This window comes from Musca domestica, unplaced genomic scaffold (assembly GCF_030504385.1).
Source record: "Musca domestica strain aabys unplaced genomic scaffold, Musca_domestica.polishedcontigs.V.1.1 2, whole genome shotgun sequence".
In the NCBI taxonomy this organism is placed as follows: Eukaryota; Metazoa; Arthropoda; class Insecta; order Diptera; family Muscidae; genus Musca; species Musca domestica.
The window spans coordinates 46514159-46586247 of NW_026712249.1; the positions used below are offsets into that span (position 1 = coordinate 46514159).

Genomic DNA, 72089 nt, shown 5'->3' on the forward strand with positions numbered 1-72089 from the left:
TTACCTCACCCTGTATTAAGGTGTTAAATATATTACAAACAAAGCTAGATCGAATCTGCTACCACATGACCTTTGTTTCGAGGGGTTTTAACAACTTCTTGCCTGAAACTAACTTATGATACATTCACAAGGGATTGGTGTAGGTATTGTAAATTTCATATACATTCCACATAAAATATTTCAAAATCGGAAATTGAAGAACCACATTTCGTTTGATGGTGCAATGATTAATTCGTCAAATCCGTCCTATTTGACGGCACACTGACTGATACTTCCTAGCTTGGGATTAGAGTTGTGACGACCCATTCAAACAATGAATTTAGCTACTTTGGATTCTTATTGAGTATATTAACCCCGAGAGAAGTTTATGTTTTGGTGTAGGGCAGCGGTGCTCAAACCCGTGTTCTAGAACATGAAGAGAAAAAAGAGATAATTTAAGAGAAAATTAAAATTCTGCTTTTCTTTATATTTTACGGTTCTATTAAATTGTTTTTAGACACGAATGTTTGCCAAATTAATTTATAAAGCAAATGAATAAATAATATTTGTTTTGTTCTTGATTTAAATAAGCAAAGATAAATTTGACTGAAAAGAGATACTTTTTCTTGAGCACCGCTGGTGTAGGCCCAAATTGCATTTTGAACATTATTTAGAAATATTAGGGTATCAAGGATGCGACCATAGCAGGAGGATAGAACATTCAAATTAATTAGTGCTTTATCTTCATAACATCAACTACCGCGAAGGCTTTCAATTCAATATATTAATTTCCATTGCCTGATACTTTTTCGATAATTAAAAAAATAAAATTGAATTTCGAACAAAGTCAGTTTAATTAAAAACATGAAAGTGCAACTATCACCTCTACTACGATGGCATATTCGATTGTTTCAAATATTCGGCTTCTACACAATGAGCTTCAATGAAAATCCGCAAAAAGCTTTGATAACTGAACAATGCCTTCGCTTGTGGTCCTTGCTTTTGTTGGTGGCATTCAATTCTGTTGCTGCAATTGCTCTATTTACCAACAACAATATCCTCTATAACGACGATAAGTTTGGATTTTTCAATGATGTTTTGAAATTTGTTTTCGGCGATTTAGCCATAACAACGATTTATTTGGAATCTATATTTAAACAGAATGATGCCCATCAATTTTGGTTGGTCTATACGAAATTGCAAAATCATCAATTCGGAAATCAATGTTGGCAAAGAAGCACTTGGCAAAAGGATTTTCGAAAACACATTCGTTTCTTGATATCATTCTATGGAGTGGTATTTTTGGAAATCCTATTTATGATCGTTTTCATTATTTTCCAACACAAAAATCGCCAATTGGTACTGCTGTGGTGTACCTATGGACCATTTATTTATACCGTCCATTTGTGCAATCTGAAATTTATATTTCAAATTGAATTGATACGCCTTGAGTTGCTTAAACTGCAACAAGATCTACAGCTTTTGGTTGACTGCACACAGCAGAAAATATTTGAGCATGCCTTTTGGAATTTCGAAGAACATCTGCGTAGCAAGCTATTGGAAAAACAGTACATGTATCAGCGGATCTATGAAATGTATGAATATTTTCAAAATTCATGCAGTCTTTCGATAGTGGCGGTGCTTTTGGTAATCTATTTTCGGATATTGGTTGATACCTATTTTGCCTACTACAGCCATTACATTGGTTGGGAGAAATATGGTAGATATATGAGGAGGGATATACATTTGTATCAGAAATCTCAATATTTGATCACTTTTAGCTACCATCCTATTGATGCCAGCACTTTTACAGATTCCTTTGTTTTTAGTTACCTCAAAATGTTGCATGGAAATGGTGAGGGTGCCAATGAAATTGTGTTTCATAAATTTTCAATTTTAATTTTGTATCATTCTAGATAGAGTCTATAACATTGAACTTGCATCAAATTGTGAGTCAATACAATAGTAACAGAAACGTTGTTAGTATTCAGGTGAGCCAAATACATTTCTATCTACATTAATAAAAGAGTAAAGACTGACTGACTTAAGAGTGAGGGTCACTCTTGGTCCGAAGGGGTTAGATAAAGCTGGAGCTGAGAGTATCAAAGGGTTTTTGGGAATCAAGGTTGAGGAGTAGAGTCGATGTAAGGAGGTAGTATTGGAAATGTTTACTCATGTCCACGAAAAGAACTAAACCGTACTAAATTTAGTACAATTTTAATCTGGAGGAACAGATGGAGCTGAAATCCTGAAATTTGAAATTAACATTACTGGCGGAGTGTAGGATTATGATATGAAGGAAGTTTTCGAAATTTGTATTTATGTTCACGAAAAATATAAAATTGTACCAAATTTGGTAAAATTTCGATTTGAGTGAACCGATAGAGCTGAAATGCTGAAATTTGGAAATAAAATAACTATTGCTTTGTGGGTTCGAGGCATGTAGGAAGTTTAGGAAATTATGTGTACTTATTGGTACTCAATTTGGTATAATTTAAATCTTGGGAGTACCAAAAGAGTTGGAGTCCTGATATTTGTAAATAAATTTACTATTGCATTGCAGGTTTTATGTATGTGCACTTATTGATACCCAATTTGGTACAATTTAAATTTTGGGGAAATATATAGTTGAAATCTTGGAATTTGGAAAAAAAATTGCCATGGTATTGTAGCACTGAGAAATGTAGGTAGTTTTGGAAATTCGTACCTATGTTTACTAAATTTGATACAATTAAAATTTTGGGTGAACCGGTAGAGTTCGAATCCTGAAATTTCTATTGGATTGCATGATATAGGTAGTTATGGAAATTTGTACTTAAATGGTACCAAATTTGGTACAATGTAAATTTTGGGAGAACTAATAGAGTTGAAATCCTAAAATTTAGAAATAAAATTACTATTGCATTGTAGGACTGAGGATTGAAGGTAGTTTAGGAAATTCATACGTATGTGTACTAAATGGTACCAAATTTGGTCCTGAAGTTTTAAAATAAAATTTGGATTTGGGTGAACCAATAGAACTGGTATCCTGAAAATTAGAAATATAATTACTGCCGGAGTGTGTGATTGGGATATGTAGATATTTTTGGAAGTTCGTACTTATCTGTTCTATATGGTATTAAATTTCGGTACAAATTCTATTTAGGCACCTATACGGATGGAATGCTGAACTTTAGAATCGGGACTGCTGTTGGAGTGTAGGATTGTGGTATTTATGAAGCTTTGGAAATTCGTACTTATCTGTACCATATGGTACTAAGTTTGGTACAATTTGTATTTGGGCCATTTGAACATATTTGTCGGAACGGTACGTAATGGAACTTAATTTGGTACAATATGGTATTGGATGAACAGATAGTGCTTGAAATCTGAAATTTGTTATTAAGATCGCTGTTTATTGGTAGCCTGAACATAAGGTGGTGGTTTCGGATTTTAATTGTACGAAAAGCAGTGAATGGTACTATATTTGGTATTGGGCAAAGGAATATATCTGGAAACCTGAAATTTGATATTGAGGTTTCTGTTGGTATCTAGGATTAAGGTAAGGGTGTGATTTTGGAAATGCATCCTATATTTGTACGAAAAGTACTAAATGTTACTAAGTTTGGTACAATTTGGTATTGGGTGAACATATAGCGCTTGAAATCTGAAATTTGGTATTCAGATTGCTGATGATATCTATGTTTTTTTATTTTTTACTATTATTATACGAAAAGTACTAAATGGTACTAAACTTGGTATTGGGTGAAGGGATAGGGCTAAAACCCTTAATATTGAGGTCTCGGTTGGAATTTGGAATTGAGGTATGGATGTGGTTTCGGAATTGTGTACTATAATTGTATGAAAAGTACAAAGGGTATCTATATTGGGTATTGTGTTATTTCATAGATAAACATTCTGAATTTTGATATTAATATTACTAATGGTACCTTTGTTTGAGATTTGGAAATGCATTCTATATTTGTACAAAAAGTACTAAAAGGTACAAGATTCGGTATTGAGTAAAAGGATAGGGTTGGAATCCTCAAATTTGATATTGAGGTCTATCTTGGTATCTGGAATTGAGATATGGAGATGATTTTGGCAATATGTACTATAATTGTTCGAAAAGTACTAAGTAGTACTAAATTGGGTATTGGGTGAAGGGATAGAGCTGGAGTCCCGAAAAGTGATATTGAGGTCTCTATTGGAATTGAGATATGGAGGTGGTTTAGCAATGTATACTATAACTTTACAAAATGTACTAAATGGTACTAAATTGGGCATTGCGATATGGCTGTTTTCTGTGATTGAAAGAAGGAGCTGGTTTCGGATATGGACACATAATTCTACTAAATAGCACTAAATTTTGTAATGGGAGAAATAATAGAGCTGAAATTTAATATTGATGTCACGGTTGGTTTCTAGGGTTTACATATGGAGACGTTGGTCGGACCGAACTTTGAATACCCTCCATCATTTTGGAATGACCCTCCATCATGTTCGAATCTCAAAAATACCGAATGTAGCCGTTATTAGAGTCTATACGACGACGTGGTCTTATATAGGCAACTTTTGTCATAAGCTATTACAATATTCAAATGCGAAACTAAAAAAAAAAACGGTGAATAATGTTGCTAAAATAATCACAATATCGAATATCGAGAGGTGCCGTTACATGGGGGCTATACGAAGACGTGGACCTGCACGGACAATTTTCTGCCATAGACTGTAGTATCCATTAAAAACTTCAAATACCAAATTTGAAATATTTCGGGTGAATAATGTCGCTAAACTTTCTTGAGCCAGTGTTGCCAAAAAAAGTTAATTGCTAAAAAATCACCCTTTTCCTACGTATATGATTGAAATAATCCACTTCGAAATGATTAAACGTTTTCTGTTATCAAACATTTTCGATATTGATTAGACACTTAATTAACCTAATGTAAACAAACTGTTTTGGAAACATTACTAGTTGCTCGAAAACCATGAAAGTGCAAATATCGCCTCTACTAAAATTTCATATACGGATTTTTCAAATATTTGGTTTTTGTTCTCTAAGTTTCAATGGCAATTATCAAAAATCCCTAATTGTGGAACGGTGGCTTCGTCTGTGGTCACTGGCATTAGTGATGATCTTTAATATCGCTTCATTCCTAATATCCTACAAAAATAAAGAGGCTCTCTACGCTAGTGATATGTTTAGTTTCTTCAACAATATCCTTGTAATCGTTGTGGCCGACATGGCTGTTACGGTTTCATATTTAGAAACCGTTCTCAAACAATCCTATTCTCAGGAATTTTGGAAAATTTAAATTTGAGTAAAGCAAAGCCATTCAAATCAAAATTACATTCTAAAGAAGGAATTGCGTAAACATCATCGTTTCGTTGCAATGTTTTACACCGTTGTGTTTTCGGAAATAATTCTACTCTGCATTTACATTCTGTTTCAGCAGAGGGATCTGCATTTGAAATTGTTTTGGGGTCTATTTCTGCCGCTTAGCTATACGGCCCATATGCGAAATATGCATTTTATTTTCCATATTGAACTGATACGCCTCGAGTTGCAAAAGTTAAGGGAAGATCTACGCCTCATGGTGGACTTCTCACATTTTCAAGCTAATGGCCGGGGTTTTATGGGTTTCAATGAATTTCTGCGCTCAAAATTGTCCGAAAAACAACGGATTTATTTATCGATTTATGAATTGTATGATAATTTTCAAAATTCATGCGGTCTTTCGATAATTGCCGTGGTCACAATGGTTTTTGTGCGCATTTTGGTCAACACCTATTTTAGTTATTATAATTTTTATCGCGACAGTATGGATTATGGTAGGCATTTCAGGGATATAAAATCATTGACGTATTCGAAGTTTACTTTTCCATAAATCTGTCTAGGAACCCTTCTTTTGTTGCCTCAACTTTTGCAATGTCCGATGTTTTTAATTACCTCAAAATGCTGCATGGATGTGGTGAGGGCATTTTAATTTTATGGATTTGACTCGTAAACTTCTTTTAATATTGGTGTCTTTTTTAGATCAAACATCTTACGTTAAATTTACATTGTATAATTAGCCAATATGAAAATCACAGTACAATTATAAGCTTACAGGTGAGATTTTAAAATTTGTTTTTTTTTCAACATTTTATTTTCAATACCAATTTTCAGGTATATATTAATAATACACATGTTAAGCTCACAAATTCCATTTTAAACAAACAAGAAATAAACCCCACATATATTATCGTTCGATTTTCGCGAAGTTTTTCATCAGGGTAAGGTTAGGATCAGAATAGATGCATTTTGTTTTGGAAGATGTTCTCAAAATATTTAGCTTTTAAAATGGACTCCGTTGGCGAAACATTGTATGCATAGGTCCACGTTTTTGTATATCCCTATATAGCGGTACCTCCCGATATTCGGTATTTTTTTTTTGCCATATTTTCCCACGAATATGTCTAAAATGTATTAAAAGTTTGGCCCGGCCGAAATTAATGTTTTTTCTTGTTTTTCTTAATTTTATCGAATGAAAGCAAAAAATGTCGGAAATAGCATCAAATTTTAGAATGAGTTTAGATTTGTTTGATTTGGTCACCTTTGGTACAAGTTATCGCCTTCAATCTGCCAATGAAACCATTATAACCGTCACCTTTGATACAAATTATCGACTTCAAACGACCAATGAAACCGTCACACGCTACCCGAAGCGCTTGCTTGTGGTGATCGGCAGTTTTGTATTTTTTAGTGCCAACCTTGCTTTCTAAAATACTCCAGACACAATAGTCCAACTCATTGTTATGCGGAGATTTTGGTGACCATTGTGCACTGGAAATGAAGCGAGGAACCTCAGTCCTGTTGGAATGTCCAAGGTCTGCGGCCAAAATGTTTGCTTGCCCAAACCTTTAATACACTCTCTAGAATATTTTCGCGATAATATTCGGCATTTATTCTGATGCCACGGTCGATTAATACGAGCGGAGAGCGACCATCGACTTTTATGGCGGCCACACAATCACCATGGCCGGCGCTTGAGTTCGGTTGGCCAACCGAAGGTGCACATTTTCAGCTGACCTCTTTGGCAAGTAAACCCGATAATTTTGTTTGTTTACAAACTGCTGGACAACGAATGTTTTCTCATCGGAGAAAATCGAATTCCAAATTCGGCAGTTCACCACTTTCGGTCAAGCGAAGCAACTCTTTAGCTCTTTAGAATCTATTTTCTTTCAGTAGCGGTGTAAGTTCTTGCACTTTTTGGAATTTCAATGGCTTTACCCCGAGCTCATTTTTCAATATTTGCCGAATGGAATATTGCGATATGTTCAGCTCACGACGACGATATGTTCCACTTCCTTGACGTCGGGCTACGCTACCAGTTTCATGCTAACGATCGATGGTACGAGACACAAACGATTTATTCATCATTTATTATGGAGTGCTCTAACGATAGCCACTTGTGATTTTCCAACCAAATATAAAGAAATCACTCTATCACGCTTAAATTTCATCACGAATAACTTTTTTTTTCTAGAAAATTCTCACCAAAATGCTTTTGTTCGTTTGTAAACAATATAATGAGCTGTCGCTGGAATAATGTTAACAGCTGTCGAACGAGTGGCTTAGAAATGACAACAGACCAAAGTTGGTTGTAGTATTTTCATCTCACCCTGTATATATCAGTCCATTTTGGTGTAGACGCCATATGACGGTACCTCCCGATATTCGGTATTTTGATTTTTGCAACATTTTTTCACGGATTTGTCTAAAAACTGGAACTTGTAGTTCGTAATAGATTTTAGCTTCGGTTTGGTATTTAAGAAGGTTTAGTAGAAGAATATCCTTATAGTATAAAATTGACAATAGAGGTGCCCGTTTTGGTATACCCCCATATAACGTCCTCACACACTTTCTGTTTTTTTAACAGTTTAACAGCATTATCCAAACGGTCTTACTGTTTTTTGTAGTTTAAAATTGAACACGTTTGAATGCAGATACTTCCATATTAAAATGTTTCCTTTTCTCAAAGGTGGAGGGCATAAAAAGTTCGGCCCAACCGTACTTAATGTTTTTTTACTTGTTTTTAAGTTTAAGTGCTCCAAAAAGGTTAATGTCAACCCCATGGACTTTGTTCGTTGGCCTTCTTAAGAAAGTACAACACAATGCAATGTATTTTGAAGTAATGAAGTCATATTAATTTATTTGAAGTAGCTTATCAATTTTACAATCATTTGCATGACTTTCTTTAGGCGGCAAATTTAATTTATATCTACCCATATATTTTATGAAATATATATATAATATATGTATAATTCGCAACATCAGTGTCGTAATTACTATGGCCGGACAACTATCACTTGTATTAAAGTTTCACATAAGAATTTTTCAAGCATTTGGCTTTTGTACCGTTAGCTTTGGAAATAGGACAATTGTAGAAGAACGTCTACTATGCATGTGGTCATTTTTCTTGTTGATCGCCTTCAATGTTGTAACATTCACCGCTCTGATTAACCACAGATATTTTCTCTTTTTCGAAGATAAATTTGGATTTTTCAATGATGTTTTGAAGATTATGTGCGGCAATGTTGCGGTAACAATTTCATATTCAGAAACCTTGCTTCAGAGGTCTCATTCTTATAAATTTTGGGGAATATACCTAAGGCAACAAGAGAGCAGTGCAAATAAAAGCCACCAAAATTCATGGCGAAATTGGTTTACAGAGCTTCATACACATCGTCGATTTTTAGTCCTATTCTATACAGTTGTGGCTGCCGAAATCTATGTGATGTATATATGTTTCAGCATAACAGTGGTCGATTTTCAAGCAGTGCTATTTTGGTGTATATATACCCCATTTATTTATGTCATACATTTGCGAAATCTGCAATTTATATTCTTTGTGGAATTAATACGCCTCAAATTGGTAGCAGTTCAAACGAATTTAAGAAAATTAATGGACTTTACAAATTGCGGAATATCCAAAATGGATTGTGAGGAAAATTTACATTCAAAAATAGCCAATACCCAACAATCGTATCAACTTACCTTTGAAATGTTCCTGCATTTTCACAATTCATTCGGATTCTCTATGGTGGCGGTTATTTTAGTCATCTATGTCCGTATCGTGGTTAACACTTATTTTAGTTATTATAGCGATAACAAGGGCTGGGAGTATTATGGTATGTCTTATTGCAATTTGCGCCTCAACAAATGTATATGATTATTATATTTTTATTTAGGGTTTATACTCTTAATACCCTCTTTACTGCAATGTCCGATGTTTCTAATAGCATCAAAATGTTGCATGAATACGGTAAGAGTATTTTTCTGAGAGTGTTGTATATAAGTTTATAAGAACTTGTTGCAGATACAGGATATTACTCAGAATTTACATTGTATTGACAGTCAATTTGGCAATGATAAAAACGAAATTAGTATACAGGTAAGCTTAACCGAACTGCATCAAAAGTGTCCCCATGATATATATTGTTTGAAATGACAGAAAATGAGCCGAAGGTACAGATTTTCAGCTGACCTCTTTGGAAAGTAAACATGATCATTTTGAAAATCAAATTCGACAGTTCACCACTTTCGACCAAGCGAAACAACTCTTTAGTTATTTTTAGTATATGTTCTTTCCGTTGTAAGTTCTTGCATTTTTTGGAATTTCAACGGCTTTACCCCGAGCCCATTTCTCAATTTTTTGCCGAATGGAATATTGCGATATGTTCAGCTCACGAACCATTTTTCGGGCACTGCGACGCGGGTTTCGATCAATTCGCTTTTTTACTTTTCGAACCATTTTTGCTGATGTTGCTGTATTCTTCCGTCCACTTCCTTGACGTCGATCTACGCTACAAGTATTACGGTAACGAGCGATCGTACGAGACACAAAAGATTTATTCACATTTAAATGATGACGTGCTCTAACGATAGCCACTTGCGGGTTTCCAGCCAAATATAAAGAAATCGCACTGTCACGCTTCAATTCCATCACGTATAACTTATTTCTGGGAAATTCTCACCAAAATGCTTTTGTACGATTGCAAACAATTTAATGAGCTGTTCCTGGAATAATTTTAAGAGCTATCGGACGAGTGGCTTGGAAAATACAGCAGTCTGAGGTTGTTTGCAGTTTTTTTCATCTCACCCTGTATTTGTGATAAAGATGTGATTTTGATTTACAAGTGCACGAAAATCACTAAAATCACGGAATAAGTGTACTATAATGTACTAAATTATCGAATGGAACTGAAATCCTGCAAATTTATATTATGGTCACTGTTAGTATCTAAGGTTGAGAAATGGAGATTGATTGGAGATATTCGTACTAGATTTGGTATTGGGTGAAGGGATAAAATTGAAATTGGATATGGATGTCACTGTTTGTAGTTGAGAGAAGGAGATGGTTTTAGAAATAATTTATGAAGGAACGAATAGTGGAAAATGTAAATAGAAATGGAATTCTGAAATATGCTATCGATGTCAGGGGTTAGGATAGAGCTGGAATTCTAAAATTTAAGACCACTGTAAGTACATTATTTTAAGGGAAGTTCGAAAAGTAGTAAATTATACAAATTTGACCGTTGAGTGAATGGATAGAGCTGGAATCTCGAAATAGTAGTTACTGTTGTTTTAGGATTAGGATATGGTGATTGCTAATTTTTATTACGAAAATACATTTTAGCAAAAAAAATGCCTATGAAACCATTGTGCAAGGGTTTAAATAATATGCTCTTCGGTAAACTTCAAAGGTTAACATTTTCCTATTATTTTTTTTACCGAAAAAGAAAAAAACTTGAATAATATATATAACCTTGAAAGCCTGAAAATTAAGTACGGTGTATGAAGTGTATTTTGAGTACTAACACGAACCAATGAAACGAATCTAAAATTTTAAAATGAAATTTTCTCTGACGAAGTTGCGGACGCTTAAATATAATTGATCTCTTTGGGCGTTGTCTTTTGCGCCTGGAATACAAGTGAAACAATTCTGGTCCATCCTATACTATTTATAAACAATTTACAAATTATTAAATTGTAAATATATGTATAAATGATTTTCCCATTTTTTTCCAGCTTCAAAACTTTTCCTTACAAATTTTACATCAGAATATTTCGATAAATGGTATTGGTATAACCAGAATGGATGGTTATATGTTGACCCGAGTAAGTTTGCAACTTGTGCATATTTGTTATAAATTTATTGAGTCTTGCTTTACACTTTTTTACATTCCATTGTTTCAGCTCATTGGATCTATAACGACCTACATGATATTTTTCATACAGTTTATGCCCAAGTTTACAAATATATGAGGGACATTGTAATAGTTATATATGCTAATAATAAAAGTGTTATTTAAATGTATATTTATTTTGTAAATGTATTGAATGTTTTTGATCTTGTAATAAATGTTTTCATGTGATTCAGTAATGAAGATAAATTACGAAATAATTAACAGTCAAGTTCAAAGATGTTGGTCAACTTCTTCTGGACTAAGGCTAATTATATTGCCTTGTCAATTACCGTTATTCTGGATAGATGGATAACAAAGCATCCGTGTACGGCATGATTTACCGCATTAAAACTGCATTTCCCGACATTGGTCACGAAACAGAAAATGTCTGATTATTTTTCCTATCATCGCATCGTAATAGGTCTTATTGGCACCCAAGTGATGCCGACCTGTTTTTCTTTCTGATTGTATCGAAAATATCGGTGTTTTCAGCTGACGACATTGTTAAGCAGTTAAACGTTACGCCTACCACTTCGTATAAATCTATAAATTCGTTTAAATGTGAGCACCACATACCTTTTCGTCTAGAGTCATTTTGTTCAACACTAGTCTAGAGCAAAGAAAACCAATTCCTCCCAACCCAAATACCACTGGCTCGAGATTACCTCTCAACAAACAGCTAACTGCAACACTTTCAGCTGAGAGTAAATCTTTCCGAACCGAGCGTAATCAACCTAGGCCGACAGTAACCTAAATACTTATGAGTTTCGTGCATATTACGAGATTTTTTCAAGCAGAGAGCAATCTGAAAACTTCCGACCCTTTGTGGGAAGTGAACCGATATATCCCATCTCCACACTGGATCTTACGTTGGTAGAAACATTTGGATATGCCATGTTTAAAAAAGAATCAGATGCTAATTTTGGGTTTTCTGATCGTCATGGTTATTTTAAACTTTGTCCCACTGTGGGGAATGTACCAGAAGGAGTGGTCCGTTCTTTTATGATTTCTTATCAGATCTATAGTTTGCAAAAATATTGGAGTGTGGGACATTTAAAGAAGTAACATTTTATAAGAGATATGATTATTCAAAATTCTATGGCTTTGTGGGGGAGGTACTAGGAGAAGTGGACGATAGTGTCAATTTCTGCACTTGAACTTGCAATGATAAAAAATATTAGTATTTGCAAAGTTGGAATGAGATAAATTTTTTTTTATGAGGGAGGTTCTAGAAGGATTTGGCCTATATTCTCAATATCCGAACTCGATCTAAGTTTGATAAGATACTCCTTTCGAAAGTTGTAGTTCACACCTGCCAGACAGGCAGGCAAATGGACACCGCTAGATCGACTCCAAATGTCCTGAATCAGATTTCTTCCAAGGATACCTTGGGCCTAAAACCCTTTAGTTCGATGAGACACTTTTTGATATATAGCCTCTGTAAATATGTGGCTGTGTGTATGAAAATGTGTAGAACATTCGAATTAAGTCATTTGGTTACATCGAAGTTGACCTATGGTAAATGAGTTCCCGTCAAACTGTGCAGATACGACGTTATCTTCGTCTTGTCCGAGCTTTGTACACGGTGAGATAAAAAAAACTGCACAAACGTCAAACGCCATAATTTTTACAATTTTTTTCAATTTTATTGCATTAAATCAAAAAATATCGGAATAGCATAACATTATAGAATAAGTTTAGATTTGTTTGAATTGGTCACCTTTGACACGAACTATGGCCAATGAAACCGTCACACACTGCCCGAATGTTGCTCTGCGGTTTTTTTGGCCCATTCCAGGCGAAGCGCTTGCTTGAGGTGATCGACACTATGGTATTTTTTAGTGCCAATCTTGGTTTCCAAAATACTCCAGACACAATAGTCCAACGGATTTGTATCCGGAGATTTTGGTGGTCATTGTGCGCTGGAAATGAAGCGAGAAACCTCATTTTGTAACTATTCTTGGGTGACACGTCCTGAGAGCGAGTCCTGTTGGAATGCAAACTGCAACAAAGTCAGGCGCCATAATTTTTACATTTTTCAATGAAACCGTCAAACGGAAATACCTTCAGATTTTAGAATAAGTTTAGATTTATTCGAATATTTTCGCGATAATAGTTGTGTTCCAGAACCTAATTAGTACTAATTCTGCTACAACGCGTTCCCGTACTGCAAAAACTAGCAAAACTTGCAGCTCTCTCGAGAAAAAAATGGCGCTGAGTGGTGCACATTTCTGCTTGTTTTAGCTACATGAATTTGGCCGAGCAGAAATGTGCAAATTGTGAATTTGACATTTAATTGGCAGGGCTAACAAGGTTGAAAAATGTATTGATACATTTCCCGCGTCATAACAAAAATAAAGAAATGATCAACTTAAAAACTAAAGGAAAAACTAATATTTGTAGTGCAAAAAAACAAAAAGAGAAAATATGGAGCACTTTTGGATGATTCCAGTAGTGAAGAGGACTGGCTGAATGATGAATCAGATTATTAATTATTATTATAGATTATTAATTTTATCGTATCGTCTTCAATACTTATTTTTTTAAATTTTGGCGTCCGTTTCAGTAAGGTTTCACCAGTCCGATTTGGACTGTTTACTCTTGGAAATTTGAATTTCGACATTTTATCGCATTTCGGCTAATTTTCCGTTCCCTTATTTTTTGAGCACACCTAATTGAGAATGACATTTCGAACTGTTCTCTCTTCTGCTAGTTTTTTTAAAAAAGTACTAGAACACAATTAATATTCGTCTTTTATTCTGATGCCACGGTCGATTAATACAAGCGGAGAGCGACCATCGGCTGTTATGACGGCCCACACCATCACCACTGTCGGCGCTTGAGATCTGGGGGCCAACCGAAGGTGCACATTTTCAGCTGACCTCTTTGGCAAGTAAACACGATCATTTTGTTTGTTTACAAACTGCTGAACAACGAATGTTTTCTCATCGGAGAAAACCAAATTCAGCCAAGCGAAGCAACTCTTCAGCTCTTTTGAGTCTATTTTCTTTCTCTTGCGGTGTAAGTTCTTGCACTTTTTGGAATTTCAATGGATTTACCCCGAGCTAATTTTTCAATATTTGCCAAATGGAATATTGCGATTTGTTCAGCTGACGAGCCACTGCGACGCGGGTTTCGATCAAGTCGCTTCTTTACGTTCGAACCATTTCTGCTGATTTAGCTGTTTTCTTCCGTCCACTTCCGAGCGATGGCACGAGACACAAAAGATTTATTCACATTTAAATGCTGGAGTGCTCTAACGATAGCCACTTGTGGTTTTCCAGCCAAATATAAAGAAATCACACTATCACGCTTGAATTTCATCAGGAATAACTTTTTTTCTGGAAAATTCTCAACAAAATGCTTGTATACGCTTGTAAACAATATAATGAGCTGTCACTGGAATAATTTTTAACAGCTGTCGGACGAGTGGCTTAGAAATTACAGCAGTCTGAAGTTGATTGCAGTTTTCTCATCTCATCCTGTATAGCCTCTGTAGCCATGTAGCCATAGGCATAAAAATGTGTAGAACACTCGAAATAAGTCATTTGATTACATCGCAAGGTCAGTAAAGTCAATGAGGTTCAAACTTAGCATATTCCCAAATTGCCAATCCTCAAAATACCTACATTGAATACTCCTTCAAGGCGAGTTAACCAATTAGTGAAGAAACCAAAATTATTTGGTTCCAAATTTAAGTCAATAATTCTGAAAGGCTAGGAGTGCTTTTCTGCGTACATGTTTGCTTACTGAAAATGTTTACAGACAAACTCTCATTTCTAGCTTTCCTCGCCGGATTTTAAAAACTCTTATACATATTGTGAACCTCGTGCAAATTTTCTGGATTCAATATTGGGTTGTATTGCCTGGATGACGGCGAGTCGATAAATTAGCCAATCATTTAATTCATTTCTACAAAGTAGCAGACAAACGATAAAATCTTGACAAATTACCATGTTGGGAGTGATGAACAGCAGTTGCCGCCCAATATTACAAACTCGAAGCATATTCAGTCAAATAGCAACCATGGTGAAAGAATTATCGCTACTCCTGCGGTTTCACATTAAAATATTTCGTGCATTTGGCTATTGCACCTTGTCCTTTGAAAATAAACATAAGAGACATTTGGATCTACGCCTATGGTCCTGTACCCTCATGATTGCATTCAATGTCATCTCATATGTGGCCCTATTTGGCAATGATGATTTTCTCTTCAATGGCGACAAATTCGGCTACTTTAATGATTCGTTGAAAATTATATTCGGTGATATGGCGGTAACATGTTCATATTTGGAGTCCATATTACAACGAGTCTCCGTCCATCAATTTTGGGTGATTTATGGCGAATTGCAGAATCTCCATCCCAACTGTAGTCGGAAAACGACTCAAGATTTTTGGCTACAGGAAATTAAGAAAAATCGTCGATTTTTGGTGACATTTTACACGATTGTCGTAATTGAAATTGGTGTTATGCTAATATTTTTCTCCCTGCAAGATATGACGCGACACTTGGTACTGTTCTGGAGCGTTTTTGTACCGTTCATTTTCACCGTGCATATGCGTAATTTACAGTTTATTTTCTACATTGAATTGATACGCCAGGAGTTGGTGAAACTGCAACAGGATTTAAGTTTAATGGTCGACTATTCACGTTTCCAGGCGTATGGAAGTGGTTTTCGTGGTTTCGAGTGTTTTTTACGAACGAAAATTGCCGAAAAACAAAAAACGTATCAGCTCATTTACGATATGTATGAACAGTTTCAAAACTCATTTGGATTCTCGATTATTGCGGTGCTTTTGATGATTTATGTCCGGGTATTGGTTGATTCGTATTTCGGTTATTATTCGGTTTATAGAGGCTGGAATCCGATAGGTAGGTTTACATCTTGTTTTCACATTCACATAAAAACAAGTTAAAAGTGTCAATTCAAGTATGGCCTAAATTGTCAACTTTTGTACATTACGTACCATAATTTTTTTGAAAACCGAGGTTTTTTTTTGTATCGAAGTTTTCCACATATATATCCCATCTTCACAGAAAATATTGTGTCAGTAGAAGGATTGGGATGTGCCAAGTTTAAAAGGAATTGAGTGTTCATTCCGGGTTTTATGAACTTCAGGGTTATTCAAAAATTTTACCCGATGTGGGGGAGGTACCAGAAGGAATGAACCAATATATCCCATCCCCATACCAGATCCTTGGTAAATAAAAATATTGGGTTATGTAAAATTGAGAGGCAATCGGAGATTCCAATTCCGATGACTCTTTGTGGAGGATTTGCCAGAAGGAGTGGTCCTATATTTTACATTTTAACACCAGATCTTGTTTTAGTAGAAATATTGAGATGTGTGAAATTTTAGGAGAATTGGATAATCAATTCTCTTTTTTATGATCGTTTTGGATATTAAAAATGCTGATCCTTGGTGGCGGAGGTACCAGATGGGGTTCGCAGTTATATATCACCTCACAAATTTGATGAGAGTTAGATGCTTATTTCGCTTTCTTTTAGCGTTTTGTCTTCCAAAATCAATATGTGGGGGAGGTACCAGAAGAAATGGTCCAATCTCTTCAATTATTCAAAATGTTGACCCTTTGTGGGGGAGGTACTGGATGGAGTTGACAGATATCGTCCATTTTCATACCTGACCTAGCACTGACGCAAATTTTAGGATTTGCAAAGTTGAAGCAAAATCGGATTATCGTTTCTCTTTCTGTGCAGAAAATATATTTTTGAAATATCGACATTTTGTGTGGGAGGTACCAGAGCGAGTTGACCGACATATTCCATTTTCACACCAGATCTTGGGTTAATAAAATTATTGTGAAATTTAAAATTATGTGTGAAATTTGAAGACAATCGGACTCTTACATCGCATTTTATAAGAGTTGTAATTATTCAAAATGTTGACCCTTTGTGGGGGAGGTACCTAGTGGAGTGGACCGGATTGTCCATTTTCGCACCTGACCTAGCACTGATAGAAATATTAGGATGCGCAAAGTTGGAGCAAAATCGGATTATCCTTTCTCTTTCTGTGCAATAAATTATTTTCTTTGAAAATTTTGACATTTTGTGTGGGAGGTACCAGAAGGAGTGGACCGATACTGTCCATCTCCGAACTCGCTCTAAGTTTCACAATAATATTTCGATGTACCAAGTTTGGATAAAATCGGATACTCCCTTCGATAGTTATCGTGCGCACCAGCCAGCCAGACAGACGACGGACGGACGGCCATCGCTAGATCGACTCCAAATGTCCTGAAACGGATTTGGTCCAAAGAGACCTAGGGTCTAAAACCGTTATTTCGATTATTTCACGCACATCACCATGTCAAATTGAAAGATTCTAGCTTCAATCGTGTTTATCATTTAGGCATCATCATTGAACTACATTTTTCTAGATCTTCCAACATCTAAAATTTATCATTTCAGAATTAGTTTTGTTAATACCGGCATTCATGCAAATCCCAATGTTTTTGATATTTTCGAAAAGTTGTATGGATGTGGTAAAATTTATCACCTTAAATTTACACAGCATCATAAGTCAGTTCAATAACGAAAACACAAGCGTCAGCTTGCAGGTGAGAAAATTCTTCAATTTAAGAAAATATTGAGACATATAACATTTCCTTCTTGTCTTTAGCTACAAAATTTCTCGCTGCAAATTCTACATCAACATATTTGCATTAATGGTGTTGGCATTGCACGAATGGATGGATATATGTTGACCAGAGTAAGATTGTGGTACATTTTATAATTGCAAAACTTTTTCAAGTGTTTCCTGTTCTATTTATAGGCTGTTGGTTCCATAACGACCTACATGATATTCTTCATACAATTTATGCCCAAGTTTACAAACAATTGAAATAAATGTGCACCAAGGTAAAAAATGAGAAAATAATTGCAAGGCTAAGATTTGCTAAAACATGTTAAACAAGTAATTTGTTTAAAATCAATTTAAATAAAAAGGTATAACTAGTAAAATCGCATTTAATTTCTTGCGGGTTGGTGCCTTAAATCTATCTTATTGTCGAAATATTAAGGCCTAAAATTGTTGCTTACATTTTATCTTAACTGCATATAAATACACATAGAATGTTCGACAAAATTCGAACAATTTAGTCAACCTTCTGACAACGATGGTAGAACCCATTGCTAACTACAAATACTAAATTTTTAACAAATCCGATAGAAAATGGGGTTCAAAACACCTAAATACCGAATATCCGAGGTACGTTTATATGTGTAGCACAGGAAACTTTCGTCTTACATTGTCTTTTAACTATACAGGGTAAGATAAGAAAACTGCAACAAAGTCAAACGCCATAATTTTTAAATTTTTTATTTAAATTTTTATTGAATGAAAGCAAAAAATGTCGAAAATAGCATCAAATTTTAGAAGAAGTTTAATTTTGTTCGAATTGGTCACCGTTGGCACGAATTATGGCCTTCAAACGGCCAATAAAACCGTCACACGCTGCTAGAATGTTGCTCTGCGATATTTTTGCTCATTCCCGGCCAACGGATTGGTATCGGGAGATTTTGGTGGCCATTGTTCGCTGGAAATGAAGCGAGGGATTTCATTTTGTAACCATTCTTGGGTGGCGCGTGCTGAGTGCGATGGTGCTGAGTCCTGTTGGAATCTCCAAGGTCTGCGACCAAAATGTATGCGTGACCAAGGCTTTAATACACCCTCCAGAATATTTGCGCGACAATATTCGGCATTTATTCTGAAGCCACGGTCGATTAATACAAGCGGAGAGCGACCATCGGCTGCTATGGCGGCCCACACCATAATCATGGCCTGCGCTTGAATTCTGGTGGCCAACCGAAGATGCACATTTTCCGCTGACCTCTTTGGCAAGTAAATCATTTTGTTGTTTATCATTTTGTTTGTTTAAAAACTGCTACACAACGAATGTTTTCTCATCGGAGAGAACCAAACTACTTTCGGCCAAGCGAAGCAACTCTTTAGCTCTTTTGAGTCTATTTTCTTTTTTTGTGGTGTAAGTTCTTGCACTTTTTGGAATTTCAATGGCTTTACACCGAGCTCATTTTTCAATATTTGCCGAATGGAATTGTGCGATATGTTCAGCTCACGAGCCATTTTTCGGCCACGGCGACGCGGATTTCGATCTAGTCGCTTCTTTAATTTTTAAACCATTTCTGCTGATGTTGCTGTTTTCTTCCGTCCACTTTCCTGACATCGGGCTACGCTACCAGTATCACGGTAACGAGCGACGAGCCACAAGATTTATTCACATTTAAATGCTGGAATCCTCTAACGATAGCCACTTGTGGTTTTCCAACCAAATAAAGAAATCACACTATCACGCTTGAATCCCATCACGAATAACTTTTTTCTGGAAAATTCTCACCAAAATGCTTTTGTACGCTTGTAAACAATATAATGAGCTGTCACTGGAATAATTTTAACAGCTGTCAGACGAGTGGCTTAGAAATGACAGCAGTCTGAAGTTGGTTGCAGTTTTTTCATCTCACTCTGTATATGCAAATGTATAGAATATTCGACGCACAATTCCTAAGGCGACATACAATTCCAAATCGGACCTCACCATCCACGTCTCTTTCTTGACTAACATTTTTATGTGTAGGAAGCGCTGAAAGTTTTCAGTATAACAACAATTTTTTGATAAATTAATTCACAATGGCATTTTTCGAAACATTTTCATACCGATTTTTATTCTACATTCACAAAATGACTAAAAATTAATTATAAAATTATCCTTTATTGTGTTCATATTTTTTTAATATATATGTATGATGTTCCTGGAATCAGAGATAGCGAAAGCAATATATATTTCTCTAAATGGCTTAAATTAAAAAAAGAAAACATATTTTTCTAATTTCGCTACTCGATATTGCGTTGAAGTAAAAATGGTTGGCATAATAAGAACAAATAAAACCAAACCATATAACATAAATACTCATCATTTAGTTGCTTAATTTTCAGTCTGTCTGATATTAGTTAAGAGAACAAAAAGAGGGAATTAAAAAAAATTTATGTGAACGACCAAAACAAGGTACCAAGCTTTGCAAAACTGTCAGTGTTAATTGAGAAATACAAAACATGACACTTATTTTGGACAGCCATCACATTTAGGGTGTAACCCCACGGGTTTAGAAATAAAGTCAAATTAAATTAAAAAAAACATATACAAATAATCTAAATAATTGTTATTCTTGTTTCCACGCTATTCTATTGATTAAATCTAATCGTATTCATGACTAGATTCCCGTTTTGATATTAAATTCTCCTTCTCCTCATCGTTGCCCTCGATGATGGTGGTACCCGATACAATGTTACGCGATTGAGCCTTTGTACGATGTATGGTATTGTGTGTTAGACCCGATTCCGTCAACACCTCCACCTCGTCATCATCATCGTCGTCGTCGACAGCAAAATAGGGATGTGATGAAGTCGGACGGAATTTGTAACCCGTCAGTACGAAAAATACATATGTGGCCATTTCACGGAACATTTCATCCAGCCAAGCATATTGGAATGCCACCGTCATCTTCAGCAGATAGACAATGATTCGTGTAAAGTAGATGTAACAAACGATCATAATGTAAAATTGGCGGAACAGCTTCAATTTGCGCAAATTAATGGCTGCCTTGCCATCTGTGGCGGAGGCTTCGTGCAGATGACGTATTGACCACACAATGGGGAAAAGGATTGCGCCACAGCACAACAGATCGACAAATATGAAAATATTATGCCATGTACGGAATTCGGCATCACTTTCCTCGGATTCTTCGATAATGATTTCGGCCACATTTGCCAGGACCTGAGGGGAAATGTAAAATTTATATCTATTTTTTAAAATTGGATTCAGGAAAAAGGAATATTTGTGATTTACCTGTAACGGTATGACAACCATGAAAATCTTCTTATCCTTGTCGGATAGTATGTGTTTGATAAAGGTCCAACCGGTGCCAATCAAAACTATTGTTATGAACAGGACAGCTCCCTTAAGTCTGAAAAAAAGGAAACCGTTTTTAAATAGTTCACATTTACAAAATTGGATTTGGATTTTATGATCGTTTTGGTTATTCAAAACTTTGACCATTTGTGGGGGAGGTACCAGAAGGAGTGGACCGATATATTTCATCTTCACACCAGAACTTGGGTTAATAAAAATATTGTCATGTGTGTAATTTAAAGAGAACCGAATGCTTATTTCAGATTTTATGATCGTTTTGGTTATTCAAAACGTTGACCCTTTGTGGGGGATGTACCAGAAGGGATGGTCCGATCCCTACCATCTTCATAACAGATTTTGTGTTGATATAAATATTGAGATGTGCCAAGTCTGAATGGAATTAGATCTTAATTTCGCATTTTATGAATTTCATGAATATTCAAAATTTTGACCATTTGTGGGGGAGGTACCAGAAGGAGTGGACCGATATGGTGAAACATGGATTTTGTAGCGTTAGGGGGATATCGTTTGGCTTTGATTAAGGTTTAGGACCATCCTCGAGGATGCATCTAAAAATTTGTCCACCGGTGCCTCTTTTGGTCCGAAGCACAGGGCGGAAAAAATTAAGTTTTAGTGAGTAGTCAGCTTTTGTTATCTAGGAGCTCATATTGATGCCCATATTGTCTTGGTAAGTCTTACGAACACTGGAAATATTCGAGGCACTAACGGAACCTTAAGGTATGGTCTTCCTCAAAAAAAAAAAAAAACGCAAAAGGGTATTTCTGGTAAGAATTTCCAAATTTCTTCAAAGGCATTAAAAATTTCCACTTTATAAACGAATTTTAGCCCAATTTGTTGTTGAATATCTTCCAAATTTACGAAAACATTGCCCTCATACTTACAAATGTGCAATATAGTACAGAATGGCCCAGGCCTCAACATGTTCTCCACGTATCTCAATAAAGTGATAATTAATTGAATGGAACATCAATGACAGCGACTTGAGGAACACCAAAACTGCCATAATATAATGAATCTTGTAAACGGTGTGCCTGAAAAAATAAAGTAGTTAAAAATGCTTTCAATTGTATGCCAAAGGAAACTTACTTGCTCTTCTTCAAAATGAATACCCAAAATAGACCTGATAAGAAGAACAATACAGACATCATAAGGTAGAGTGCAGGTAGTGGCATTTCGCCGGCAGATAAATAATTGCCATTATTGTTTTCTTCAATGTCAACCTGAAAATTTAAAACAGTTTGTTAGTATGGTTTCTTAGAGGACTGAAAAAGAAAAAATTCGTAAGAATAATTATTACTAGGGGGCAATTTTGCTCGAAGTGAGAAACAACACTTTCTCATTCTCACGCAATTGGCTCCAAAACTTGCACTAAAGGTCTGCTTTTGTATGATTGTATTTTTCTTTTGCTTGTAGAAACAGACCCTAAGTCTGATTTTCAAAACCTGAATTACTTTCAATACGGGCAATTAATCATTCTGTCATACAAAAGATATGCAAATGGTCAAATTCAGGATTAAGCCGTTGCATATTTTAACTCCAATGCATCAAGCCGATGCTAGTCGAAACTTTTACATGGACATTGCATCAGTATACAATTTATAATTTCATTTTCCCGCTAAGTTTTGTAAGTCTATCAATTTTCGATTTCAGTTGACTTAACCAACTTCTCCCATTCACACTTACCACAAACGACACTTGTTTCTCAAATCCATGATAATTTTCACAATTGTGGAAATATAAATTGTACAATCCCTCCTCATGTAATGTGGCCACAAACATGGAGAACTGAAACCAAACAAATATTAGAACGTTTTCAAAATAAAACAATTAGTCAAGGTCTATAAAGTCCATCTTGTCTTGTAGATCCAGTAAAGAAATCCGTTATCCTTACCGACATATTGTAGTAATTTACACCATCAACAACAGTTTTTGCCAATGGCAATACCATATTGTTACAGAACGCATTCTGTTGCATCATATTTTCACCAGAGGTAATAACAGTTTCTTGAGCAGCTACATTTCCTGCTACAATTGGCACATTATCTCGGGGGTTTTCTTTGATTAATTTCTCTTCTGTTTTGGGGGCAGATAGATTTTCTTTGATGTCTTTATTTTTGGTTTCAGGTAAAACTTTTTCCTCATCTAGTCTATCTTCAGATATGACATTATCATCATCTTTCTTTTCGGGTACTTGGGGCTTAGATGGTATCGATGGCGCTTCATATGAATCATCGTCATCAAAACCTTCCAAAACTGCAGCATCGGCGGCAGCAGCTGCATTGGTGTCAACATTAGCCTCACCATCGTGGGGTGCTAAATCACGTCTTCGTCGTCTTGGTCCCAATATTAAATTGTCTTCGTGTAATTTTGATTGTCTTTTATTGCGATACATGGGAAACATTGAGGAGTCGCGATAAATATGTTGATTTCTCCATTCGGGTGAACATTTTACATGGACTCTGGCGGGGGGTAAAGAGAAGAAAAAAATAATTTTTAGTATCTATTTTTAAAAAATATATTTTTTAATTTATAAATTAAATAAACAAACTGATTAAAAATACAAACATAACTGTCTTTGATAAGCAATGTGTGTGCGTGTGACTTGTTTAAACATTAATTTGTCATCCGTGTTAGTCATTTGATATCTTGATTCTATAGTAAAGGCAAGTAGACAAGTAAATTGGTTGCTAATGCATAGCTTGTATCGATTTGCTTATATTACACACTTTGGACATTCAAAAAGTTCGGCGAGACGGGAATTTTCAAGTAGGAAAATATGAAATTGTTAAGATCTTCCTGAGTACCTGTATGGTAGAGTAGTTGTGCATTGGTTTGAAAAATGTAAAAGGATGTGTTGTACATTTTAATTAATTCACATTTGGAGTAGATTTATACATCTACTTTTATATATCCCTCCATTTATTTACAAATTTTTTTAAAACCAAGTCCTGTCGCATTTATTGCCCAATTGAAAAACAGTATTGACCAGTGAATATGTTTTGTTGAAGGACGAGACCCTATTGAAATTGGTGAATTTTGGATGAAGCTCCCATTGATGAGGGGCCATACGTGCCCTGTGTGTGATAAGCTGCTATGCAGAATATCTAGGATGGGTTAGGGTTGACTACTCTACACTCTTATCTTTCCTTTTTGGGTTTTCATTTGAATCATAATTTTCGTATGTGACAAATTTAAATTGAATCGAAATTAGAATAAACTTTGAGTATGTTTTCTAATAGAAAATGCTTCAAAGCAGCTTTTAATAATTTTCAAATCCGTATTTTCTTCATATGAAGAGAACAATGACGCACAGTAACAATGAGCATCATACTTAACCAATTTGATATTTAAGCTACTCAAAACCGAAGCCTCAATATGTATCTAATAATGATAACTTAGTTGTTGTTGTAGCAGTAGTACATATGGATGTTTGTATTCTGCCAATCTGGTTTAAGCTCCAGGTTTAAAAATCCGGCTTCTTTAACGGGCTGTAGCCAGAGATTTCTGGAGTGAGTTGGGTAGGTTCGGCTATGCAATTATAGAGGAGCAGAGTATTGTGCGCCCTGTATCACATGCCGGGCAGTGCCCAATACGAATTGAGACGACTACACCATCCTGAACGTAATTGCGCAAAAACTTCCCTGGGTTGTTTAGACAGCTGCAATCGATGGGTGTGGATTCCGAGAACGGCATTCTTCCTATAATTCCCGATAGTAACTGCGACTGCATCGGTATGAATGACACTCAGACCTGCCTGATAGGTTTCTTGATCTAGAGGTTCTTTCTTATAGCGTTAGATCTCCCTCTCTAGATCATGTATGTCCTTCCTAACTCGCCTGGGTGGGGGAGTTGTATCCACTATATGAAGGTTGGGATGACTCTGAAGGTAACATCCAAACAGGTACTGCAACGAAAGCATATGATTATGCTGACGTAATGGAAGGACTTTCGCCTCTTCATGTAGATGGTCCACAGGTGTCATGTGGAGGCAACGATAACTTTGTGTCTCTTCTGGCTGGTCTGATTTGCAATAGCGCGTTTCAGATACGATACATTTCAATTCAATCGGAATAGGACTCGATTTTCGAGTATTAATTTTCTCTGTGGTTACTTTTAGCCTATCTTCCACTTTTAAAAACGCTTCCGGACAAAAAGAAAACATGAAGTCTCCATGGTTATCAAGTCATAATTTTGATTGTGGGAATAATTTTCCACCTTCCCATCTTTCTGGTCTTAATTTTGTGAGAGCCTTCTAGATGTGATAATCTTTAAATTAATCGAAATTAGGATAGAATTTCGATAGTTAATTTTCTTTGTGGTTTTAGCCCACAGAGTCCATTTTAAAATGTTTAAAGTCAGTAGGAACACGTAGGATTCTCGATGGTATTCAAGTCAGCATCTTGTTACATGACAAAGGACTTATTATTGTGTAGCCACAAAGCACCTAAGTGGCGGCACCTAGTTGTTAAAAGACCCGTCTTCTAAGTTGTTAAAGCTTTTAATTATAATTAATGTAATAATGCTGCTGCCTTTGATGATATTTTCTCAGTTTTTTGGATATAAATTTCATTATGGTAATTCATTTTCTTGAGTATAACACTACACTTGTAGCAATTATTGCTTTTCCCATCTCCCTATGAATTAAAAAGAAAATCAACATAAATCAAATCAATAAGGCTTCTCCCGCCACTATGTAATCTCACTTCCTCCTACCCAACCTCCTTACAACTCATTAAAATCAAACAAAACTTGATTGTCTGCACTAATATCAAATAAGTTTTTCTTTGATTTCGTTGTCACAGTGACACTCAACTATTCTGCAAACGACGATGTTACCGCCCTTAACACACACACATTCCTATACATCTATCTATACCCACCTATGAATAAATGAGTTTTTAAATGCAATTGCATACTGCATTCTACCACAAATACTTACTGTAGTTTTTTCAAATCAAACATAAAAAAGAGAATCGGACCATTTCGTTGCAGTCCTGATGATTCTTCGAGCAGGCATTTGTTTTGATGTGAATCCAAATAGGGATTCATTTGATCGATGGTGGTCTTATCCAATGACAGGCCAATCTGGTGGGGGTAAAATCAAGAATTTTATTCAATTGCATATTTTGATTAAATTTCGAAAGTACTTACATTTTCATTGCCTGTCTCCGATGATAATTGTAGATTGCTTAGTTTTACATTGAGATGGCCATGGGTGTAGAAACCAAAAGTGGAGAGAGCAATGTAAGGACGACTGTCCGTCTGCAATGAAAAATAACTAATTATGTTCTACAACGTTTCCTTGTTATCCCATCGAACTCACCTGCACTTCCAAATGATGTTTACGTCCCTCCACCAGCTTGGCATGGAAAAATGCCGCAACAATGCCCAAGAGGAATATTGATTTGGCCAACGTCATTGCACCCCACCAACATGTTTTCCCATTCATTTGTCTCATCATCCTTCGATGATGATGTGTTCACGTCGCTAGTTGTTTGTTGATTATTTTACCGTTTCTTATGAGTCAATGGAATTATTTGATTTTATATTAGTAATAATTGGTTTTCTTACAAATAAAATCATAAAATCCTTTGGATGAAGTGATGTAGAATTCTTTCGGCTAGTTTTTCTTTGTTTGACATTTATTATTATTTGAGAGCGCTTAAACGGGAGTTGCCACTCATTTACTTTCTTGTGTTCTCTTTTGTGTTGTGTTTGCTTTAAGTTAACAGTGCTGCCAAGTTTATGGGGAGAAATCATGTTAACATTGCTTAAGGTAAGGTCACATTGGGCAAATATTTGACGGAAAATGTGAAATATTTCTTTGTCACAATCTGACCACCAAATATTATTTGACGGTAAATACAAAAACAGCTGATTTTGGGAAAACAAAATAATTTGCCGGAAAACAAAAATTTGAGCAATGTGTCCATAATGTAAACATATATGATCAATTATTTTCCTATTTTTTGGTCAAACATTTATTTGACGATGCAAATGTTTTGTAAGGTCAAACAAGGAAAAATGTCAGTTTAAAACATTGGGCAGCATTTTGCTTTAAGAACAGGAGCATTTGTAGCATGATTTTTAATGAATAGAAAAACAAACGAATGCAATAAGTGGCTTTGTTTATTTAATATTTTTGAATTAACTGAATTTGAATGTTGAGTAAAAAATGTTTATATTTGGTCTGTTCCAGAACTGCGAGACTGTTATTGTTTTTACTACGATAACCGATTTTCCCTTTATTATATCGAAGAAAATTGCGAAACTAGTAGATTCTTGATGGTTCTGGAACAGGATATGGGTAGATGCATCAACGCTTGAAACAATGATATGTCAAAAATTTTGAAATGTTTCTACAAAAATAAGTAGATTTTTATGTTTTCCTATACAGCGAAAAATCGGAGTTTGCAATGATATATATTTTTCAAAAATTTTTACAAATTTCAATAATATTTCATTCATTATTTTCAATTCCAAAATTGTTTTGACAGTTCATTGTCCCAGCAGCTATGTCGATGTGACTACCTGTATTCTTCTACCATGATACAAACAAAAATGCAAAAAAAAAAAAATTGTTCTGACAAGGAATTTATTCCACAACAGCTGTTCTTTTGCTTCCCTTCTCCAAATAAATTATACCCGAAAGTACATTTTCTTTATGTCTCTCTTTCACTCTCTCTGTCTATTTCTCTCGGCCAAATAAATTTATGTTTCCTCACAGTTTGATCAAACAGTTTAATGGGAAAATATATTTTACGAATGTGAACATGTGTCAAACATGTTTTCCCATAGCACTGTTTGACGCTGTTTGGTGACTGCTTGAACAAATAAAATCTGTCAAATATTTGACTGTAATGTGAACATCGAATCAACTCTGTATGAATTTCACATTTGTTCAGTCAAATATGGGAAAACAAATTTCGATCAAATATTTGCCCAGTGTGACCGTACCTTTAGTGTTGTGTTAATATTAGAGTTCTCTTGTTTTTGTAACATCTATTTTGGAGATATATTTGAGGTGTATTCAATAAAAATAACAGTTAAACTCCTCTGGATAGACTCAATCCGGTGTAATGTCAACGTTTATGAACACGATAGTCAATTCCTTTGATTATAAATGAGACAACTTGATGCCGTATCTTTCCAAATGTTATACACATTTCAGGCGGTCGAATTTTTACCGAGATTTATTTAAGGCATTTTGAGGGAATGAATCCTGAAACAGGACTCTGTTTTAGGGCAGATGTGTAGGGGGAAAAGAAATGGTAACAAAATTGCCTGTACTGCCAATTCTTGCTACTTCGCCAGCGAAAAGATCACCTTTACAATCCGTTTGCAACACCAGAGAAAGGATAATCTGATTTTGCTTCAACTTTGCATATTCTAATATCTGCATCAATGCTAGGTCAGGAGCGAAAATCAAGTACCTCCCCCACAAAGGTCATAATTTTGAATAATTACAACTCTTATACAATGTGATGTAAGAGTCCGATTGTCTTTAAATTTCATACATCTCTATATTTTGATCAACCCTAGGTCTGGTGTAAAGATGGAATATACCGGTCTGTTCCCCCACTAAAGCTCGAAATTGTCCAAAAATATATTTTCTGCACAGAAAGAGAAAAGATAATCCGATTTTGCTCCAACTTTGAAACTCCTAATATTTGCATCAGTGCTAGGTCAGGTGCGAAAATGGGCAATATCGGTTCACTCCATCAAGTACCTCCCCCAAAAAACGGTCAAAATTTTGAATAATTACAACTCTTATAAAATGCGATGTAAGAGTCCGATTGTCTTCAAATTTCACACATTCCAATATTTTTATTAACACAAAAGTCTGGTACCAAGATCGAATACATCGGTCCACTCCTTCTGGTACTTCCCCCACAAAAGGTCGAAAATTTATGAAAAAAAAAAAAAAACAAAATATTTTCTGCACAGAAAGAGAATCTTAATATTTGCGTCAGTGCCAAGTCAAGTGCGAAAATGGACCATATCAGTCCACTCCACAAAGGGTAAACATTTTGAATATTTATAACCCTTATGAAATGTGATGTAAGAATCCGACTGTTTTAAAATGCCACATATCCCAATATTTTTATAAACCCAAGATCTGGTGTTAAGATGGAATATATCGGTCCACTTCTTCTGGTACCTCCCGAACAAAAAGTCGAAATTTACAAAAATACAAAATTAACAATATTGGCCCATTACTTCAAAATCTACTGCAGAGAAGGTCAACAATTTTAATAATCATAACACAAGTCAAAATATATTTTAATAATCGAACATTGGCTGAGGGTATACATATGTCAGCTAAACCGAAAGATACTTTTTAACTTGTTTTAAATTACTCTTGGTGTCTACGATGGAGAGATGTAGATTGTTTTGGATATGCGATCTAGATGTTACTAAATTTGTTATTTGCTGAAGTTCTGACATTTGATATTGAGGTCACTGTTGGTTTCTAGGGTTAACATAGGGAGACGTTGAAATATCTTTGGTCAGAAAAAATTGTTGTGGGTGCATTGGTTGCAATGGTTTTAATAATAATATATAATATCCTCCTCGGTAACGTTAAAATATAGGACTTAGAAAACTTTGGTTTGGAAGGTAAACCTTTTGATTTTATTCTTTCCGAAAAAGGAAATACTTGAATAATTTATTAAACCTTGAAAGTCTAAAAATTTGTACAATGTATGAAGACTTGATTAATAAATGTTGTCAAGACTGACCCTCGTGCAAAATTTGAATTTCTATTCTACCTTCAGCTGTTCAGATGATCAGAATATTTATGTAGAATTGATAAATATTGTGACCATATCCTGGCAGGGGATATAAGTAGGTGCAGAAATTCACATATACATTTTGCGCGGGTGTAAATTGTGTTCGTATTTCCAACCCTGTTGTAACCCCTTTTTGGTCTTCAGGGCAAAAAAACATTACGTTTTGTAAAAACCTTTCAGCTCTCGATTTAAAAACATTTCAAGTATTCTTATCAGATTATATTGTCTTTCAAAAAATTAATTTGCCAATAGTTTCTTATATTATCTGCAGCAAAATTTTCCGACTCCGACTTATTGACGCGACTCCGCCTTCGCAATCGGGATTTTGCTTTTGTTTTCTGAATATTGATTTATCTGCATAATTTGTTTATATTTATTACAATCACTCAATTTTTTTATATCTTATACATATATATATCAAAGAAAAACTACAAATCATTGCAAAATGTGTACACTATCAGCTGCACAATGGATGGCATTGTAACAATTTTTTATATAGAAAACAAAAAAAAATGAAAGTGAACAACTAGCAAAGTTCAGATATCAATATGCCAGTTTCTGTTTCAAAACTCAGTTCGTGATCGTAGGCAAAACAGTTGAGTAAACAGTCGCCACAAAATTATCCGGCATACAACACCAAAAGAAATTATTTAAAAATGAAATTAATATTCATTGCATTTTGTTTATTTTTCATATTGAATTGGAATGGTGCGTATGAAAGTAGAAATGTATTTTTATTTTTAAATATTTATTTACTTATTTCCCATTGAAGTCGTTAACCCCAACCCTGTCGGTGGCAATCCTTGCCCAATTGGAAAGAATGAAATTTTCCTGGTAATGGGTCCGAATTGTGATCGTGAGTGTTCACGCCTAAATGAACCCTGCCAAAAGAGGGGTGAGCCCAATCGTACCGGTTGTTTTTGTCGCAGTGGATTTGCCCGGGATAGCCATGGAGAATGTGTTCCAACCATATTCTGTGATAATGGCAATGAATTGATATGATTGACAAATTTTGCAATGTGATGTTGAATAAAAAAAAACTAATAAAAAACCATTAAAGAAAGTCCCAAAGTCGGGCCGACTTTTTGATACCCTACACCACTTTGCTAATTTAGTAGAGCTCCACATAACAATTAAAAGTTTTATGGGAAATTCAATCATACACGCTATGATTATAATTATAATTTAAAGTTCAAAGGACTAAATATGCCGAAGCATTTGAATCTTTTAAATTCGGAATTGTATTGCCCATTTGGTGCACAATTAATTTGAAATCGGATAAAGATATATATGGGAGCTATATCCAAATTTGAACCGATCTCGATAAAATTTGGTAAAGATATTTCTGAGCTGCATTTGATATATTTGCCCAAATATTGTTGTTACAGAGTGCATATTACGGCTGCGGAGGACAAAAAAAAAACAAATCGGATGAACCATATATATGGGAGCTATAGCTATATCTGAACCGATTTCGATCAAATTTGGCATACTTATTTGGTTGCATGTGCAAAATTCTATACTATTCGGGCTGATATTACACGTTTGGTGCACAATAAAAGGCAAATCGGACGAATATATATATGGGAGCTATATTTAAATTTTGACCGATTATCTCCAATTTCAATAGGGTTCGTTCTTGGGCCAAACAAATGATTTGTGCAAAATTTCATCTGGATAGGGCAATAAACTGTACTTCGTTTAAGAAATACATGGACAGGCGGAGGGACGGACATGCATAAATCGACTCAGAATGTGATTCTGTGCAGATCATCAAAAGGAACTATGGGTTTATCTCGTTTCCTTTTGCGTGTTACAAACAAATTCACAAAGACATAATACCCTGACTACCTTGTGGTGTAGGGTATAAAAACAAGTTAAAAAGTATCAGTCGGTTTTGCCGACAGATGTATACCCTCAGCCAATGTTCGATTATTTAAATATATTTCGACCACTATTATGATTAGTCAAATTATAGACCCTCTATGGAGTAGGTTTCGAAGGAAAAGGCCAATATTGTCCACTTCGTATTGGACCTTAATAAATATGATATAAATATTGCAACGTGGTAAGATCCCTCATATCTTTATAGTAGATCTTGTGTTGATAGAAATATGGAGATGTGTTTAGTCTGCATGGAATCCAACATTAACTTAGCGTTTTATGACCTTCATGGATATTCAAAATGTTGCCCCATTGTGAGGGAGGTCCCAGATGGAGTAGACCGATATATCCCATCTTCACAGCAGATCTTTTGCTAGTAGAAATAATGGTATGTGTGAAATACGAAGAGAGCCGGATTATTTCGGATTCTATGATCGTTTGGTTATTCAAAACATTAAACCATTGTGAGGGAAGTACCAGAAAGAATGGTCCGATATCTACTGTTTTTATGACAGATCCTGTATTGATAGAAATATTCAGATGTGCCAAGCCTAAATGGAATCGGATGTTAATTTCACGTTTAATGAGCTTAATGGATATTTAAAATGTTGACCTTTTATGGGGGGAGGTACCTGAAGGAGTGGACCGATATATTCCATCTTCACACCAGATATTGAGTTTATAAAAATATTGGGATGTGTGAAATTTTATGAAAATCGGATTCTTTCATCACATTTTATTCATCTCCGAACTAGATCTAAGTTTGACAAAAATATTACGATGTACCATGTTTGGACCAAATCCGATACTCCTCAAGAGTTATCGTGCGCACCAGGCAGACAGGCGGACGGACGGACATCGCTAGAACGACTCCAAATATCCTGAAACGGATTTGGTTCAAAGGGACCTAGGGTCTAAAACCGTTATTTCGACTCTCTAGCCATATGGATGAGGGAGAAAGTATTAGTTTGACATTGACAAAGGGTATATATGGTATATGGAAATTTTACTAATATATATATAGAATTTAAAAACTTTGTTTTGGAATTTTGCATGTAACTGTCATTGAACTACCAAAAACAGACCTCCAAAAAAAAAACTCGCTCGAATTTGTACAGAGAGTGAGACTCACTCGAATTCAATGGGAGCAGAAATAAAAGCGAGCAAACTCAATTTCCCAAACAAAACATTTTTTTTTTTCACTCATTTACACTTTTAGAACAAACCCTTGCTCTATTTTTATTGAATCTGTTTCCACTCCAAATTTTAAACAAGAGTAACTCAAAAAAAAAAAAAAAAAAAAAAAAAAAAAAAAAAAAAAAACACAAAACAAAGGAGTGAAGAGTAGATTCTGTAAAAACTCCAACTCTTCGAGCAATCCAGCTCGCGAGCAAGTTTCGAGTGAAAATGAGCAAATCTGAGCTCTGGTCAAAAACCCGCCTTTAAGCTTCTTCTCGATGTTATTTAACAAAAAAAAAAGTAAATAAATAAATAAAAATGAAATAATAATATGTCATTAAATTATTTTTTTTATATTTTATATCTTAGTAATATCTGCACTGATCCTCTCCCACTTTACAACATTGTGGCGGACATACTTTTTTAGTTTGTGTTGTCCATGAAGTCGTACAAATCCGCAACGGCATTGTACCACTGCGAACACAAATCCGTTCACACATTTGTATGCCGGTTGGTACAATTTGTGTGGTCGAAGGACACGCAAAACTTGAATTCTCTGAAAAAGATAAGGAAAATGAAACAATTGTTTATAAATTTAATTCTCTAGTTACCTCCAAAGATCAGGAAGGTGATAACGAACAAAGCAATCTTTAATAACATCGCTATTTGCGTTTTAAAAAAATAATAAAGATTTTCGATGGAAATTGTAGGATTTATATAAAAATAAAGTAAATATTGAATATAAGGTATATTTTGCAGCTTGTGTATTTCCTGAAGGGTTCATAGACTTTACATATGTATATTTGGTTGGATTGACTGAATCCCATATTGATTCAAGGGCGAAAAAAAAAAATATTGTAGAATGTCAACGTAATGTTAACAGTTGGGATACGAATAGGCTTTGTAATAAAAATGTGGCGTTGAGGGTCGCTGCCGTATGAAACATCAATTTTGACATTTGAACAGGAAGGTGAAAAATTCAAACAAGTATCAAAATAAGATCAGAAGGTTGAAAGGAATTTTAGTTTAAATTTAAACATTGACAAAACTACAGTACTTTGAAAGATAATTGTAAAGGGGTCCATTGATAGCATTCCAGATTGGAAGTATTATATGGTATATGGACCGACAATTGCGTACAAAACCTCGATCTTTTGACATAATTAAATTTTTCGGATTGTGGGGATTTAGTTTTGGTTTCGACTTTGGACGAGGCGAATCGTAGCTTCATAAGCAAGCAATGCAATATTATGGAAAGGGTTAAATCTCGTTGTCCTAATGGCATTGACTTTGTTGTGCTCCTGTATTTTTTATACCCCCCACCATACAAGTACATATGGAGGGTGCATGGAGGGTACATAAAGTTCGTCATTCAATCGAAATAATAATTTTAGACATAATAATGTATATAGAGTAAAATTCCAAGACGATTTAGCCCTGTCCGACCGTCTTACTATCCGTCTGTTGTAATCAAAACGAATAAGAGTAGAAAGCTAAAATTTTACACATATCAGTCTTTTGTCTGCAGGCAGGTAAAGTTCGAAGATGAGATGTTTCGGTCCACGATATCCTACAGCCCCCATATGACGGTACCCCATATTCGGTATTTTGATAATTTTACATTATGCACCGGAATTGTTAAAAATCTCGTATTTGAAGTTCGTACGGGAGGTACTGTTATATATGGGCTACACGAAGATGTGGACCTGCATAGATGTACGCATTACAGACAGAAAATCAGCAATGCAGGTCCACGCCTTCGTATAGCCCATATATAACAGTACCTTCCGTTGTGCTGTATTTTGATGATAGATGTACGCATTACAGACAGAAAATCAGCAATGCAGGTCCACGCCTTCGTATAGCCCATATATAACAGTACCTTCCGTTGTGCTGTATTTTGATGATTTTACAGACATTGTCCATCGGAATTTTTTCACACTTCATACTTGAAAGTGTTAATGGGCACCACATCCTATGACAAAAAAATTGCGAATGCTGTTCCCATTTTAATATAGCCCCCATATGACCTCCCTATATTCGGTATATTGTTGATATTAGTGACATTTTTAACCGGAATTGCTTCAAATTCTGTATTTGAAGTGCCGAATCGGTACAATAGGCTATTCCGGAAAATTACTTATGCAGGTCCACGTCTTCGTATAGATCCCAACGGTTTCACTAAAACAGCAGTTTTCGAGGGATTTTTTTGGCAAATTTTCAAGTCTTTCCAAATGGTGGATATTTCAACCTAAATATTACGCGACCATCTCCAAAAAGAATATGCTTCTATTCTGACCATAACCCTACCTCCATGCTAAATTTCTTGAGGATCGGACCATAATTGCGACCTGTAGCGTGATTACATATTAACATGGACATACGGACTTTCCTATGTGGGAAACCAATATTTCGAGGTGTTATATAATTTTTGGCCGAATCAAACTTATAATACCCCCAACACATAGTGTTGTAGGGTATAATAAGTTTCAGTCGTTTTTTATTCTTTTGTGTTCCTTTTAATCCGGTTAATGTTGTTGCGACTGTTTACTCAACTGTTTTGTGAACGATCATGAATTGAGTTCCGAAGCAGACACTGGTATATTGATATCTAAACTTTGCTGGTCATTTACTCTTAAATTTTTCTTCATTACAAAAAACTGATAAAATGGCATACATTTGTGAGAGCTGATTTTTTATTGGATTTTTTAGCCTTTTGATCTTATTTTGAATTTTTTTTAGATACAAACTTCTTATTTAATTTTTTGTTCTGATTAATTCCAGGCATAACCTTATTAGAAATACTAATTGTCTTATTTAGAAATTTTATATACAGGGTGAGATAAAACAACTGCAACAAAGTCAAAAGCCATAATTTTTACATTTTTTTAAATTTTATTGAATGAAAGCAATGTCGGAAATACGTTTTTTAGAATATGTTTAGATTTGTTCGAATTGGTCACCTTTGGCACAAATTAAGAACTTCAAACGACCAATGAAACCGTCACACGCTGCCCGAATGTTGCTCTGCGGTATTTTGGTCCATTCCCCTTAACCATTCTTGGGTGGTGCGTGCTGAGTGCGATGTCATGTTGGAATGTCCAAGGCCTGCGGCCAAAATGTTTGCGTGCACAAGGCTTTAACATACCCTCCAGAATATTTTCGCGATAATATTCGGCATTTATTCTGATGCCACGGTCGATTAATACGAACGGATAGCAACCATCGGCTGTTATGGCGGCCCACACCATCACCATGACCGGCGCTTGATTTCTGGTGGCCAACCGAAGGTGCACATTTTCAGCTGACCTCTTTGGCAAGTAAAGACGATCATTTTGTTTGTTTACAAACTGTTGGAGAACGAATGATTTCTCATAGAATTCGGCAGTTCACTACTTTCGGCCAAACCAATCAACTCTTTAGCTCTTTTAAGTCTATTTTCTTTCTGTTGCGGTGTAAGTTCTTGCACTTTTTGGAATTCCAATGGCTTTATCCCGAGCTCATTTTTCAACATTTGCCGAATGGAATATTGCGATATGTTCAGATCACGAGCCATTTTCGGCCACTGCGACACGGATTTCGATCAAGATGCTTCTTTACTTTTCAAACCATTTCTGCTGATGTTGCTGTTTTCTGCCGTTCACTTCCTTGACGTCGGGCTACGCTACCAGTATCACGGTAATGAGCGATGGTACGAGACACGAAAGATTTATGTAAATTTTAATGCTGAAGTGCTCTAACGATAGTCACTTGTGGTTTTCCAGCCAAATATAAAGAAATCACACTATCACGCCTGAATTCCATCACGAATAACTTTTTTTCTGGAAAATATATAATCAGCTGTCACTGGAATAATTTTCGGACGAGTGGCTTAGAAATGACAGCAGTCGATTTAACGACGTCCGTCTGTTGAAATCAAGATGCCGCCAAAATATTTTGACAAATAGCTTTTAAATTGGGCAAAATAGTTTGCATTTTCCATGGAATGATTGGTATTGAAATTGGGTTATTTATTTCTCGATATTCCAAATTTAGATTTTTGGCCATTGTAGCCACATTTTTCCACGTAACGGTTTTAAATTTCACATTTAGGATCTGCAATATATAGCTTTATCTGTAGTGAAAAAATGTCAATGTCGGTCCGAGTTGTAGTATAGTACACATATATAACGGAACCATCCTTCGTTTTTCTGTAACACCTATGTCAATATTTAATATTTTTTAAAAAATTAAATTAAGAAACGGAAATACCGAATTTATAAATTGAATTATACAGTATATATGTACATTGGTATATAAAGCCTGTCGATTCTGCCAAGATATTATAAACCATTCAACATTTTGAACATCGCACAAACCATGAAAACAATCAGTTTATTTTTGATATTTTTGTCCGTTATTTTGGCAACGGTGAATGGTAAAGTAGAGTTTTGTGATTTTATTTAGTAATATTTAATTTAATTTATTTAAAATATTTAAGGACAACTGTGTCGTGTTACTAGACGACGTGTAGCACCAGGTGAAAGAGTATGCCAGCAATATTGTAGAGTACGGGGTGGACCATTGACGGTATGCAGCACTGGCAGAAGATTCCACGAAACTGATTACTGTCCACCAGGATGCTGTTACGATAGAAATAGTTGTCGCCGGATTTGAAATGCTATCCTTTTAAGTCGGAGTTTCTTATTTATATGTTCAGAATTATTTGACAACAAACTAGTATATTATTCAAATTTAAATACATTAAAATGGATATTGTTTTTAATTTGTGACACATCGAAATAAAAGAATTAGGTGATGCTGAAACATTGATTGTGGTGAATTTAACATTCGGAGGTAACAATTGATGTTGGAATTCGGGCTGGGCAGACTATATAATATCCTACACCACTAAACGTATTTAGTGGAGCCCCGTAACAGAAATGTTTATATTTGGACAATAACATTGCTGTATAGTGCATGATATGACTTCGATAAGGATTATGTTAAACAAGTAAAAAAGCTGTAAGTTCGGCCGGTCCGAACTTTGAGAGCCCTCCACCATTTGGAACGAATTTGTCAATTTTCAAAAAAAAAAAAAAATAAATAAATAAATAAAATCCGTTAAAAATTCTGTTAAAATCTTAAAAATACCGAATTTAGCCGTTGTTTTAGGGTCTATACGATGACGTGGACCTGCATAGGCAATTTTTGTCATAAGCCATAACAACATTCAAATTCGAAAATTGAGAAAAAACCGGAGAATAATGTAGCTAAAATCATTAAGTTACCGAATATAGAAAGGTACCATGATATGTGGGCTATACCAAAACGAGGGTATGCACAGACAATTTTCTGTTATAGGTAGTATCCATTGCGAACCTCAAATGCAAAATTTGAAACAATTCCGGTGAATAATGGCGCAAAAATCATCAAATTCCGAATATCGGGTGGTACCGTTTTAGGGGGGCTATACGAAGACGTTGACCTGCACAGACAATCTCCTGTCATAGGCTTTAGTATCTATTACGAACTTCAAATACTAAATTTGAAACAATTCCGGTGACAGATATCGCTAAAATAATCATCAATATACCGAATATCGGGAGGTGCCGTTATATGGGGGTTATATGAAGACGTGGACCTGCACAGAAAATTTTCTGTCATAGCCTATAATATCCATTACGAACCTCAAATACCAAATTTGAAACAATTCTGGTAAATAATGTCGTTTAAATTACCAAAGTACCGAAAAAAGGGAGTTACCATTATATGGAAGCTATACCAAAACGTGGATCTACATGGCTCATTCTCAATACAAAAAGTCCTGCAGACATAATATACATGTTAATGTTAGAAGTTAAAGTTTATTTCACACTGCTATGGTGTTTCTTTATTTTGTTACTAACATTTATGTTGCGGTGCTATGCACCTCTCTTGTTGGATTTACAATTATGAATTACTTCAACTTAAAACTAATATTATACTGCAGCCTGGTCGTGCTCGTTATTACGCTGAGTCATCACTTGCGGTGCGCTGGTATTAGTGCGCGTGTTTGTGGCGGATGACTGCCCTGGTGTCATATTCCTGTTGATTTGTCGGACTGCTTGCGCAGCATAATGATGGGAATGTTTACTAGTTGGTTTGCATATTTAGTTTGATGTTTATTAGGGAGAGCCGTTAACTTACATAATATACAGAAAAATGTTATCAACCTGCTTCATTTCGTTCGGAAGCTAGAGTGATTTCCAAAGACGCATAGACGGGCAGACGGACGGACATCGCCAAATCAACTTAGAATTTTATGCTGATCAAGACTATATATCAAGGGATGACAACCTTAATATACCCTCCATAATATGGTGGAGGGTATAAAAAAAATTGGATCAGTAGATATACCGGATCTAGTTTCACCAAATGGTAAAATTCGGTTGAATATGATAAAATCTATTCAATTCAATGATATTACGTATGGGGTGAGCAATAACCGTAAAATCGGATGAAGATGTATAAAGAAGCTTTATAAAAATCTGAACCGATCTCGATAAAATTTGGCAGATGTATTTTCGAGTAGTATCCGATGCTCGGTATCAAAAATCATTGTTGTGGAGTCCACATTACGTATGTGAGGGACTTTAACACCAAATCGAATGAAACATATATATGGGAGCTATAGCAATATCTGAATCGATCTTCTCCGAATTCGATGTACTTGCTTCTAGACTGAATTTGTTACGGATGTGCCAAAAAGCAGTTCATTTCGGCTAATATTATCCATTTTCTGCACAATTAAACCGAAATTGGTGGAAGATATATATGGGAGCTATATCTAAATATGAACCGATCTTGACAAAATTTTAGGCACATATTTCTGGGTTGCATCTGATATTTGGAACCAAAGATCATTTTTGTGGAGTGCATATTACGCTTGTGAGGGACTTAAACCAAATCGGATAAAACGTATATCTGGGCCGATTTTCACCAAATTTGAAGCATTTGCTTCTGGAGTGCTTATTACGCTTGTAAGGGATTTAAAATCTCAAATCGGATGAAACATATATGTGGCAGCTGTAGCTATATCTGAACCGATTTTCACTAAATTTTATGTACTTGCTTCTAGATTGAATTCGGTCAAAATTCAGGTCATTTGGACTGATATTGGCCATTTGGTGCATAATTAATCCGAAATCGGTTGAAGATATATATAAGAGCTACATCTAAATCTGATACGATTATCATCAAAACAAATATTGTTTGGAAAATTTCATCTCAATCGTATAATAAATGCATTTTGTTCCCAAAAATCATGGACGAACGGACAGACGCACTGATATGCCTAAATCGACTCAGAAAGTAATACTATGAAGATCCTTAAAAGTAAATATGGGTCCACCTCGCTTCCTCTCCATGTTACAAACAAATGCACAAAGACATAACACCCTTAACACTATGTGGTGTAGGGTATAAAAAATCCCGTATTCGATGTATTTACGATATGACCAAGGAAAAACTCTATCACTATCACTCCCCAATAAGAGTCAGACATACATTGAGCTCCATTACGAATCATAGTTTTTGTAATCATTGAAATGTAAAACTGTATTTTATATACTGTTATATTGTCATATTGTTTTTCATACAATTTATCTTCTGCGACAGGTGCTTCTATCCCAACAACATCCTGATGGACAAATTTGCGATTGATATCTCCTCCTAATGGTGTTGCAGATTGTTAAGGGTCTAGTATTTCCAGATCCACAAAATTGCTGGCAGACTCTTTCACCGGGAGACACCGTCCTTCTTATGACCGTGCAAGATTGGGCTAAAATTCATTAAAAATAATAAAAACAATTTATGTAAATGTTCAGTAAGGATATATTAAAAGTCAAAGATCTTACCACTCGCCAAGGCAATGTACAGAAGAATAATATTGAGTAAAAGGACGAATGACTTCATATTTGGTTTTGGGGTGATAACTGATATTCAACATGGAAAGTATTTTGCTTTTATACTTTTACGGCACTCTTTACAAAACAATTGATCGGTTTAGGAATTAAATGAATATCCATGTTTTTTTTTAATTTAATGTGAATATTATTGCTTCATATGTTTTATTGTTGTTAAATTTTGGGTTTATTGCTCCAATATTTAATATTTAATATAAGCAAATATTTACTTATTTCATTGGGTATTTTGCAACAGCTACAACTTCCTTGTTTTATACTAGAAAATAGCCTTTCCTTTGTTATCGAAAATGGGAATAATTTGTACCATTAAATTAAAATTTATAATTCCTATTGTATTTCTACTCTTCAAGTCATCATAACTCCACCTCTATTTCAACTCATTGTTTAAATCCTACACTTCCACTGTGACCCATATGCTGAAATATATAATTCCGTCCACCATTCCAACACTCCATATTAAATTTGGTACAATTTAGTACTTTTCGTACAAGTTATGGTAAGCATTTCGGGATCCACTTCCTCATAAGAGCTATACCTCACAATGATCCTTATCCGTACAATATTAGCACTTCTCCTACACTTTTTACTAATTTAAGTACCACTTTGTACTTTGCGTACACGATACAGTACGGATTTCCAAATCCTGATCCTTATTTACCCGCAATTGCTCTCTGTGATCCCAGTGTAGAAAAATATGCATAATTCCAGCTCTTTTCCTACACTCTATACCAAATTTGGTACCATTTAACACTTTTCGTACAATATACAGTACGGATTTTCAAATGTCCTTCCTTATCTAAAGGCTTTACACCTAAAGTGATTATAATGCTTAATATATACCAAATTAAGTCCATTTAGTACTTTTTGTACACTATGAAGTACGAATTTTCAAATCCGCCTCCTTATCGAAACGCTATTCGAATTATTATAAGAACAATTCCACCTCTTTTCTTACACTTTATACCAAATTAAGTACCAACTAGTACTTTTTGAACACGTGATAGTGCGCATTTCCAAATCTATATTCTATACCTTCACAGTGATCCCTATCAATACCAATTTATCCCGATTCTATCATTTTTCGTACACAACATACCAAATTTTGTACTATATTTTGCTTCTGTACTTTTTGTACGTATTTCCAGGTCGACTTCTGTTTATGAACCGTACACATTTACAACCATACTTTTCACCGAAAACCCATATTGTATAATGGTACCACATTTAGTTCCTCCTGCATTTTTCTTACACTTCAAGTACGAATTTTCACCACCATATTTCAAGCTCACAAAAATGAGCCTAATACCAATGTTTAGATTTACGATTCTATTTCTTTTCCAAATACCAAATTTAGTAGTTTTCGAACCTCTTTAATACGTATTTCTAATCAGTAAAGAAAGTCTTAAAGTCGGGCGGGGCCGACTTTATGATACCCTACACTTCTTTTCTAATTTAGTAGAGCTCCGCGTAACACTTTAAAGTTTTAATGGGAGAATTCAATCATACACGCTATGATTATAATTTAAAGTTCAAAGGACTAAATATGCCGAAGCATTTGTATCTTTTAAATTCGGACTTGCATCGCCCATTTGCTGCACAATTAATTTGAAATCGGATAAAGATATATATGGGAGCTATATCCAAATCGGAACCGATCTCGATAAAACTTGGCAAAGATATTTCTGAGCTGGGTTTGATATATTTCCCTGAATATCGTTGTTACGGAGTGCATATTACGGCTGTGAGTAACAAATATAACAAGTCGGATGAACAGTAAATATGGGAGCTGTAGCTATATCTGAACCGATCTTCACCAAATTTGACATACTAGCTTCTAGACCCAATTCGGTCGAAAGTGCAAAATTTCATCCCATTTCTACGAATATTAGACGTTTGGTGGACAATCACAGGTAAATCGGACGAAGTTATATATGGGAGCTATATCCAAATCTGAACCGATCTCGATCAAAGTTAGCAAATGTATTTCTGAGCTATATTTGATATATTTCCCCAAATATTGTTGTTACAGAGTGCATATTATGGCTGTGGAGGACAAAAATAACAAATCGGATGAACAATATATATGGGAGCTATAGCTATATCTGAACCGATTTGATCAAATTTGGCATATTTATTTTCAGGTCCAATCCGATCGTACGTGCAAAATTTCATACTATTCGGACTGATATTACACGTTTGGTGCACAATAAAAGACAAATCGGACGAAGATATATATGGGAGCTATATCTAAATTTTGACCGATTACCTCCAATTTCAATAGGGTACAATATATATTTCATCTGGATAGGGCAATAAATGCGAACTGTACTTTGTTTACAAAAATACATGGACAGACGGGCGGACATGCATAAATCGACTCAGAATGTGATTCTTCGGCCCGACCAAACTTTTAATACCCTCCACCTTTGGGAAAAGGAACAATTTTAATATAGAAGGATTTGAATTTAAACGTCTTCCACTTTAAACTACAAATACCAGTAAGACCGTTTAGATATAGCTGTTAAACTTTTCAAAAACCCGTAAAGTCGGTGAGGCCGTTGTATGGGAGCCATATCAAAACTTCAAGGATTGTTATCTGCCAAATCTTCTAAAATACCAAATTCGAAACAATTTCGTGGGTAAATTATTATCAAAACACCGAATATCGGGAGCTACCGTTATATGGAAGACAAATCCGTCAACAAATGTGGCGAAAATCATCAAACTTGCCAATATCGGGAGATACCGTTATATGGGGGCTATGCAAAAACGTGGATCTATATGCACAATGTTCACTCACCGAAGCTGGAACTCATTACGAAGTACAAATGCCAATTTTTGAACAAATCAGTAAAAAAAATGTGACTAAAACTATTAAAATACTGAATATCGGGAGGAAACGTTATATAGTAGCAAACAATGTTCCACCGCCGAAGCTGGAACCCAATATGATCTACAATTCAACAAATCCTTTAAAAAATGCGGGGACATTATCAAAATACTGAATATCAGGAGGTATCGTTATATGGCGGCTATACTAAAACGTAAACCGTAGCTTTATGTGAGGGCTATACAAAAACGTGGAGATTCAATGTTGAGGAAATTCCGATGAATCATGTGTCCGAAATCGTCTTAGTACCCAATATCGGGAGTTAACGTTCCATGGGGTCAAATAGGAGCTAGATGGACAGTTTTTTGTAAGGATGTAACTAAAACCCTAGCAATACCCTAATTAAGATTGTACCGTCATATGGGCGCTAAAACAAAAACGTTAATTTTCAGTACAAACAAGTAAGCAAATGCCTATAAGCGTGCGGGGCCCAACATGTGATACCCTTAGGTCCAAATATATTTTGATAGATATCGTTTTTGAAATAATTCCATATAGTCCAGCACACATATTATCATTGGCTCTTGACCGGTAGCATTTGGCCTATGCTTTTTGTCGTGCTGATAGGTATTCCAAACAATTTTACACCAGCCGTTCTTGGATTACAAGCGGTTTAAATAGCATTCCCCTCTTTAATAGATGCGATTTTATATATTGCACTATATATGCGATATCTTGATACAATCATCAATGTAACCATCAGAAGTGGCATTTCCGGGTATTTGTGATTTCGGTAAAATTAAAAATATTCGCGGTTTGGTGGAAATTTTCGTATTTTTTACAAAAAAGTTATGGTGTATTTTATACGCTAAATATTATTCGATGATCATCAGAATTGGAATGGCTCTACTCAGCCCTAAACTCTAGTCTTATTCCAAATTCCGTTATAAGTGTGATTTTCTGTTTTTTGGTAAATATTTTGCGATCATCTCCAAAACCAAAATACTTCTGTTCTGACCATAATCCCACCACCTTGATAATCGAACCATAATTGGGACCTGTAGCGTGATTACAAATTAATATTGGCAGACGGATGGACGTGACTAGATCGACTCAGCTCGGCTACATTGGAAGATTCATATATAGTTTCCTATGTGCAGGACCAATATTTTGAGATGTTACATAATTTTTAGCCCTATTGTGGGTATAAAAATTATACGGAACAAAAATACATTTGAGCAAAATGTTCGCCTACTTCACTTCGTTTGGGAGATAGAGTGACTTCCAGGCACGGACATGACCAAATCGACATAGAATACTATGCATATAATTCTGCGTATTCCAACTTGTATAACTTGAACGTAAAAAAATTTCAAAATATTATTAGGATATATGTCGCCAATGTTTTTATAAACAATGGTGACATAGTGACAAAATAAATTAAATAATTTGACTTTAAAATTCTCAACAATCATTCAACCGAATTTCATGGAATCTAAATTGGAGAAACCTTTTGGATAATGAACAAATTATGAAAATAACTTTATCCCTTCAATGGGTACCGAATTTTTGACCAACAGAATGATTCTGAAAACTGTTTCAAAGACCTTTTGAATGATTTTAAACTTAAAACATTTTAAGTAGCTAAACATGAACTTTTCCATGAAAAAGGAAAATTTTCAGAAGAGAGGGGTTCCAGGTCCTGATACTCACCAAGGTTTATCAACTCAAACTCAAAAAAGTGTCCCACCTCAATAATTGAGTTCCATTAGTTTATATAGCTTTTATAATAATTTTAAAATTCACATTTTCTTGTATTGTTTTTTTTCATACAATTTATCTTCTGCGACAGTTGTTTCCATCCCAGCAACATCCTGATGGACAAATTTCGGCTCGATATCTCCTTCTAATAGTATTGCAAATTGATATTGGTCTATTTCCAGTTCCACAATATTGCTGGCAGACTCTTTCACCGGCAGACACAGTCCTTCTTATGACAGTGCAAGATTGGGCTAAAACGAATGAAAAAATAATTAAAATAAATTAAATGTTTAATAAGGATAAATTTTAAAGTCCTAAATCTTACCACTCGCCAAGGCAATGTAAAGAAGAATAATATTGAGTAAGAGCACGAATGACTTCATATTTGCTTTTTGGGGTGATAACTGATACTCAACATGGAAAGTATTTTGCTTTTATACTTATACGGCACTCTTTACAAAACAATTGATCGGCTTGGGAATTAAATGAATGTGGATGTTTATTTTAAATTTAATTTAAATATTATTCTTTCATCTGTTTTATTGTGGATAAATGTTGGGTTTATTGCTCCGAAACGGAAACATTTTGCAAGAAACAAATATTATTTTTTATGGGCGTTTTGCAACAGCTACAACTACCTTGTTTTATACTAGCAAATAGCCGCTCCTTAGTTAGCGAATGTCTGATTCCAGTCCTATCCCTGTATTTTATACCATCATTACTTCACCTTTATTTCTATACTCTATGCCAAATTTAGTACTTTGCATACATTATACGGTATGCCTTTCTACAAATACCGCATTGTCGTAATCCTATACATCCGCCGTGACCATAACCAAAATTCATAATTCCACCTATATTCCCACACTCTATACCAAATTTAGTAACATTTAGTACTTTTCGTACACATTATAGTACTCACTTCCAAATCAACTTCCTTATCGGAACGCTATACACTCACAGTGATCCTTATACCAAAATGTACAATATTAGCACTTTACCTACGCTTTATAACAAATTAAGTACCACTTTGTACTTTGCGTACACGATACAGTACGGATTTCCAAATCATGCTCCTTATTTACCGCCAAATGGCTCACAGTAATCCCAGTATAGAAACAGATTCACTTTTCCTATACTTTATACCAAATTTAGTACCATTTAGCACTTTTCCTACAATATACAGCACGGATTTTCAAATCCCCTTTCCTAGCTGAACGCTATACACTTAAAGTGATCATACTACCAAATATATACCAAATTAAGTACCATTTAGTACTTTTCACACACTATAAAGTATATATTTTCAAATCCAACTCGTTACTTGAATGGTATTCTCTCACAATAATCCTGAAATCAAAAATATCTATCCGGCTGTTTTCCTGCACTTTATAGCAAATTTGTTACAAATTAGTACTTTTTGATAGTGCGCATTTTCAAATCCACCTGCATAGTGATCCCTATAAATACCAATACCAATTCTAGCATTTTTCGTACACTTTATACTAAATTTTGTACCAAATATTTCCTGTACACTTATCGCACGCATTTCTAGAACGATATCCATTTATTGTACCATTGTATAATGGTACCACATTTAGTTCCTCCTGGACTTTTCGTACCCTTCAAATACGAATTTTCACATCCATGCTTTAACCCCACGGAACGAAAAGTGATCCTAATACATTTTTTTAGATTTCCACTTCCATTTCTTTCCTAAATACCAAATTTAGTACGATTTGGTCTTTTCGTACTTCTTTAGCACATATTTTTAAAACTACTTTCAAATCTCAATCCTACACACGAATAGGGAACCTAATGTCAAATTTCAGATTATAGGCATTAACCGTTCACTGTTTCTTTCCAAATACCAAATTTAGTACCATTTGGTACTTTTCCTACTTCTTTAGTACGTATCTCCAAAACCACCTCACAATCTCAACTCTACAAATGAATAGTGGCCCTAATGACAAATTTCAGATTTCAATCACTATCCGTTCATCCAATATCAAATTTAGAACCATTTGGTACTTTTCGTATCTTTGTAGTATGCATTTTCAAAACTACTTCTATATTTTATCCAATATAAATTAACCAATACCAAAATTTCAAAATTCCATGTCCATTCATTCACCCAAAACCAAATTATGTCAAATTGTAGAACCATTTTGTACAGTTCTTCAATTTATCACATTTCCAAAACACCTTCTTATATAAACTCTACTTTCCGAATCTTACTAAAATTGCAAGATTATATCTGTATTCTGTACTTTTGGGTCGCTTATTATTCAAATATCCAAAAACCCACTGGTTAGTCTTTCCTACAAATTATCAACGAAGCTCAATCCGAATTTCAGATTTTCAACTTAATCGCTTCTCTAAATACCAAATCTAATACCATTTAGTACTTTTCATACTTTTGGGAAATATTTTCAAAACCACGTTCATATCTTAACACCTCCTCAAAAATAAAAAAAAAAAATACCCCAATACTAAATTTCAGGTTTCCAACTCTATCCATTCTTTACACACCAAATTTAGTACCATTTTGTACTTATCGTATTTTTTTAGTTCATATTTCATCAAATCTCGACCCTACACAAGATTTGTGAACCCAATGTCAACATTTCACAATTCCAGCTTATTTCTTTCACATAAACCCGAATTGTACAAAATTTAGTACCACTTACTACAGTCTTACACCTAGTACATATATTCAAAACCTCCTCCTTATCTCTGCCCTACTTCTCCAACTTAAATCTTATATCAAAAGTCGTTTTTTATACCAGATACCAGGTGAGATAAAAAACTGCAACAAAGTTCAAAGCCATAATTTTTATATTTTTCTTTCTAAATTTTATTGAATGAAAGCAAAAAATGTCGTAAATAGCATCAAATTTTAGAATAAGTTTAGATTTGTTCGAATTGGTCACCTTTGGCACGAATTATGGCCTTCAAACGGCCTAAGAAACCGTCACACGCTGCCCGAATGTTGGTCTGCGGTACTTTAGCCCATTCCCGGTGAAGCTCTAACTTGAGTTAATCGACACATTGGTATTTTTTAGTGCCAACCTTGCCGTCCGTCTTTCTGGCTGGCTGGTACGTGGCGATAACTCCCGAAGTGTGCATCCGATTTGGTGCAAACTTGGTACATCGTAATATTATTATCAAACTTAGTTCATTTTCGGATATGGGCAACATCGATCCACTCCTGCTGGTACATCGCCCACAAATGGTCGAAACTTTAAACAGCCAAAACGCTCATGGAATGAGAAATAAGCATACAATTCTCCTCAAATTTTAGACATCCCAGTATTTGCACTAACGTTAAATATGGTGTAAAGATGAAGGGGCCACCCCTCCTCACAAGGGACAAAGGACAAAAAAGTCTGGGATTCTTTTCAAAATTATTATATCGAAATTAATATTTCAACAAGAGATGTGGAGTTCATTTTGATCACGTACCTCATATAAAGTGTAGGAAATTATTGAAATAGTCCAAATCTGGGACATTGTAACATTTGCATGGGACTTAGGTCAGACCCTAGTTGAATAATATAGGTCGTTTCTTTCGAATCCATCCCATAATGTGTAAAATTTTTGAATAATCAAAATATATTTAAATATACCGACATTGAGGCTGGGGGCTATAAGAAGACGTGTCCTAGGATGTAGTATCCTCATCTATCAAATTTGAAAATTTTCGTGTGAAAAATGTGTTTAAAATTATTCAAGTACCGAACATACGGTGCCTCCCTATTATATTCCAAAACATTGACACTTACATACTTATAGCAAAGCTCTTTAAACCTGCCAGTACCGTTATATGGACCTATATAACCCCCTTTAAAAACTGACTGTTACTTTTTAACTTGTTTATACACAGAACAAATTAACATTGGTACACGTTTAGGTATGGTACTCATACAAAAGGTATCATCGATTTATTTCAGATTTTAAAATTTCTCAACATTTTTTTCCTGCATAGTCCTGGCTTATTATTGTTGTAATGCTACAACCCCTTCGAAATATTATTGTAAAGATTTTAGCAATAATTGTTTATACACTTGGGTTAAACACCTGACAAGTGCCAAATGGAAATAATGACGGAAAGAAACACAAGTCATCAACACCACAAAATTGATAAAAATAGCAATTCTTTAGCAGTAACCACAATGAATTTCTTGGAAATGCTACTACTCTTTTTGCTGAAAATAATATCCGCAACAGCAGATCCATGTAAGCTCAACGGTTTTTAAAATAATAAAATTTAATAAAATTTATTTTTAGTATTTCTAAAAATTCGACCTCCTACATCAGTCTGCTCCTCATTACGTGGTGAAATTGCATCGCAAAATACCCAAGCGTGTGAATTTGATTGTGGACCAGCTGAACAATTGAGATTCTTAAATTGTCGTAACATATCACAGCCTCGATGCGTGTGTAATTTTCGAGAAAATTATTGCCGTGATGACACGCTCCAAAGATGCCGCAAAATTGGGACATTTCCAGATATTCTTTGAAATGTGAAAAATTGAAATAAAATTTATTTAAATAAAACGTTATGCCCTAATCACTACTCATTTATTTAATTCGTATATATGGGTCAATTCCTCAAAGAGCGGTATAAAGTAGGTTCAGATATAGCTATAACTGTCATATATATATATATGTTTCATCCGATTTTATATTTAAGTCTCAACAGTTTATTGTCATTGGAGCCCCCACGTTATTGACGAATATTGTCTTTAAAAGCTGAAAGAGTCTGAGGCTTTTTGACATAAACCCGCGACTTCAAAAAGCCCAACAAAGAGAAGTCTAGAGCGGGAGATTAGGCGCCCGGAAAATGCATCCTTCAGCATACTGATTGTGTCACCTGTAGTGTGTGTCGTTGCACCGTCCTTGTGGAACCATATGTTTTCAGAATCCAAACTCATTAAGTTGCGGCAAAAATAAGTCGTTGATCATTGCTTTGTAGAACTCACCATTTACAGCAACCGTGTGGTCCGCGACGTCTTAGAAGAAAAAAGGTCCGATGACTCCTCCAACGAAAACAGCACACCATACAGTGACTTTGAGCATGTAATGGCTCTTCGTGGGTTACACGAGGATTTTCAGCGAAAATTTTGCTTATTTACGTAACCGCTAAGATGGTAATGGGCCTCATAACTCAAGAGTATTATACCCTCCACCATAGTATGGAGGGTATATTAAGTTTGTCATTTCGTGTGTAACACTTCGAAATACAATTCTTGATCAGCATAAAATTCTACGTCGATTTAGCGATGTCCGTCCGTCTGTCCGTCTGTGGAAATCACATTAGCTTCCGAACGAATTGAAGTAGATTTATAAAATTTTACTCAAATGTATACCAAAACGTGGATCTACATGCCCCATTTTCAATACCAAAAGACCTGCAGACGTCTTTTGGAAATGGGGCATGAAAATGGGGAATGTAGGTCCACGTTTTGGTATAGCCCTCATATAACGGTACCTCCCGATATTCGGTAATTTGATTGTTTTAGCGAATTTATTCACCGAAATTGTTTCAAATTTGGTATTTGATGTTCGTAATGGATATTACAGCCTTTGACAGAAAATTGTCTATGCAGGTCCACGTCTTCGTATAGCCCCCATATAACTGTACCCCCCGCGTATTCGGTATTTTGATGATTTTAGCGACATTATTTTCCGGAATTGTTTCAAATTTGGTATTTGATGTTCGTAATGGATACTACAGCCTCAGACAGGAAATGGGCCATGCAGATCCACGTCTTCGTATAGACTCCATATAACGGCACCTCCCGATATTCGGTAATTTGATGATTTTAGCGACATTATTTACCGGAATTGTTTCAAATTTCGCAATTGAAGTTCGTAATGGAGACTACAGCCTAAGACAGAAAATCGGTCATGTAGGTTCACGTCTTCGTAGAGCCCCATATAACGGTACCTCTCGATATTCGGTATTTGGATGATTTTAGCGACATAATTTACCTTAATTATTTCAATTTTGTATTTGAAGTAAGTAATGGATACTACAGCCTATGTCAGAAAATTGTCTGTGCAGGTCAACGTATTGTACCTCCCTATATTCGGTATTTTATTTATTTAAGCTACATCATAAACAGTTTTTTTTAAGTTAAACATTTCAATATTATAATAGCTTATGACAAAAGTTGCCTATGCAGGTCCACGTCGTTGTATAGACCCTAATATACGGCTACATTCGGTATTTTTAAGATTTTAACAGTTTTTTTAGTGGATTTTATTATTATTTCTTATTTCCTTTTTTTGAACATTTCCTTGATCTTAACAATTAAGTCACCTAAATAAATATGCAGACCCAAGCTAAAATTAATTTTAAAAATGTATATTTACATAAGTACAAAACATTAATAAAAAACTTCTGTTTCTAATTATTATTTAAACTGAAGAGCGCAATGGAAAACGATATTCCAAAATATCATATCAACCTACATTCAACATGAAAATCAATTTTATTTCGATCATAGCAATAATTTTCTCGTCAATTTTGTTGGTTGCAAATGGTAATTCAAGCCTCCCGATTATTTATATAAAATATAGGTTTTTTTCAATTTTCATTATCAGCTCAAAGGAAATGCCCCCGAAGAATAGAACATGTTGCGACCGGGTCAAGAGTTTGCCATGTGCTCTGTGCTGCCGGTGGAAGACCGCAACTGCAAATGTGTCACACAGTTAGGAGACCGGAAAGTGTTATACGTTGCCCATTGGGATGCTGTCGCTCCGGCAATGTATGTTGGAGAATTTAAAAAAAAATTTGAAATATTCTTTAACTTTTAATTAATAAATTGAATAAATGGCAGACATGTATTTATTGGACATATTAGCTTGTTTTGTTTTGCCGCAATATTTGTACTGCCAATATCTCTGTCTACCCCTTTTGGGAACCTTGTCCACAAGAATTGAAATTCAAAAAAAAAAAAAATAAAAAATAAATAAATAAATATATAAATAAATAAATAAAAATAGTCATATCTAAGGAAAGGTCCAAAGACGGGCTGGGCCGACTATATTCATGTTTAACAAATTTAAGCCCCTTTATCCATACAGGACGAGATAAAAAAAACTGCAACAAAGTCAAACGCCATAATTTTAAATTTATTTTTAACATTTTATTGAATGAAAGCAAAAAAAGTTGGAAATATCATCAAATTTTAGATAAGTTTAGATTTGTTCGAATTTGTCTTCTTTGGCACGAATTATGGCCTTCAAACGGCCAATGAAACCGTCACCCGCTGCCCGAATGTTGCTCTGCGGTATTTTGGCCCATTATTGGCAAAGCGCTTGCTTGAGGTGGTCGACACTTTAGTATTTTTTAGTGCCAACCTTGCTCTCCAAAATACTCCAGACACAATAGTCCAACGGATTGGTATCCGGAGATTTTTGTGGCCATTGTGCGCTGGAAATGTAGCGAGGAGCCTCATTTTGTAACCATTCTACCAGAATATTTTATTTTTATTTTATTTTTATTTCATTTAAAATTCGACATTTATTCTGATGCCACGGTCGATTAATACGAGCGGAGAGCCACCATCGACTGTTATGGCGGCCCACACCATCACCATGGCCGGCGCTTGGGTTCTAGTGGCCAACCGAAGGTACACATTTTCAGCTGACCTCTTTTGCAAGTAAACACGATCATTTTGTTTGTTAACAAACTGCTGGACAACGAATGTTTTCTCATCGGAGAAACCCGAATTCGGCAGTTCACCATTTTCGGCCAAGCGAAGCAACTCTTTAGCTCTTTGCACTTTTTGCAATTTCAATGGCTTTACACCGACCTCATTTTTCAATATTTGCCGAATGGAATATTGCGATATGTTCAGCTCACGAGCCATTTTTCGGGCAATGCGACTCGAGTTTCGATCAAGTCGCTTCATTACTTTTCGAACCATTTCTACTGATGTTGCTGTTTTCTTCCGTCCTCTTCCTTGACGTCGGGCTATCAGTACTAGTTATTTACATATAAATGCTGGAGTGCTCTAACGATAGCCACTTGTGGTTTTCCAGCCAAATATATAGAAATCACACTATCACGCTTGAATTCCATCACGGATAACTTTTTTCTGAAAAAATCTCTCCAAAATGCTTTTGTACGCTTGTCAACAATATAATCAGCTGTCACTGGAATAACTTTAACAGCAGTCGGACGAGTGTCTTAGAAATGACAGCAGTCTGAAGTTGGTTGCAGTTATTTCATCTGACCCTGTATTTAATAATAATTCTCGATTAGAATATTCGATTTTGTAGGTTATTACCCAACACATATAGTATATTGAAGGACGGGCCAATATCGCTTCACTCCTTTTGCTAACTTCATAAAAACTTCAAAATATTCAAAATGTATATCTTTTGTCGAAAGCTGTAGGTAGGTTGACTAAAACTTCGTACTATTGAATCTTTGTATAAATCTTGTAAAAATAGACAATAGCGACCCACACCTTCTTATATCTTTCCCTCGGATTATTATCTTCAAATTTTATGAAAATTTTAGATCATTTGCAAATATGGATCGACTCCTTTTGATACCACCTACACAAGAGTTCAACATGTTCCAATTAAAAAATCATTTATATTATGGGAACTGAACATGATACTTTTATAAATCTTATATTAGGTGACAAAATGGAAAATATCCACCCATTTTTTCGTACCTCCCTCATCAATGTCAAAATGGATATTACTCATAAATGTAGTATAAATCGGTAGACAATCTTCATTCTCATTTGATTATCACCTCAATGATTTTTGTACCATACGCCACAAGGTGGTCAGGGTATTATGTCTTTGTGCATTTGTTTGTAACAGGCAAAAGGAAACGAGATAGACCCATAGTCCCTTTTGATGATCTGCATAGAATCACATTCTGAGTTGATTTATGCTTGTCCGTCCGTCCGTCTGTCCATGTATTTTTGTAAACAAAGTACATGGCTCTATCCAGATGAAATTTTGCACAACTCATTTGTTTGGCCCAAGGACGAACCCTATTGAAATTTAAGATAGTCGGTCAAAATTTAGATATAGCTCCCATATATATCTTCGTCCGATTTGTCTTTTATTGTGCACCAAACGTGTAATATCAGTATGGAATGGAATAGTATGGCATTTTGCACATACAATCAAATTAGGCCTGAAAATAAGTATGCCAAATTTGATCGAAATCATTTCAGATATAGCTATAGCTCCCATACATATTGTTCATCCGATTTGTTATTTTTGTCTTCCGCAGCCGCAATATGTACTCTGTAACAACAATATTTGGGGAAATATATCAAATACAGCTCAGAAATACCTTTGCTAAATTTTATCGAGATCGGTTCAGATTTGGATATAGCTCCCATAGAGCACCAAACGTCTAATATTTGCCCAAATGGGATGGAATTTGGCACATGCGACCGAATTGAGTCCAGAAGCTAGCATGCCAAATTTGGTAAAGATCTATTTTCCTTCCCTGTTTAATAATGTAGATTGAAAAACGTTGGCTTTAAAGAATAAACTATATACAAAGAAATTCCTCTAGATCAAATCATATCAGATCATACCCATATTAAGGTAATATATTTTTCTATTTATTTCTTATATTTTATAAATTCATTTTCCTTATAGTTAAATAGTTGCAATATTTGTTAAAATTTGATTTTTTATATAATGCAGTTTTCTTAAACTCTCCTGCAACGATTTCCTGTGCGGCAACATCCCGGCGGGCAGCTTATTACAAGGCCTGGTCGTGGAACTGTTTGACACAAGTTAATTGGTGGCTTGCCACCAGCAGCACACAAGACATGACAAACTCTTGCACCTGCCGGAACACGTTCGGTTCTTCGAGGACAAGTTCTTTGGGCTGTAAGAAATTATCTAGTTAAATTTTATACCAAAAATCGAAAATCTGTAATTACCATTTGTCAGCAGTAAAATGGACGAAACAATTATTGCTATGATCGAAAGCCAATTGGCTGCCATGTTGAAGATAAGCTGATAAGTTTCTGAGGAATGATACACTGCTTTGCAATTCTTTTATTATATATAGCACTGCTTTGCCGCCATCAGAAATATGAATTTTGAAGGTTAATTGTGAAAAAATATATTTTATATTTAATTTATTTTAAATTGCAATAACCTATTGGAATATTTATTCAGTTGGTGTGATTGTCATGGACAAGGAAGTATAAAAAAAATGAATGTGCTTTTTTATTTTATTTCAAATTAATAAACGGAAATACAAATAAATTAATAAATGAATATATGAACATTGGGTATAATAATTTCCTTATAATAACCTAAAACCTTAAAGTGTTTTAAAAATAAGTTAGAAAATATTAGTCGTTTTGTCGACAGATGTATACTCTCAGCCAATGTTCGATTATTTAAATATATTTTGACTTCTGTTATGATTATTGAAATTGTTGACCCTATGGAGTAGGTCTGGAAGGAATGGCCAATATTGTCCATTTCGAATCGGATGATATAAATATTGCGACGCGTCAGTTTTTGACTGCATGGGTTACTTCCTTCACTTTATATGAGGTACGTGCTAATTTTTTGAAAATGTTAAGAGTGTGCGCATATATTACATAGATATAGCAAGTTGTAAAGAATCGCTGACTTCTTTCGCAAGTTATGACAGATAAAAGCATTGAAAATTGTGACCCTTTGGGGGTTAGGTACCAGACGTAGACATATATCAACTTTACAACAGATCTTATGTTAGAAAAAATGTTTGTATGTTCGAAATTTGAAGGGAGTTTGATGTTTATTTCCCTTTCTTTGCAACCTAGGTGGGGGAGGTACCAGAAGTAATGGTGCGATCTCTACCATCTTAATAACAGATCTTGTTTTTATAGAAATATTGAACGTACCAAGTCTTGAGTGGAATCGGATGTTAATTTCGCTGGATGGATGGATATTCAAACTTTTGAAATTTTGTGGGGGAGGTACCAGAAGGAGTGGACCAATGTATCCCATCTTCACAACAGATCTTTTGTTTGTAGAAATAATGGGATGTGTGAAATATAATGAGAATCTGGTGCTAATTTCGCGTTTTATGACCTCCATTGATATTCAAAATGATGAGACTTTGTAGGGAGTTTCGACCTTTTGTGGGTGAGGTACCAGAAGGAGTAGACCGATGTATTCCATATTAACACCGGACCTTGGGTTAATAAAATTATTTGGATGTGTGAAATATGAAGACCATAGGACACTTACATCACATTTTTCAGAGTTGTTATTATTCAAAATTTTGACCCTTTTGGAGTGGACCGATATTATACATTTTCGCACCTGACCTAGAACTGACGAAAGTATTAGCATTTGCAAAGTTGGAGCATAATCGGCTTAATGTTGTCTTTCTGTGCAGAAAATAATTTTTTTTTAATATTCGACCCATTTTCACAGACCTTGGGTTGATAAAAATATTGGGATATGTGAAATTTAAAGATAATCGGACTTTCACATCACATTTTATAAGAGATGTAATTATACAACATGTTGTCCCTTTTTGGGGAGGTACTTGGTGGAGTGAACCTGACCTAGCACTGATGCAAATATTAGGATTTGCAAAGTTGGAGCAAAATTGGATTATCCTTTCTCTTTCTGTGCAGTAAAATATTTTTGTTGAAAATTGCGACCTTTTGTGGGGGAGGTATCAGAAGGAGTGGACCGATATTAGCCATCTCCAAACTCGATGTAAGTTTGACAAAAATATTACAATGTACCAAGTTTGGACCGAATTCGAGAGTTATCGTTCGCACCAGCCAGCCAGACATATAGACAGACAGACGGACGGACGGACATCGCTAGATCGACTCCAAATGCCCTGAAACGAATTTGGTCCAAAGAGATCTATTGTTATTTGTGAAATAGTGAAATAAAGTGCCTATTATTTCGACTAGGCATTAACTGAGGGTATACAAGTGGTGTCCATAAAGTCAGTTAAATAAATGTTATCTCTTAGAACGTGTTGTTTTATGAATATTATCACTTACAACGTCCTGTTTTATGATATTACTTAAAATGTTAGACGATTTTTGTCGATCGTTAGAATATCGTCATTTTTGAGGCAAAAATCGGAAAATCGGCATTTCTCATTTTTAATGTGAAAGATCGCCAAAATGCCGGTAAATGGCAAAAATGGCAGCTCTGATCACAACACATCATACACGAGTAAATAAAAGACGTATCTCGGAGGTCTGAAATTATAAGAGCTACGATGATATTAAGCTATCATTTAAACCACAGTAGGTATCAGATTTGCTGGAATTCTTTATTTATTTATTTCAGATATCGGTGAGACGCAAACATCAACAACAACGCCACTTCTGGAAGTCCCTCCGCAAATGATCAAAATTTTGGATAAGTGGTCAAGTTTGTGTAACACCTCTAGACCTAGATTCAAAATGTATCACATTCAATTCATTTATTCTGGTACTTCGCTCGATGGCTCTTAGACACTCCTGACACTAGGGTCTATTTCCGTTAGGAATTTTTGCCCAAAATATTAATATTTTTCCATCTTTTTCATCATTAATATATTGCAACATACATTTAAAACCTGTGTCAATACATTTTATTTGGGAATATCAAATATGTATCTTCAATATGGAAAAATACAATAATAAATAATGTCATGAAAATATAAGAACTGTTTTCAATAAATATATATTGATATTTTCGTATACATTTTACAAATAAAATTGAGTATACTTCCTTTAAACACTTCCTTGATCATTACAATTAAATCACCTAAATAAATATGCAAAATAAAGCTACAATTTATTAAAAGGTAAATGCTATATTTTTGCAAATATATATTTTTATAAAACATATGTTTCTGATAAACATCATATATTGCTATATAAACTGAAAATTACAATCGCAAACTTTATTCCAAAAAATTGTTTCAACCTGCATTCAACATGAAAACCACTTATATTTCGATCATAGCAATAATTGTCTCGTCAATTTTGTTGGTGGCAAATGGTAATTAAGTCCTATCTATTTCGAATTAAAATTTATTAAATTTCTATCAAACTTCTTCTTCAGCCCAGAGGACATGTCCCCGTAGAATAGAACGTGTTGCGGCCGGGTCAAGAGTTTGCCATGTATTCTGTGCTGCGGGTGGAAGACCACCACTGCAAATATGCCACACAGTTAGACGGCCAGAAAGTGTAATTCGTTGCCCATCGGGATGCTGTCGCTCTGGAAATGCATGTCGTAGAATTTAGAATATTTGAGACATATTCTTTTCATAAATAAATTGAATAAAGTTCAACATTTTTTAAAAACAAGTTTGCCGGATTGGGTCTGTATATCTCATTCTGCCTTTTAGGGGGAGGTATAAGGATATTGGAGATTTTCGCTCCTTACGTTTATCTGATATAAAGATTTCAAAGTACAAGGATTTTACCCAATTGAACTCTCCCTACGCTCTCTTTGAGTTATATAATATGAGGTCCGTATGACATGAAGGGTCTTAGATATTGTAATTCCTATATCTTCAATAGATATTTTTATAAAAATATATGTAGTATCTCCAATATAATATTTCTATTAATGAGGAATAAATATAACAAGTAAAATATCAGCTTACTTCACCTGGGCCGAACTTATTATATCCTCCACCATATGGAAGGAACATGAAAAATATAAAAAAAACCGTTGAAAAAAGCCACCATAATTTTAACAAGTAAAAAAGAAGCTACGGAAGGAAGGAACTTGAAAAAGTTAAAAATTAAATCAGTCGAAAAATATCGCGCAAAGGAAACCGGTTATCTGAGGGATATATGAAGACCTCGACCTACATGGACAATTTTCTGTCGATACAATTCCGGTGAATAATATACTATTATACGAAGAAGTGAACCGACATGTCCCACTTCCGAACTTCACCTGGCTACTGGAAATATTGTAGCCTTCTATCTCAATTCGTTCGACTGATAGCGTGATCACAAAAAACGGACATCAAAAATCGCTTTAGAATTTTACGCTGATACATTGTAGGGTCATGAATATTTCGAGGAATTACAAAACGAATGACAAAGCAAAACTGGTGGAGGGTATAGAAATATCTTTCAGTTATAGTGGCTATATGCAAATGGCAAATTATTTGCAGAGAAGGTGAGCCGTATTTCGAACTTCCAAACACAATGGGGTTATATTAAAATGCGAGCTCAAAATTTGAAATTGTTCCGGTAAAAAGTGTGACACAAAATAATCAAAATTATATCTGTAGGTGCAGTTATATGGAGACCATACCAAAACTAAGAGCCATACAGACAGTTCTATGCAAGGAAGTTTCCTACATACCGGACTAAAATGTTGACTAAAACGTCCAAACACCTTAAATCTGTAGATATATTTATTTTATTTATTAGGGACTATAACAAAACATATATGACCCATTTAAAAACCTATAAGACCCATTTAAAATCTAAAAAATTTTATTGACCTAAAATACTTCGTAGTGAAATGTTATCAACATGCATCATTTCGTTGGGAAGCTAGTGTCTATATACAGACAGACGGACACCAGACACCACAGACACCACTATGTACTTTGTGGGGTCTTAAATGGATTTATCGTTAGTAGAGAGTATAAAAACAATCAAAAACCCTCATTGTATTAAAAAAAGTAAAAAGCTGTAAGTTCGGCCGGGCCGAACTTTGAATACCATCCACAATTTGAAATGAATTTGGCAATTTTCAAAAAAATAGAATCCGATAAAAATTCTGTCAAAACTTTCAAAATACACGAATGTAGCCATTATAATAGCGTCTACACGACGACGTGAAACTGCATAGGCAACTTTTGTTATAAGCCATTACAATATTCAAATGCGAAACTTGAAATAATGATTTATTTATATTTGGCTGGAAACCCACAAGTGGCTATCGTTAGAGCACTCCAGAATTTAAATGTGAATAAATCTTTTGTCTCTCGTACCATCGCTCGTTACCGTGATACTGGTAGTGTAGCCCGACGTCAAGGAAGTGGACGGAAGAAAACAGCAAAATCAGCAGAAATGGTTCGAAAAGTAAAGAAGCGACTTGATCGAAACCCGCGTCGCTGTAGCCGAAAAATGCCTCGTGAGCTGAACATATCGCAATATTCCATTCGGCAAATATTAAAAAAATGAGCTCGGCTGAGCTGGCTTTACCATTGAATTCCACAAAGTGCAAGAACTTACGGCGCAACGGAAAGAAAATAGGCAGAAAAGAGTTAAAGAGTTGCTTCACTTGACTGAAAGTGGTGAACTGCCGAATTTGGTTTTCTCCGATGAGAAAACATTCGATGTCCAGCAGTTTGTAAACGAACAAAATGATGGTGTTTACTTGCCAAAGAGGTCAGCTGAAAATGTGCACCTTGGGTTGCCCACCAGAACTCAAGCACCAGCCATGTTGATGGTGTGGGCTACCATAACAGCCGATGGTTGCTCTCCGCTCGTATTAATCGACCGTGGCATCAGAATAAATGACGAATATCATGGCGAAAATATTCTGGAGATCGTATTAAAGCCATGGGCACTCAAACATTTTGGCCGCATACCTTGGACATTCCAACAGGACTCAGTACCATCGCATTCAGCACGCGCCACCCAAGAATGATTACAAAGTTAGGTTCCTCGCTTCATTTCCAGCGCACAATGGCCACCAAAATCTCCGGATACCATTCCGTTGGACTTTTGTGTCTGGAGTATTTTGAAAAGCAAGGTTGGCACTAAAAAATACCAAAGCACCTCACCTCAAGCTTTACCGGGAATGGGCCAAAATACGGCAGAGCAACATTCGGGCAGCGTCTGACGGTTTCATTGGCCATAATTCGTGCCAAAGGTGACCAATTTAAACAAATCTAAACTTATTCTAAAATTTGAAGCTATTTCCGAAATTTTTTGCTTTCATTCAATAAAATTAAAATAAAAATGTAAAAATTATGGCGTTTGACTTTGTTGCTGTTTTTTTATCTCACCCTGTATTTTCGGTATTTTGATGATTTTAGGTACCTTATTCGCCGAATTTGTTTCTAGTTTCGCCCTTGAGTATTTTAATGGTTTATGACAAATGTTGTCTATGCAGGTCCGCGTCGTGGTATAGACCCTAATGTAAAGATTACATTCGGTACATTTAAGATTTTAACAGAATTTTTTAAGGTTTTTTTTTTGAAAATTGCAAAATTTGTTCGAAATGGTGGAGGTTATTCAAAGTTCGACTCGGCCGAACTTACAGCTTTTTTACTTGTTTCTTATTTAAATCAATAAAACATCTGATTTACACCACCAGGAAAGGGAGAAATCTACTTTTCTTGTTTCTGAAGGTTTAGTGGCTCCTTGTGGATACCCTGGTTACAGCTAATCTTACCTCAGCCGACGAGGCAACCACTTTATATATTTTAAAAATTCTCTATTCTAAAAATTATTAATGATTTTTTTAAAAAGGTATAAAAAACCATTTTCATGAAATAAAAATAAAATGTTACCAGTCCAACAATATATTTGACAGTTCAAAAGGTACAGAATTTTCAAAAAAAGCTGAAAATATAATCTCATAAAGCAAATTCTGTTTTGCATTTGGTTTTCTAGATGTTTTGATGAACTCATTCTTACGATTTGGGATTTTTACTTCTTAAAATTTTAAGTCTTAAAACTCCCAAATTAAATTCTCCTTTTATAATTGTCTTATCATCAGTCATTGTATTTTACTCTTCCTTATTTACAAATTAAATAGATTGCTTAAACTGTTCCGTTCAATAGCCATCTTTACTCCTCTGCCTTTATTCATTCTCTATCTATTCGACAATAAATATTCACGCCACCAGAATAAACAATAAATAATAAATTACCCCAATATCCAGCCATATATGCAATACCTACCGGCTATTAAAGTCTTATTGTTGGTATAAAATAATAAATATTATCAACCTCGAGCTAACGGCCAGGGTGTTGTGGCAGTTAAAGCTCAGGTGTTCGTTCGTATCGATGCAAAACCAAGCTGCAAAGTAAACATGATTTTTATATTCATTTCGTTGGCTGTTATAAATTCCGTTCGTATAATCCCCATGAAAGGTGAGTGAGTGAGAAAGTGGGGGAGTGAGTTTTCGATAGATGAGTTTTCCAAGCAAATAAAAATGGAATCGAATTTTAATCGATTCGCATTTATGTGAGTGAGTGAATGAGTGTGTGTTTGTGAATCCTTGTTAATTATAATTGTTAAACCTTATGTTTTTATGATCATTTCCGCTCAGCTCAATGTCAATTTTATGAAACATATTATAATTCCACACTTTCACCCATCTGCGATGTCAATTGTCAGGATTTGCAACGTCAATGCCCCTTGTCCAGAGAACGACCACAGCCGGGATGTTATTGTCAATCGAATTATGCTCGAAATCTGCAACAGAAATGTATTCCAAGAGAACAATGTTGTAAGTATGGTGATAAATATTAATAATTGTTGGAAACAGGTTAATAATAATATGTCGGTTTGCCGAAAGATATATACATCCTCTGCCCGTGACCATTAGCTTAACTTAATATATGTATATGATTCTTTTATAGCATAACAGTAATCATGTCAAATTAACGATTATTTGCCAGTAATGTTATAAAAAACTATTTAAAATAAAAATCCACGGCCTGTAGGGAGACGTACAACCTATATATAAAAGAGTAGTGAAATAACTGACAGATTGACTGACCGAAAATCAAAGCCTGACGAAACGCTGAAGCTAAATCTTTAAATTAAACAGCTTGAAGTCATATGTGGTGACATATCATAAAGGATCCCAGAGCCGCACTCGAATCCTGCCGTCGTTTCCCCTTATAATTTTGTACTAATATGCTTAGAAAAAAATTCAAGGCCTCAGATGCTACTGATGTTTTTTTTTTGTCTAAAAAAACCGGAGACCTCGGATGCCGCTGGGACTATTTTTTCGTCTAGGAAAAAAATCTTAGGCTGAGTTGCCACTGAGGCTATTTTTTCGTCTAGGAAAAAATCTGAAGCCTCAGATGCCACTGAAGCTATTTTTTCGTCTATAAAAAACCCGAGGCCATTTTTTTTGTCTAGAAAAAATACCCGAAACTTCAGTTGTCACTGAGGCTAATTTTTTCGTCTATAAAAAACCCGAGGCCTCAGTTGCCACAGAGGCTAACTTTTTCGTTTAGAAAAAAAAAAAAACGGAGACCGCAGTTGCCACTGAGGCTAATTTTTTCGTTTAGAAAAACATCCGAGACCTCAGTTGCCACTGAGGTTATTTTTTTCGTTTAGAAAAAAATCTGAGACCTCAGTTTCCACTCAGGCTATTTTTTTCTTGTTTAGAAAAAAAAATCCGATACCTCAATTGCCACTGAGACATTTTTATACCCTACACCACATAGTGGTAAGGGTATTATGTCTTTGTGTATTTGTTTGTAACATGGAGAAGGAAACGAGATAGACCCATAGTTACTTTTGAGAACCTTCATAGAATCACTTTCTGAGTCGATTTATGCATGTCAGTCAGTCTGTCCATCCGTCCGTCTGTCCATGTATTCTTGTGAACAAAATGCAGGTCGCATTTATTATCCGATTGAGATGAAATTTTCCAAACAATATTTTTTTGGCCCAAGGACGAACCCTATTGAAATTGGTGAGAATCGGATCAAATTTAGATATAGCTCCCATATATATCTTCATCCGATTTCGGGTTAAATGTGCACCAAATGTCCACTATCAGTCCAAATTACCTGAATTTTGGCACAGCCAACCGAGTTCGGCCTAGAAGCAAGTATATCAAATTTGGAGAAAATCGGTTCAGATATAGCTATAGCTCCCATATATATCTTTCATCCGATTTGATCTTTAAGTCCCTCACATTCCTACTATGCACTCCACAACCGTGATATTTGGTACCAGGTATTAGATGGAGCACAGAAATAGCTGTTTTAAATTTTATCGAAATCGGTTCAGATTTGGATATAGCTCCCATATATATCTTCATCCGATTTCGGGTTAATTGACCACCAAATGGCCAATATTTTGGCACATGTGACCGAGATTAGCCTTAAAGCAAATACAACAAATTTGGAGAAAATCGGTTCAGAAACAGCTATAGCTCCCATATATATGTTTTATCCGATTTGGTGTTTAAGCCTCTCACATTCGTAATATGCACTCCACAAGAATGATATTTGGTACCAGATATAATATACAGCCCAGAAATAGGTGTTTGTAATTTTATCGAAATCGGTTCAGATTTGGATATAGCTCCCATATATATCTTCATCCGATTTCGGGTTAATTGTGCACCAAATGGCCGATATAAGTCCAAATGGACTGAATTTTAGTACATCGGACCAAATTCAGCCTAGAAGCAAGTATATCAAATTTAGTGAAAATCGGTTCAGATATAGATATAGCAACCATATATATGTTTCATCCGATTTAGTGTTTTAGTCCCTTACATTCGAAATTTTCACTCCACAACCGTGATATTTGGTACCAGGTATTAGATGGAGCACAGGAATAGCTGTTTTAAATTGTATCGAAATCGGTTCAGATTTGGATATTGCTCCCATATATATCTTCATCCGATTTCGGGTTAAATATGCACTAAATGGTCAATATCAGCCCAAATCACCTGAATTTTCGTACATAAGACCGAATTCAGTCTAGAAGCTAATACGTCAAATTTGGAGAAACCCGGTTCAGAGATAGCTATAGTTCGTAAAATGCACGATAGAATTAGATAGATTTTGATTTTGTACCAAATATCTCATAGTGCTCTGAAATGCCCTGTATAAACCTTTTTACGAGAGCTCTACTAAATATGCATAGTGGTGTAGGGTATCATATAGTCGGCCCCGCCCGACTTTTGAGCTTTCCTTACTGGTTTGTTTAGGAAAATATCCAAAGGTTCAGTTGTCGCTGGGGCTTTTCCTTCGTCTAAGAAAAAATCCGAGGCCTCAGTTCTCACTGAAGCTATTATCGTCTCGAAAAAAATTGGAGTTCTCTATTGTCACTAAGACTATAATTTTCGTATTGGAAAAAAAGAGGCCTCAGTTGCCAAGCTGCTTATGTACCCTCGCCTTTATGCACGATGGCCAGATTTGGCGCCTAGACGAGTGATAAGGCTGGGTTTTTTGAAATTTCTAATATGTACTAAAAATTGAATACTTTGTATTGGACAAACGGAATTGAATACGGAATACTTTGTATTGGACAAAGCTAGCAGACGAAGCTGGAATTTTGAAATGTTGTATTAGGGTCGCTGTTCGTGGTAGATTTGTGATAAATAGGTGGTTTTGGAAATGTGTACTACAAGTTCACGGAAAGTACTAAATAGTACTATATTTGTACATTTTGGTATTAGGGTAACATACAGTGCTTGTAATCTGAAATTTTGTATAAAGGTTTCTGTTCATGTACCGCCTGGGCATATGTAAGTGGTTTCGGAATTGTGTACTATAATTGCACGAAAATTATTGAATTGTACTATATTTGGTTTTGGGTGAAGGGATAGAACTGAAATCCCGAAATTTGATGCTGAGGTCCCTGTTGGTATCACGGAATGAGATATGAAGGTGGTTTTCAATTTTCCTATCTGCTATGTTCGAAGTCTCAATTTCTTCCAGATATTTGATAGCTTTGAAATTTTGTTTGTAGAAAAATATATTCCATTTTCACTCTGAATCTGGTGGTAAAAATAGTGGAATTTTTAGAGTTCGAAGGATATCGGGTAATATCTTCAGCCATATGGCTAGCCAGTAAGGAAAGTCTTAAAGTAAAATTATACGCAGAAATGTATGCAGAATGTATGTATACATTCACTATTTCTATTTACATGTAGAATGAATGACTCATCTTATATTCCTTTCACTTTTAGAATTGGCTATAAAAATGTCCAGAATGAACATTTAATAGCTTTTCCAAACTTTTGGGACCAAAAAAAATTATTTAATAGTTTTGAGTTAACGGCGTCTCCATGACCTCAAAATACCATTTAACTAGCTGTTTCAAATAGTTTTAAATATAAATACTCTTCCTATCTGCGAATGCAAATTTATATACCCCCAAAGAATTCTTAAATACCTTTGATACTATTTTCCCCTCGGTTAATCTCATTAATTCTTTATCACCACAAATGAGCACAAACTTTTGACATTTTTATGATTTTGACTTCATAGTTGTGTTTTGCGATGTTTTTCTCTCTCTTTCTCCCCCTCACATTTTCAGCACAAGATTGTTTCCCCAATGAATGGCCAATTGTTCCCTCGGGCAAAAACTGTGAGAACATTTGTCGCTCCTCTTCGTCGTCGTCATCATCATCATCATCGTCGACATCAAATGCATTGTCATGGCGTGTGTGCTATCATCCGGAGGAGAGTAAACGATGTATTTGTGCTCCTGGGTATTGTCGTAATCGCAGTGGCCAATGTCAAAGGAATTTCTCGAAATAGAGATGGGGAATGTTACCAAACATGGTGAACATTTAACAATGGATTTAAATTTTTAAATAAAATTTCAATTTTCAAATAAATTTAAATAAATAAAAACATTTAAATGCTCTCTCCAAAACTCCATCCAAATTTCGAAATTACAAAGATTTAATAAATGATTTTATTTGTTTTATTGTTTTTTTTTTCTTCTCATTTATTGCCAATATTTTACATTTTATATCTCTCAGATATCTTGGCGGTTATGTCTATGGATTTTGCTTTTCCAATTTCTTAAGGGAGTTATAAGAACCACAAACAATGGCAACATCAATAAACAGTTTGTTTGCAAAAAGTAAATAACCATTTATCACGAAGTTATGCCACGATTATAGCCAATTGTCGTCACTGGCTTGTGAAAAATAAATGTGTTTTTGTTGTTGCTATTGTGGCAGCTGGTAAAGGAATTGCCGAATATTTATTTATCTTCTTTATTATTTGGAAAAAAGTTGTTATTATTCGCGAGGATAAACTTAACATAAAGGAATGCTGTGATATATATGAACACACCATTTTTAAATGTGTGTCTCCTGTCAGATTATATATGTGTGCGGGTGGGTAGCATGCTGTGACTCAATACATTCACCAGGGGAAAAATGTTGGTTAAATGTCTTCCAACTCAATCTCACGCAGAGGGTAATTATCATTTGATACGGAAAAAATGTGTCGGCTGGATTGTGCCCACAATAAATATAAACGGGAGCATCTGGCTTAAATCTGTATAAAATCTTTCCCTGCTTAATATTATCAAGAAACTTTAAAAAACTTCAAATAAAGACTTTATGGGTCTTCAAACATGGATAAGTTGAAGTAGCAAATGCGGTCCACCCTCTCCCAAATACCATCAAAATTTTAGAAATCCATCAATTAGATGTAAAGGGTATTGAGTCCACAGTTAAGTGCAAACATTGTATGTCGTAAAATTTGATTCAAATTTAGTTAAAATGTGAAAATGACAACTATTTCTTCGTTATTTGTGGGTCCTCTTAAAAAATAGATGAAACAAGTCTCTGATTTTTTCAAACTTCAAATACCTCTAAAGATTCTTTTTAGACCCCACAAAACATACATCAGCATAAATTTGGGCCATGTAGGTCCACGTTTTGGTGTAGTCCCTTACCTCCCGATATTAAGTATTTTGATGATTTAAGCGACATTATTCAATGTTTCAAATTTGGTATTTGAAGTTCGTTATGGATACTATGATAGAAAATTGTCCGTGCATACCCACGTCATCGTATAGCCCCCATATAACGGTACCTCCCGATATTCGCTATTTTCATGATTTTAGCGACATTATTTACCGGAATTGTTTTAAATTTCGCATTTAAATATTGTAATGGCTTATGACAAAAGCTGCCTATGCATGTCCACGCCGTCGTATATACTCTTTTAAGAATTTCCCAACAAAACACCGAATATAGGGAGGTACCATGTCGTTATATGGGGGCTATACGAAGACGTGCCCATTTTAAATATTAAAAGTCCTGCAGACATAATACACATTTGAGTCAAATTTTTTCAAGTCAAATTTTATCAATTCGTTTGTGATTTCCACAGACGGATAGACGGACGGACATTGCTAAATCGACATAGAATTTTATGCTGATCAAGAATATATATAAACTTTGTGGGGTCTGAAATGTATATTTCGAGGTGTTACAAACGGAATGACAAACATAATATACCATCCATACTATGGTGGAGGGTATAACAAATGTAAGGACTTCCCGGCCAAAAACGTGGATTTATAAAATTATTTTTAAGATTCAATGGTAAGAAATTGTATAACTTAAGACCTGTGACCTGACTACCACTGTCGAATTGGAGTATCCTATTTGGTCCAAGCTTGGTACATCGTAATATTTTTGTCAAACTTAGATCGAGTTCGGAGATGGGCATTATCGGTCCACGCCATCTGGTATCTCCCCCACAAAATGTCGAATTTTTTAAAAACTATATTTTCTGCACAGAAAGACCAAAGATAATCCGATTTTGCTCCAACTTTGCAAATCCTAATATTTGCGTCATTGCTACGTCAGGTGCGAAAATGGACAATATCGGTCTACTCTATCAAATATGTCCCCCACAAAGGGTAAAAATTTTGAATAATTACAACGATTATAAAATGTGATGTAAGAGTCCGATTGTCTTCAAATTTCAGACATCCTAATAATTTTATTAACCCAAAGTCTGGTGTGAAGATGAAATACATCGGTCCACTCCTTCTGGTACCTCCCCCACAAAAGGACGAAATTGTGAATACCCATTAAGCTCATAAAACGCGAAATCAATCATTAATAAAATAATAAATATAAATAGTGAGTTTTTAGACATTTTTAAAAATCTTGCTGGCTATAGATAAACGCATAATTGTGTTAAAAATATTTTTGAAAGATATTTTAAGTCACAATTTTTTAATAATAATAATAACACTATTATGGTTATTTTTATTCTTGTAGGATTTTTTTTAAGGTTTCAAAATCGTGTTTTTTAGGAAATTTTATCAAAGATATCACGGTCAATAATCGTGAATTTTTTTAAGAAAAATAGTGGATTTTTAAAATTAATTTTTTAATATTTTCACATCAATAATCACGGATTAAAGACAATATTTTCCAGTACCTCCACAAAAATAGATAAAATTTTGGATATTAAAAAAAATTTTTGGCGAAAAAAACCGTAGATTTTTTAAGTTTTTTTTTTTCAAGAACCTGACCAAAAATAGTTTGATTTGGATTTTTTAAGATTTATTGCTTTTGCGAATATATTTAAAATTTCATGGGAAAAAAGTCATGGATTTTTAAAAAATAGTTTATACATTTTCTGCCTAAAAGTTGATGTTTTTTTTTTTAAATGGACCTTTCGACTTTTAAGAATGTTGTTAAGATTTTTCCTGACAAAAATTGTGTTGTTTTAAGAATAGTTTTAAGAATACATGGAAGAATATATATTTCATAAAAAAGCCCATATCTTGGGGGAGGATAACATAAGACTCGCAAATTTGTCCTTAAAAAACGTTTTTAAAAAATCCATGATTCTTGGTAGGAGTTCTTAAAATAGATTATTAGCACGATATATATCAACAGGGTCTGCAAAATAAATTCTTAATAATTTCGATTTCATGGACCAAAAATTGTGAATTTTGTAAGAAATGTCGGGAATTTTGTAGGAATGGGTTGTCAGGGCCTTCTGGTACAAAATAGTGTTTTTTTATAGAAAGTTTTTCAAGAAATTTAGTTTTTTTTTTTAATTGTCACATACATACTTATTCTACATATTCACAGGACTTAATCTAGATTTTTTCTTTGCTCTGGGTTGTCTGCATTTAGTTTTTGGTTCTTATTTCAGTGTTAACAATTTATCTATATTAAATTATAAATATTTCGATCATTATTCTAAAGTATTCGGGACTTAAAATCTTTTAAAGGGATATTCCAAATATACAAATATAAAATTTGTCTTGAACTTTTTTCGAGTGTAACATTTTGACAAATGTTGTAGCACAGCATGTCGTATGAAACATATTAAAACTGTCGCTGTAACTGGTGTGCCACGTAAATGAATACCTTTCTTGGAGACGTGCACTTTGTGCGCTTTGCTCTATGTTTTGTAGATTTTCAAAGTCATTTTTTTCCTAATTTAATAGAGAAGGTGAAGGGAGCGAGCGAAAAAAAATATCTGACAGAATCAACATAAATAATTAACTGCCACCGTTTTTAAATTGTATGATTTTTTCAAAACAAAAAAGAACTCGAATCTCTTAAGAAAGTCGAATAAACAATTTAAACAAAACTGAGCACTCAAGTGGAAAGTAGTCAAGACAATAAAGAAAAGAAGAAAATCTCAGCAAAGCCATACATTCCTCATCTGTCGCATAATCAGCGCCAACGTGCGACTATGTTGCGTTGCACGACAGACAGTGGATTTTCTCTGTGACTACGGTCATAGCAGCGGTAGCAGCAGTTGTCATTGCGATACACAGCGTAATTTGGTACAGGTAGACAATTGTTAAGGACTTAAGTTGATATAAATCATGAAAAGAAGTCAAGGTGACTCTCTGCTGCCCTGCCATTTGTGTTTGTTATCTGTCTTTTTTCGTTTTCTTAACATTTATTATTTTTTATTTTTATTTATTTTTTTTTGTTGGGAAATTGATTATTATTTCGTGTAACAATTCTTACTTTTGTTGCTGCACATCGTTGTTGAGTTGAGAATGGAATGTGCCATCGTACTTCGAATTATTTTGTTCGTGCGTAAAGCTGTGCACCGTGGAGCAAATTTTTGTTGACATAACGAGAAAAAATTGGGATTCTATCACCGTTTTATTCAAAGAGTGACACCTCTTAATTATTTTCCACATTTTCCAAAACAAATTTTCTGAGTTATCGATTGTAATTTGACTTTTCGAATTAAAAAGATTTTTACACAAAATAATATATAAAGGAGGTGACCTGTTATCAGTGCTAAATTTCGGTCATAATTTTGTAGATAAAAACCGTCTCTTAATATTCGGCATTTTCATGATTTTTGCGACATTTTTCAACAGAATTGTAACAAATTTCGTATTTGAAGTTCGCAATGGGTACTACAGCCTATGACAAAATGTTCGTATGCAGGTTCACGTTTTCGTCGCTCATATAACGGTACCTCCCGATATTTCGATGATTTTAGCGACATTATTCATTGGAACTGTTTCAAATTTCGTATTTGAAGTTTGTAATGGGTACTACAGCATATGACAAAAAAGTTGACGTTTTCGTATAGTCCCTATATAACGGTTTCTATTAAGTGGTAGTTTTCAGAATTTTTATTTGAAAATTTTCAAGTACCTCTCAAATGATGGAGGTTATTAAAAGTTCGCCCGACCGAACTTAGCTGCTTTTTTACTTGTTTCCGTTAAAAACTATTTTAACGACTTCAAATGTAGACATCCTAGATACCAACAGAGACCTCAATATCAAGTTTCCGGATTTTATTTCTACCCCTTCACCCAATAAAAAAATTAGATATGTTTAGACCATCTTAGAG

The 72089-nt window shown here is 34.9% G+C and overlaps 3 protein-coding genes and 3 long non-coding RNA genes across 6 annotated transcripts; 3 read left to right on the forward strand and 3 right to left on the reverse strand.

Annotated features, from left to right (window-relative positions):
• The first annotated feature begins 15216 nt into the window (after positions 1-15216).
• On the forward strand, positions 15217-16016 carry LOC131802225 (gustatory receptor 8a-like). The gene is made up of 2 exons (XM_059122008.1): positions 15217-15880; positions 15949-16016. Exons 1-2 carry the CDS (start codon positions 15217-15219, stop codon positions 16014-16016), a joined length of 732 nt encoding a protein of 243 aa, XP_058977991.1.
• A 1637-nt stretch (positions 16017-17653) lies between these two features.
• LOC101892177 (gustatory receptor 8a) lies at positions 17654-18088 on the forward strand. Its single transcript, XM_005186823.3, has 3 exons — positions 17654-17770; positions 17833-17922; positions 17986-18088. The coding sequence occupies exons 1-3, from the start codon at positions 17660-17662 to the stop codon at positions 18052-18054; spliced, it is 270 nt and encodes an 89-aa protein (XP_005186880.2). The 5' UTR covers positions 17654-17659; the 3' UTR covers positions 18055-18088.
• Positions 18089-19863: 1775 nt separating this feature from the next.
• On the reverse strand, positions 19864-26798 carry LOC101891830 (protein GPR107). The gene is made up of 10 exons (XM_020037973.2): positions 26729-26798; positions 26481-26673; positions 26309-26419; positions 26097-26242; positions 23049-23616; positions 22841-22942; positions 22244-22377; positions 22039-22188; positions 21074-21191; positions 19864-21001 (listed from the first exon to the last, which is right to left on the reverse strand). Exons 2-10 carry the CDS (start codon positions 26616-26618, stop codon positions 20423-20425), a joined length of 2046 nt encoding a protein of 681 aa, XP_019893532.1. The 5' UTR covers positions 26619-26673; positions 26729-26798; the 3' UTR covers positions 19864-20422.
• A 13748-nt stretch (positions 26799-40546) lies between these two features.
• Positions 40547-40987, reverse strand: LOC131802242 (uncharacterized). Its single transcript, XR_009342109.1, has 2 exons — positions 40890-40987; positions 40547-40813 (listed from the first exon to the last, which is right to left on the reverse strand). It is a non-coding gene; the product is annotated as an uncharacterized LOC131802242 (long non-coding RNA).
• A 4618-nt stretch (positions 40988-45605) lies between these two features.
• LOC131802088 (uncharacterized) lies at positions 45606-46222 on the reverse strand. Its single transcript, XR_009342032.1, has 2 exons — positions 45875-46222; positions 45606-45800 (listed from the first exon to the last, which is right to left on the reverse strand). It is a non-coding gene; the product is annotated as an uncharacterized LOC131802088 (long non-coding RNA).
• Positions 46223-58440: 12218 nt separating this feature from the next.
• On the forward strand, positions 58441-58880 carry LOC131802236 (uncharacterized). Its single transcript, XR_009342108.1, has 2 exons — positions 58441-58572; positions 58636-58880. It is a non-coding gene; the product is annotated as an uncharacterized LOC131802236 (long non-coding RNA).
• Positions 58881-72089: the final 13209 nt, after the last annotated feature.

Bases quoted from the DNA above. Each gene is read 5' to 3' on its own strand.
- LOC101891830 (XM_020037973.2), bottom strand. From the start codon at position 26,618: ATGATGAGACAAATGAATGGGAAAACATGTTGGTGGGGTGCAATGACG. The intron at 26,243-26,308 runs GTAAGTACTTTC...TACCCCCACCAG, and splicing joins CGGAGACAGGCAATGAAAAT to ATTGGCCTGTCATTGGATAA. The intron at 21,002-21,073 runs GTAAATCACAAA...ATTTCCCCTCAG, and splicing joins TGGTTGTCATACCGTTACAG to GTCCTGGCAAATGTGGCCGA.
- LOC101892177 (XM_005186823.3), top strand. From the start codon at position 17,660: ATGTTTTTGATATTTTCGAAAAGTTGTATGGATGTGGTAAAATTTATC. The intron at 17,771-17,832 runs GTGAGAAAATTC...TCTTGTCTTTAG, and splicing joins ACACAAGCGTCAGCTTGCAG to CTACAAAATTTCTCGCTGCA. The intron at 17,923-17,985 runs GTAAGATTGTGG...TTCTATTTATAG, and splicing joins ATGGATATATGTTGACCAGA to GCTGTTGGTTCCATAACGAC.
- LOC131802225 (XM_059122008.1), top strand. From the start codon at position 15,217: ATGGTGAAAGAATTATCGCTACTCCTGCGGTTTCACATTAAAATATTT. The intron at 15,881-15,948 runs GTTTTTTACGAA...ATGTATGAACAG, and splicing joins TGGTTTTCGTGGTTTCGAGT to TTTCAAAACTCATTTGGATT.